Genomic DNA, 72,089 nt, shown 5'->3' on the forward strand with positions numbered 1-72,089 from the left:
ATCTCTTCTTGCTCGAAGGTCGTCACAATCTCTCTCCATCTTTAGGGCTAGGTCAGTGGGGAGAAGGTCTTGAGGTTTGCTGCGATAATCCTTCTCCTTATATCGGGCCGAAGGCCCCTCTCAAATTTACTAGCCTCTCTCACCTCATAACTAATACTGTGAGGCGCATAACTGGAGAGTTCAGCAAACTTCACTGCATATTGCTCAACGAACATATTCCCCTGTTGCAGCTCTATGAATTCTACCTCTTTCCTTTCCTTGATATAGTTGGGGAAATATTTCTCATAAAAGACTTCTAGAAATTCTCCCAAGTAGTTGCCCGCGACTATTTTACTGAGTTCCACCAGTTCTCGGCTTCTCCTTCGAGCATAGAAGTACCCAGCCTAACTTTCTGCTCGTCTGTGCAGTTTAAAACTTCAAATATCTTTTTATCTGGCTTCTCCATCTCTCAACCTTTTCTACTCCCTCATGCCCTACAAAGTTTGGAGGTGCCAGCCTCCTGAACCTTTCTATCAAACTACTGTCTTCATATCAGAGGCAGGGGTAGACGGGGCCGGCATAGCTTCTCTCATCATTGGTGTCATGGCCCCTAAAGCTCTGACGAGTTCACCGAAGGCCTCGGTGTTCCCATTACTTGAACTAGCGTTATTGGTACGAGTCCTCGGCATCTCCAACGTAAAACATAAACATCTAGTTACTAGCCTATCAAGAACTATCTTATAGACACTCTTAAGAGTCCCTTGGCCAAGAATCATATCCTGGCTGCTCTGATACCATAATTGTCACGACCCTGCCCCCTGACCTCTGCAGGAGGATGACAGAGCATGGGATTGCGATCGGAGCTCGCAAACGTCACTCGGGTGGGAGTGGCTCAATGCATAAAAGCACGGGATCAAGAGCAGACCACGAAAGGAAACTAGAATAAAATCATTCAACAGACAAATATAAATTCAAAAGTACAGCCATCTCATTCATCCAATATCAAAAAGTATTTACAACTCCTTCAAGGCACTACTGACCCAAAATACACAAAATAAAATATACATCATATTGCTGAGACCACCAAAACATACTATGAACGTCTTTGGAGGACGGCTTTCCAAACTTCTAAACTTGTAGCTTCAAACCCCCAAACGGCCGCCCACCTTTAGCACAAATACCAACACTCTTCACTCTACAGTTATATAAATGAGATGGAATGAGCTAATAGCCCAGTAAGCAAATCTACACAATTGCATTTCAACTAGTATAACTGTAATAACAATATGCAATATACATATATACATATATACATTCACAAAGTACCAAGTGGAGTTCTCCAATATGCATTCCAAAATTCTAATAATATTATGACGAAACAGTTTAATATGCAGCACATGAATCATAAATCACTTCAATATCAACAATGCAGTAATGGCAACATAACACAATTACAGAAGTAGCAAAGGCTACTCCTGAAGTAGAAGTCCTATTGCTCAAGTTAAGCTAATCCTGCCGCTTAAAACCTCTACCCTCATTCAGGAGGGAGGAAAATGACAAGTGGGTGCCCCACTTCGTAATGTCCTTACACACACACACACACACATCCTCAACGAGCTTTGGGGTTTTTAATAGGCAGTGGCCCTGCAAGACACGACCCTCTCTTTATACCTTTCTAACGAGAGAGTGTTACATTATCATTGAGTGACCCAATACGTAGTGCCTAAATAGATCCAGGGGGCGTGACCCTCCCAAATATTCACATCCTGACTCTCGTTCTATCATGGGGAGTTAGGAAAAGATCTTAGCTGTCAACGCCATCATTCACACAGTAGGTGCCCATTCCTATATCACATAAGCAGCACAGTGCCATCATTCACTTATCACATAAGCAGCACTGTATCATCATTCACACAGTAGGTACCCGTTCATGTATCACATAAGCAGCACTTTACCATCATTCATATAGTAGGTTCCCATTCACATAACACATAAGCCGCATAGTATCACATTATGACGATATTAGTATCTCATCATGATAGTAGCAATATCACATTTTGGTAGTGGTACATCACATTTTAACACATAATAACAAAAACAATATTTCAGTTAAGCCTTATCGCTTAGTTTCATGCCATTAAGGACAATGACGTGCGCTTACCATTAGCGGTCGTAACCCCTGGACCATTTGGAGTTTGAAGACAGTTTCAAAACCAAATTTGTACTAAACACACTTATCCCTTCAATTGGGGGGGGGGTAGGGGGGTGTTGGGTTTGAAGACAATTGGACCTCGTTTGACCTCTTAAAGGTTTAAGGGGGTGAGGGCTTACTAGCTGCACCCTGCGGTGCACAGGGGACAACGACATACCTTACTTCATATCACTATAACTCCCAAACCGTGAAGCAACTTGTGACGGTTTCAAAAATCAAAGTTTAAGCCAAGACGTGTATATTTATAGCAAAGATAATTTGAAAACATTTGGATGGTTCAAAGATTCATGCCAAACAAGGTGATAGTTCTGAATTTTATCAACACTGCCCACAATGACATATCTTCATAAAACAAAATATAACTTTCAATCTAAGAAGAGTTTCAAAATAGTTTCTTCATGAAAATTTTGACCCGTTTAAAGATCTTTCGAATGGCTACCGTTTGACCGAAAATGGATTCCTTTTGGTTAAGTAAAATCAGTGACCATAGTAGCATCAGTGATATACCCTCTCATTTTGAAACATAATTTCATTTTTTTAAAGAATTTCAACAGTGGGCAAAAATAAACATTTTACTAGACTCATACATCTTTTCAAGAATACACATATTTCAAGAATTTCACAGTGGCATATAACATGTCTCTAGAATATATTCCACGACCTTCATTCCATGGTGAAGAACATGATAACAACTATTCTCTCACAATGCACACACATAACATGCATTTCTTACATGATCTAAGAATCATACATTCATTCTCAATATCCACCATTATCATAGAACAAAAACCCCAATTTTCAGTGAACATGACATAAAACTTTTCTACATCACATACACTTTCATTTCACATGTATAAATTCCCATGCATCCATATGACTACAATGCAATGGTGATGGATCCACTAACATGAACCACGATGGTGCTTTCTCCACCCCTCTTCTCACAGCTCTCACCCGCCCAACAATGGCTGCCTTCCAACTCTCACTTCTTCAAACCTTGTGTCTTAGAGAGAGAGATGAAGTAAGAAAGAGTGGCGTGGGTGAGAGAGAGGCTTAAGTACTTTTGTGTTTGAGGTGGCTGACCAAGTGTTACCAAGATGCTCAAAAATCTGGACAAGATGTATTTAACAAGTATCATCTACAACTCATGCATGTCAAAGACACAGCCAGCGCTAACCGGCCGGCGCTGCACACACGGTGAAACACAGTCACTGCTACCCCAATTGCTCCAACTCACTGCTGTGTGTGAAACTTCCTCCTTGCAAACACTCACGGCATTGACTCTCTTATTTCACAGATGGCACTAGCCTTCTCTCTCTACACAGCTGGCGGAAGCATGGCGGCAATGACACAGCCGTTAAAGCTCACTTTACACGCGGTGCTCCTTGTCTCTCTTATTGCCACCCATTCTCCCTTCTTCTTCTTTCCTTCCTCCTTATCCCACCATGCACTCTAGCTGGCCGGGAAAATCTGGGTCATCACAACTGAGGAGATGCATTTTTTAATTTTTTACCTTAAATGCCTTTAAAAATTTACTTGGAGCAATGACCAGTTTCTGTTATTTTGATGCGTGGAGAGAGCAAGATTTGTATTTCTGCATGGAGACTAGTATCCATATTTTAAACCCTTTTTGTATAAATATAAATTCCACCAAAATAGGTGGAAATAATATTTTTTGGGAGATTGAACGTGAACCATCAGCTCGGATAAACAGTAAGTTGTATTTTTTAGAATATGTTTTGGTCTGCCTAAAAAAGAAAGACCCCAAACCCTCATCGAACCTCTCTCGATATTTTGTTCTCCTCTCTCTCTCACTCTCTCTGCCCCTCTATAACCTCTCTCCCTCTCTCCCTCTTTAGAACTCTTCCTTTTCTATTATTCTCTCCATCTCTCTCTCTCTCTCAACCTTTCTCTCCCTCTCTCACTCTCTCTGTAACTTTTTTATCTCTCTCTAACTTATATCTATCATATGTAACCTCTCTCTATCAACTTGCTATCCTCTTTCTCACTCTCTCCATCTTCCCTCTCTCTTTCTCTCTCTCCTATCTCTGTCTCTCTAATCACTTTTTATCTCTTCAACCTCTCTCCCTTTTTCTCTCTATCTCTCAATCAACTTTCAATCTTTCTGTCTTTTCTACACTCCTTTCTCTATCGTAACTGGTGTTCTCTCTCTCTCTCTCTCTCTCTCTCTCTCTATCGATCTTTCTCACTTGGCAATTTTAAAAGGGCAAGCTTTCTGTGCTTTCCTTTCAACATAAACCTTATATACTTCCCCTTATCGAATCGTCCATTCTAAATGGAGGGCTAATATTGCCCAAATCACAATGTCACGTCTTTACGCTATTTTAATTTTAATTATTTTTACAAACTATTTTAATTTTTTACATCCAATCCTTTATTAACTCGCACTAGTGAAAAATATAAAAAAGTTTCCAATAAAATAAAATGATCAATATACCCTTAAAAGTTTCAAGGGGTATTTTGGTCATTATATTTTACCAAAAAAATAATATTTTTTATTGGTGCGCCCCGATGAGAAGATGGTAGGCACCAAATTTCATATTCATACAATTTGTATAAAAAAATTAAAAATAAAATACTTTGAGACGTTGGATCTAAGATCAAATAGTGAGTGGCTCTCTTGATCAAAATTGGACGACTGGATGGTAGGGGAAGCATAGATCTTCTATGTTGTAGGGGAAGTATATAAACCTTTCCCATTTTAAAATGTCATCGTCTATTCATCACTTACTAAAAACTACAAAAAGATTTTATAAAAAATCTACCCATGTAATATTGAGAATAATAAAAACATATCGATGCAATAAAATTTCAAACTTTTTGAGATGCACATTTTCCTTACAATCCAAACGATGGATAAACATCTTCCCAATCTCTTATTGCATGCTATCTAAACAATAGATACTTATATTCTCAGAGATGTCAATTCCAATTCGAGGAGATCAATTTTAGAAGAGATGTACCCTCTGGGCACCCATTTCTATGGAATCAAAGATTATATGGAATCAAAAAAGGCCTTAGGGTTGACCAAAGAAAAATAACGCGGTTCGTATAGAGCATCAAATTAGAGCTTACCTTCAAATAGTATCGAGAAATATGGTTTTAATATTGAAAATTTTTGTGATAGCCTTAAAACGTATTATCATATTTATTTATAAAGTTTAAACCTTCAAAAATAGTGTAGATCGACATATCTATTAAAACTTGAAAATCTTGAAAATTGACGGTCCAAAAATGCGTTACAAAATACATTATTTCCAAAACTTACAATCCATTTTTTTCTCTTATCCATACATCTTTATGTGGAGATGATCAATTTAAAGATATTTAAGCATCAAAACAATCTCTTCTAATGAAATTTTTGAGGTAAGCTCTATATAAACTTTTCCAAATAAAACTCTTTTAACCGGGTCTGATGCATAGCATCATGGATCGTGAGGTTCACATAATTTTCACCTCATGTTGACTACAGTGGCAATTAAACCCACACATTCGCACGTGTGACATTGAAATTGTTCCAGGTGTACATCTGTCGTAGCGGCGTTCCCGTTTGGCTGTCTCCCACCTCGCCATCTCTCAAAACGCATTCTCGAAGCTCAGCCCAAAAGTGAGAGGCAAAGACGGCTTTCTCTCTCCTATCTAATCGTTTGTAGAGAGTGCCAGACGTAATAGGGCGTTCCCTCTCTTTATATATATATTTTTTAGGATTTTTTTGTTCTCTTTTCTCCATTTCTAGGGTTGTCTTCTCTGATTTTCTGAATCATGAGTGTCTGGAACTATGTCGTGACTGCTCACAAGCCCACAAATGTGACACATTCTTGTGTGGGAAACTTCACTAGTCCTCAGGAACTCAACCTAATCATAGCGTAAGTGATTTGCCGGTCTTTTTCCTGTTATGGTTATTTATGCCTTGTTCTGTATTGGGGTTATCAACTTTCCTTCTTTTGGCCTTCCAATTTTTGTTTTATTTTGTTCTATTCATTATATTGTTTGGAATCAGAATAGCTTCGCACTGGTAAATAATTTGCTTCTCGTTCAATAATTGTTTTGATGGTGTTCACTCCAAATTCATGCATTTTTAATCAGGTCTCATTTTCTGACTCTTCTGAGCTCGGGTTCTTGTAACTTTCAAATTTTAAGGTTTTATTTTCGGTTTTTTCTTCTATGATTATAGTCATTTCCACTGAGAATATAAAATTTGACAGTTGATAAGTGTTTACTTTTATGATTCTTTCTTATGTAATATGAAGAAATTTTATTTGTAAATTGACCAGTGATATTCATTTTTTTCTAATATTGTTTATTCAATTGGTAAATTTTTATAGCAAAACTAATGAAGTTTGGCCGTGAAGTGTGTAAGATTGAGCTTATATGAAATCTCTTATTAGTTTGCATTTTCTGAAGCAAATCTCATGTTCTTTACTTTATTACTCTTTCTCCCAGGAAATGCACACGCATTGAAATTCATCTTCTTACTCCACAGGGTTTACAGGTATGCAGCAAAATTCGTGTCTATTGCTCGTAAAATAGTCCAAATACTGCATTAGAGTTACTGCTGCCTCATGTTCATTTTTCATATTTGAAACTATATGAGAAGTTTATTTTAGGAGTTTTACCTTCTTTTCTGTTGTCTTTACAAGCTCCTGCTGGCGATTTTGATAACATAGTACCTGATGTGAGTGATCCATGTGGCAATTTTAGATGACCTTTGAAGTGATCTTTTGTTGTATTCTGGAGATCACACTTGTGTGCGATTGATACATTTTTTTTTATTTTTTTATTTCAAGAATAATATTGAAGGGGTACTTGAAAGCTTGCAGATTTTGTACATTATTTGGTCAAAGAAAGCATCATCTAAGAGCTTTGTAGAGTTCAACAAACTGGAGGATAGAGAAACACAAATGGTAGTGTGTAGTTTGGACGGCAAGCATAGAATCATAGTTCTTGGGATCGGGTGCGGGGGATCATGATGGTCTAGAAGATCCCTATGGATGGGAGCACTTTCCATACAATACATTTCTTAGGGATCAAGATCCCCAAATGGTAGGAACTTGATCCCAACCTTTTTGAGATCTCGATCCTGACCTTTTTGGGTCTTGCTTCCAACCTTAAAGAGCCATCTGTTAGACATGAATCCATATGAATTGCCACCTTTGAGGGCCACCTAAAAGTGGTCATTTTGATATTCTCTCTAGCAATGGTCAAGAAGCAACTTCAACCTCGAAACTCTCGAGGAGTTCTAGATTGGGCTTTGTGTTGATATTTTGGTACTACGCTCTTTTGGGAAACACAATATTTTAGAATCCATGTCTCAAAGTTATTTGAAGTAAGAATCCACCTTGTTAGTTGTAAAGTTGTTTTTTCCTTGGCCATGTGGTGAAATAATTGATGTTCGTCTCTTGATTTTTTTCGGCCAGCCTTGTCTTTGACAACAACATGGGTGAAACTTTGGTTATTGCTTCTTAGCCTCTCTGCTGAGTGTCCTCGATCATACTCCCCATCAGGTCTCCCATCATACTCTGCAATAAGCAATCTTTCTCACGAATTCTTTTCAAGCCAGGGGATTTGTTTGCAAATGTCATCCATGGTCTTCACCTTCCACAATTTCAAAACTCTACTTCACAAGTTGGACCTTAAAGGTTCAAAAGATTTGACCATTCTGTCATCCTTGTCAACATGGATGATTTTGACCTTATGTATAACAATAAGTTCTCAAAGTTCCAATATTATCTTTCCGTCGTTCATGTTCCTGTATAGGGGCCAACCAATGACCCTTCCCTAACTCCAAGAAAATCAATCTCCCAGTTGCCACAATGTCAATGACAGTCCATGTTATGATTGCAGCCATCAAGCTTCAATTATATTTTTGCTTGAGATTAGAGATTTGGATCCAGTGTCTGCTTTTTAAAATATTTTAGGGAGTTGAACTTGCCACCCACTATACTCGCTACTTGATTGCCCAGGCCATCGAACTTGACTCAGATGGTACTGCACCATTGGAACTTAATTTTGGTTAGTGGTGAGATGATGGAGTTCCCATTTTTTCTGCTATTCATAGGTAACTAATTGAGAGACTTCTCTATCTTACAATCACCCTATTGGACTGTGTATGCTATGAATATGTTAGTTCATGGTTCCTAGGGATATATACCTAGGTCTTTGCATTGTAGGAGTTTGTTGTATTATTTGTGATGTCTGAACCCTATCAAATTCTTTCTTGTTGTTATTGTATTTATCCATAGGCCTCTCTTTACTTATTTCGATGTTGATTGGGTAGGTTAGTCTATTGGCTGGAGTTCTACAATCAGCAAACTTTTCTTCCTAGGGCTCCCTTTGTTTTATTTAGTGTTAAAAAAACCAGTGAGTCGAGCTGGCCAAGTCGTTGGAACTGCCCATTTTTTTTTTTTTTTTTAAATCGAAACCAAAAATATCAAAGATTGGCTTTTAGTTATTTTTGCGTTATTTTTTTTCCTTCCATTTTCATTCCTACTCTTATTTTTTTTCTTTACTTTTTTTAATTTTAATTATTTTATTTTATTTTATTTTACTTCCAAAAACATGAAATACTTGTTTTGATTTTGATTGGTTAGTTTTTATGTGATTTTCTGAGTTTGTACATTTTTCTCCTAATTTCTTTAATTTTTGTTTTTCAATATTGGTCGAGTTGCCTATGCCGACTCACCGAGTCGACTCAAACCTGGAAGGCACACAGTTCGGGAACCTGAACATTTAAACATTGATTTCATTCATTCATTCTGTTTTTTTTTTATCATTCTCCCTTAATTTCTTGGAATGGTAAAATAGAGTTAGAAAAAGCAAGCCACTCTCCTTGTAAACTGTGCTTTTAAGCTAAGAACCAGATGATGCCGCAATGACCAGTATTGTTTGGTTTCAACTACTTTGGATGATTTTGGGTGTTTAACTTTCTCTGTCTAGTGTCTACAACGATCATATTACATCGCCCTTCTAATTTCTGTCAATTTGTTATTAATTTCTGTCAATTTCTTATTGCATGAGTGCACTTCATGCATTGCTGATTATCACTTGGTTCGATATGAGTTTTTTGTCATTCTATCAATGTGTTATGTCTATTGTCTGCCTTGTGGATTGTTGATTTCTTTATCAAATCCCACAGAAGCAATAGACATTAGTTCTGAGTCTAAGAGAGTGTTGTGCATTGCTGAATACAATGGGTGCTTTTGTGCCATGAAATTTCTTTTTGCTCTTTGCCTTAATAATTTGAATTGTGTATCTTTAAATCACATGTAATATCTATCATTCTTTTCCTAGATATCTTCCAAAAGTGGGTTTTTGTAGCATGCGACTCTTTTATGATTTATATTATTATAGGAAATAAGACAATACTTTTTATAAAGTTTTATCATACTTTCATCTAGTAGTGTTCTATTTGTGACGACTGAAGTTATCTTTTATCTTATATTGATGCTTGAATATAAATCTTTGTACGGAATTTGCAGCCTATGTTGGATGTTCCAATATATGGAAGGATAGCAACACTTGAACTCTTTCGCCCACATGTGAGTATTAGTATTTTGCATTGAACTGCTTTACAGTTCACATTTTTGTTGTTCATTTCTTGATGGTGAAGATTAAATGTCTTGCGCTTGTTCATATGTAGGGTGAAGCTCAAGATTTTTTATTCATTGCAACAGAAAGATACAAATTTTGTGTCCTTCAATGGGATGCTGATGCATCTGAGCTCATCACAAGGTGTTCTTTAAAATCTGAAATTGATCTTTGCTAATTTTGTGAAACTATTTTTCTGTTGCTTATTTTATTATTTTCATGTGATACTGCTGTTTTATCTAATTTACTCCTATTACTTTATGTTTTGATGGAGGCAAATTTTGTGTTGGAATGATTAAAAGTACTAGGGTGGTTAGGAATGTTCTAAGAGACTGCGATGCTGTGCCATTGTAGTGCTGTGCTATGTCTTTTCCATTTTTTGTATGAAATGAATCTGTAATTACAAAACTGGGAGAAGATAAACAAGAGTCGAGATTGAGTGCGATCTCATGATAAGAGCAGCACGAATGGTGGATATAGGGGGTTGGGAGAAGAGGCTAGGGAGAGAGGGGAAAGTAGTGGGTGTCAGTGTGCATATTACTTCTTTTCATTTATGAGGTACTGTGGCTAGTTTGTATGTTGAACTCTAGCTTTTTCACTGCCTACTTATGTATTTGTATGAATTCCTCTATATGAGTCCAGCCTATGTTGCAGGATGTGTATCACAGATTGTGCCTTTATTGTGATTCAGCATATGGATGATGCCCTTTGAGTTGAGTTTGTTTCACTCTTTTGAGTCTGGGCATCCTTTGTGATTTTGGCCTTTGCTGGACTACTTTTTTGGGGAAAGTTAACTGTTGTTCTTTCATAGACACGATACTGATCATAGTAGCATTTGTTGGTTATTGGATGAACGTTCTCAATATTTTTCTTCAGCAGTTACATTCTGTCTTAGATACGTAGCTCTATCTTTTGACTTTGATATATCCATCTCTCTTTTTTATAAGTTTGTATAATACACGCCTAAATCAGCAGTTGGAGTTGTGTTCAGCGTTGGATGACGTCCTTTGAATTCAGTTTGTTTCAGTTCTTTGATTTCCTCTATGAGAGGTTTTTCTGTTGTGGACACTATACTAATCATAGTATCCTTTTTTGATTATTATATATATTCTTCACATTATGTTGCCTTAGCTGTTACGTTGTCTTAGATACAAATCTTTATCTCTTAACTTTGATTTATCCATCTCTCATTTTAATAAATTTGTATTAGTAGCCTAGTGCCTAAATTGGACCTGGGAGTTATCTTCATGATTGCAAGGTTCATTCAGGATCCACATTTGGACAATGAAACACCCTAGTGAAAGATTGTTATTTGATGTCATGTGTAAAAAAATGTTAATATGATGTGACCCTTAATGGAACAGTCATGGCCTCTCAGGTTTAGCTGGTGCATAAGGGTAGATTTACTGCCTACCTTTCTCATTCTGGTTATCAGTTATGATATTCTTATTGCTTTTGGCTTAAGCTATGGGTTTTGCTGCTTTGGTCCCATTAATGGAGAAATATGGCTTATACGTAGTCCTTATTAGCTAAAATGTTGCGGATGTGCCTTTTTCCTTTTGTTCGTCCTCCTTGGTAGTAGGAATTTATGAAGATTCCATTTGCATTTATCTTTTGATTTCATTTAGCAGAATATAGAAGTCTTCTTATGGCTGCTGTTGATCAGTTAAATTTTTTTTTTTTAAAGGAAGATATCATTAAATGGGATGAAACTCTTTAAAATATAATTAAAGGGGTGAAATATCCATACTTACACTTGAGGGCATATTGTTTTTTTACTATTTCACTTAGATACCTCCTTAAAAAATTCTTTTAAAATACCCAAATTACCCTTGTCCAATATTTGGAACGAGGAATCATGAGGGGCATTTCAGTAATTCGACCCCATGAGGCTTTACCTGAATGACAAAGCTTTACTTGAATGACAAAAATCCCCTAGTTGTGCATAAGGAACACATTGTTCTATATTAGTAATTTGGAACGACTAAAGGTATTTTTGTCATTTTATGATGCAAAGCATTTAGGTGCAGAATGACAAAAATGCCCCTAGTTCCGCATTACAAATATTGAACAAAAGTTAAATATTTGTGAATACAAAACAACTAAGGTATTTTTGTCATATGGATGAGGCCTCTTTGAGGGTGAAATTACTAGAATACCCCTCATTGTTCCTCATTCCAAATACTAAACAAGGACAATTTCGATATTTTTAAAAGAATTTTTTGAGGAGGTATCTGAGTGAAATGAGAAGGATTCATGTAGCCGACCCTAAATAATTGGGATAAGGCTTGGATGATGATGATGATATGAGTGAAATGAAAAAAGAAAAAGTATGCCCTCAAATGCTAGTAGGGATGATTTGACCCCTTGAATGATATTTTAAGGGTGTTTTCCCATTTACTTAAAAGTGGGTTAGTGGACTCCTTGAAATCTTATTTTACTTGTTCCTTATTGTTAGAGCCTTATCCTTGTTTTTTTTTTTTTTTGAATTTGAATATTTGTGCTTTTACGAGCATTATATATCTTACACATTGCTAGGGTTTCGTTTGTGTTTTTGTAGGGCAATGGGAGATGTCTCTGATCGAATAGGCCGTCCTACTGACTATGGACAGGTTTATTTTTAAACTTGTCTTTTATGATTATTTATGCTTGCTTTTATTAATATTATTTAGTTGAACAAATTTGTACTATTGTAATATTTGGGAGATCTTTGTAAGTTATGGGAATTGTAGGCCGTCTTCTTGGACCGGTAATAAACATTTGCTCTTTAGTTTGCAAACTAGAGACATGGTTCGGCTGCGTTTTATTATCATAGTCACTTGGCTTGGTTTATCTATATTCTGTTATATCTTTATTAGATTTTGACTGCAGTACCTTGTGTTTTGACTTTTTGTTTGTTTGCCTTTTTAGATTGGCATTATTGATCCTGATTGTCGACTAATTGGCCTTCATCTTTACGATGGCTTATTTAAGGTGTGTCAAAATTAAGATTGGTTGTTAGTTGTTAATTCAATACCATGGTCTTATTGTATTTTTTGCTGATATTTTTATACAACCTGGAAATTATTATTGAAATTGATCTCAATTCATGGTCCTGTCATCTGCTTTTTTATCACTCTAAATCCTCTCATGTCTACCAATGGGCAATATAATGGAACATAATCATTTTGTGCTGAAAGTAGCTGATGCATTTTTGTTTTATCAGGTTATACCTTTTGATAACAAAGGCCAACTCAAGGAAGCCTTCAATATTAGGTAAATTCCATATTGTATTTTTCACATAATTATATGCTCTTTTGCTGAACTTCTCTTTTTAGTTTGTATATGAGTTAGACATATTAGAAATATGACATGGTTGATAGTCTTACTGAATTTGGTCTGTCCTTTAAGTTTCTTTTGATCGTGATTCCCATTTATGAGCTTTCTGGTCGTTCACCGGAAGGCTATTCTAGTTTCAGACTGGGATAAGGAATGAAAGTCAGATCGTACTAAAAAAAAGAAGCAGAACGAATCAGGGCTAATTCTGACCTGCCAGTCATATGAGCGAGTGGGCGGCTATGAGTTAGTTGGCTTCCCGTTCTTTCATGATAGAGTCTCTAAGAGAGCATGCAAGGTTCCGCCTGAGTTGATTGAGGAAAGAATGACTCGAGGAGTCATAATACCTTATATCAGTTTGTGCTTGCCTGGTTTTAGTCTTTAGGAGCCTTTTTTTTTTCTCCACTGGTATGATGAAGTTTTTTGTTTGAGATGTTATCGTCAGCTTAAATCCATGTCTTTCTTTTTAAAGAATTAACCATAGAACAACACCAATGTCATCTCTAATCTGCTGGAGCTAACTGTTTCGCTAAAATGTGTACTAAGAAAAATTTGAAAGAGATATGACTCCAACACAAATATAAGGAAACATGCACAAAACAATGAACAAATCCGACACAGATAAGATCATATAAGAATCGAGAGTTTTTCATCAAAAAGGATTGGGGAAATGTTCTAAACGCCAATAAGGAGCTTGTTTCATTTAGAGCAATCTTTTTGGTCGGCCGGCCCCCTCGGTCTTCTGCCCCGCTCTTCACCCCTCTCGTGCGAGCGTGTGCGCATGTGGGTAATCCCGGTGCCCGTGTGGTGTGTGTATGGATAAAGCGTGCGTGTGGTGCGATGACTGACCAACAATTTTAAATTTGAGGTAGTACGTACCTCGGATGTTTGGATTCGGACGCATCTGGGCATTTCGCCCTCTTAGATCCCCGCATAGAGTTGCCGTGGAAAGCCCTCCAATGTCGCTCAATGGACACTGTTTGACTTGACTCCCTCACGTTCCTTGCCACCTCGTTGTCCTCGAGTTTGCACACTCTCAATGGTTGGTTATATGCTTGGCTCGGTTTGGGTTGGGTTTGGTTTGGGTTTGGGTTTGGGTTTGGGTTTGGTCCGGCTTGGATCAGGTTTGGTTCGGGTTGGTTCGCCATCAAGGCTCGCAATCAAAGATTTGGCAGTGTTATAATGGGGGAGGAGACTCTCCTTCCTTACATCATATACCCCTTTGAGTTGTCGTACCACCAGCTTGAAATTTGTAAAGACGGCCAAATACTCTATCTCCATGTGGATAGCAATGTTGGGGCCCATAATGAGTGCCTAGTATTCAGCCTTATTGTGAGACTTCGCCATATGAAGGGAAAAGGATAGTGGGACGAGGTCATGTTTGGGTGTGCAGAACACCACCCCTGCACCACTGCGCCCTGCTTGGAAGGTTCCATCAAGTGCATCTTCCAATCGTATGGGAACTTAGTATGCAACACTTCATCATCTAGGAGATCATATGCTAGAGGAGAATCCGCTTTGAGAGGGTGTGCAGCCTAGAAGTTGCTAATGCTTGTCCTTTGATAGCTTTTTGTGGTACATAGGTTATGTCGAACTCCATAAGGAGGGGCCATTTTGCAAGACGGCCTGATGAACAAGGATGGGTCATAAGGTATTTGATGGGGTCGGCCCGTTATATGAGCCGGATTTGGTGTGCCAACAAATGGTGTCGAAGTTTTTGCATTGCGAATATCAAAGCCAAACCAGTGTTCACAAAATCGAACCGGAAGGGTTAATCGGTCATGAGGCTGGGAGTGGTTCGAACCGGAACCGGACTAACAGGAGCAGTTAACCGGACAAACCGGTCAAGTAGATTTTCTTTAAAAAAAATGGGTCAAAACCCCCCCAAAAAAATAGAAAAACTTAGATTAAGTATACACTATCATATTACATACATTTATCTTATAAAAAAAAATTGAAACAACTTTTTATATAATTTAATATTTGAATATTATGGAGATATGCAAGATAATTTATAATTTCACATAAATTCAATTGATGAAGTTACAAAGTCCAACTAACAATGGATGATGCAACAATATATGCTTCTATATTGTTTTAATGTTGATGTTGAAAATGTTGTTTTAATGTTGAAAAACCCTTTAATACAGTTTAGAATTGGATTTCAGAGCGTATCTTTTTGCAGCATGATGTTCTCAGTTTTTCGAAGGGTTGTGAGTCAAGGTAGTAAGAGAGGGCACCTCATTTACTCAGTAACTTGGTTATCAAATCCAAGGTGTGGGTCAAGGTGTAAAGTGTTGCTTCAAATGGCCAAATCACATATTTTAAAAAATTATGGCCAAGTCAATTTTCAAATGGCCAAATCGATTTTAAAAGGGCCAAACCTCATTTACTCAGTAACCTTTTGAGTTAGGTTTTAACTTGAATTTTTTTTTTTTTTATATAAGATGTTAACTTTAAAATGTAGAATTAAGATGCATATTAATAATAAAAAAAAAAGGTTAATTTTTTATCCATTTCGGCATGTGGAAATATGAGAGATGAGTAAAACACTTTTTAGTTTCTACCTCTTTTCTTCATAGAGGCTAATAAACAGATTTAAGGAGTACGAAGTTGCAAAAAATGATAGATAGCTTTTAACAAATAAAAAACAAATTAGAATAAAATGTCACAACTGAGCAAGAAGTTGAGAACTAAGACAACAGTAACATGCACCAAAAATAACCTTAAAAGAAATAAATTTTTTTCTCATATTCATCACAAAAAAAAATATTTTTATAAAAAAAATATATAACATTAAAACCAATCCAACAAGCTCACCAAAAATATATAACTTTAAAAAGAAGGAAATATTTTTTTCTGATATTCATAAAAAAAAACCTATTTTTGTAAAATTACATAAATAACATAAAAAGAGATCCAAAAATCTCACCAAAAATATATAAAATTAAAAAAAGAGAATATATTCTTTTTTTTTCTCATATTCATCACAAATAACATATTTTTATAGAAACAAAATGTAATTTTATTAAAAAACAAATTTTTTTTAAGAACCCTAAAATCGAGCCCAAGAACACAAAAACTTTAGAGTCAAAATCAACCCCAAATCTTTCATTTTTTGAACAAATTGACATGGGGATATGATAGATACTTTAATTAAGATTCCAATGCCCCAAATTTCATAAAGATTTTTTCACTATTGAGATCTTTATTCAAAAAATTACGGATTTTTCACTTTACAAAAATTTCAGGAAAAAAACGCAGCAAAAAATAATCGATATAAAAATATTTAAACAATAGTAAATCGAAATAATTAGTTTATTTGATCTATGAGGCCTTTATTATCATACTTCAGCGATCAATTCAATAAAAATCGATCAATTGATCGATCAAAAATCAATTTGTTTGGATAAAAACAATTCTTCGGGCAGCAGTACTTCGGGCCCAAAAAAACCTCAAATCTTCATCGTTTTGGAAAATTTGAAATATGTGAACGTTGAATCCTTCAACAATGAATCAAAGCCCTCCATTTTTATGAAAATCTATGAGGTATTGAAGCTGCATTTGATAGAATGGCGGAAATTTCTAATTTTCAAAATTCCCATTTCAATCCACCAAGAACTCTTGTTTTTGGAATTTTGATTCAATAATTGACGATTTATAGAAACTTTCCGGTGTATAACATCAATAGTTGACCGAAAAAAACAAAAAATATACAAAAAAAAAGCTGCAAAATCTTGTTCTGTGAAAAATAACGGGCATGTATCAAATAACGACTGTTATTTGATGTGTTGAAAACGCCGTTATTTCGTTAAAACGGCAAACCGAACCGGATACGAAAAACCCGGCCAGTTTATACTAAAAATCGTCGGTTCGACCTCAAACCGGCCGGTTTTGGTGCCGATTTTTTTGGAGAGTGCCGTCTTATGAGGTGTGCCATAAAATCGGCCCTAACCGGACTCGCCACCCCACCGGTAGCGATCTAACCGGCCGGTTTTGCGAACACTGAGCCAAACACATCTTCTCGATAGGGGAATAATTCTCCTCAACACCTTTCATGCTTCGACTGAGGTAGTACAGGTTTTTTTTTTTCCCTCTTCAATATTTTGAGCAAGTAAAGTGCCGAGTGACATCAAGAACCGTCACGTATAGAATGAGAGGCTTCCTAGGAATTGGGGCGGATAAGTCGGGGTTTTTCAAGAGATAAGATTTAATATTCTTGGCGTCCTCTTGACATGCTTCATCCCATTCAAAACGCGTGTCTTTATTTAACAAATGGGTAGAAGGCTTACACCATCCTGGGAGATTGGAGATGAATCTTCGAATATTTGTGAGCTTCCCTTGGAGCGACCTAAGCTCTCGAAGATTTCTGGGTGGTGGAATTTCTTGTATGACCTTGATCTTGACATGCACAATTTCCCACTTGCAGTATCTCACTATGAACCCTAGGAATTTACCCGATTGGATGTCGAAGGCACTTTTTAACAGGTTCATCTTAAGCCGATGAAGATGGTGCCAGCTGAAAACCTGCTCGAGATCCAGTATATGGGCGGCCCTTTCGCCCGATTTGACGACAAGGTCATCAACATTGCATTCCGCCTCTTCATGCATCATATCTTCGAAGACGGTGGTCATGGCCCGTTGATTGGGCGCTTCTGCATTCTTGAGCCTGAATGACATTACCGTATAGCAGTAGACTCCCTTGAGAGTCAAGAAGGCTGTAGCTTCTTCATCTTCAAAAGCCATCTTTATTCGATTGTAGCCCAAATAGCCATCCATAAGTAGAAAGTCTGGCAGGTTTCTGTGGCATCAATAAGCATCTTGGTGAAGGGTCAAGTCGTGGAAATCGATGCACACGCGGATTTGCCAATTTTCTTTTTGTTCGAGATGACATTAGCGAGTCATTGTGGGTATTTCACCTCCTTGATGAAACCGGCAGCCTGAAGCTTATTCACCTCCACTTCTATTTGCATATATAGTTTGGCTCTAAACCTCCTTGCCTTTTGTTTCACAAGCTTGAAAGACAAGTCTATCCCGAGTCTATGTAATATGACTCGCAGATCAAGACCAAACATCTCATGATAATACCATGCGAAGACATCTCTATTGGCTAGAAGGAAGTTCGCATATTCTTCCTTTTCCTTAAGAGGCATAGCAGCTGAAATGAAAATTTGCCTCGGGTCGGTTTCATCACGCAGGTTGATTTCCTCCAGGTCATGCTTGTCCGCCATTCTCTAACGCCTTGGATGCACTCTCCACCTCCGGGTTGTCAAAGGATTGGGGATCAGATTGTTCCTGGGTTATTTCAAGGGCATCTGCATCTTGAGAATCATGGGGAGCTTCTCTTTCTTAGGCAGTTTTGGAAGAGGTACCCTCGAGAATTTGGGGTTCGTAGGAAGCAGGTAGTGAATCTTGAGATGTCGCCACATGGTTGTTTGATCAGCCATGGATGACTGTGGAGGTGGAAAGGTGGGCCCAGTGTAATCAAGGCCTTATCCCCGTGAATGCTGCATCGCGGTGGCCTCGAGGGCTGCAAGGGTGCCATCATGCCTTCACCATCCTTTAACCCTTGACTCGAGGCATGCTCATAGTCCATCGTTCTCATCATTTGGTTGATCTTGGGGACTGTAGAGATCGCATCTTGGAGGTGCTTTTGCATCTGCAAATCCCGCCTTTTGAGAAGACTCAAGCCCATCATGTCTCAGTGATTTTGCGATGAACCCAGGTAAAGGCTTGGAGGGGGGTGAATATTTGCACGACTACTTTGCCTTTGTCCATGAGTCGTAGTTTGGCGATAAGGCTCTCTCCTGATTGAATCAGTTCGACAGTACTAATCCTATCCTTGGTTTCGGTATGGGGAGCTTGAATGTCAGGGTTGGCTTTGGGAGGAGATGGTGGGTTGGCCGCACAGTGTGACACGCAACATCTTCTTGTAGCTTAGCGACTGAAATGACTAAGGTCTTTTGAGAAGCTGGTGCAGAGTTAGTCGTGGCAGGGCGACCTCTTCTTACAACTTAGCTACTGAGATGACTAGAGTCTTTTGGGGTGGTGATGAGTTTGCTGCGGTAGCATGACACGTGACCTCCTCTTGCAGCTTAGCAACGGTGATGACCAAGGTTTTTGACTTCTTGACATACATCACCCGGTCGGGCTTATTCGGCCTTTTGAGCGTGATGGCGACCTCCTTAGATTCCAGGATTGGCTCTGTTTGAGCCACCATCGGGGGTTGCTCTTGGACGTCGCAAGCAGATGAAGGTACCTATCCCTCATAGCACTGAGGCAGCACTACTTCAGGAGGTGAAGAGTAAGGTGGGTCCGCATCTATTGGAGTGAGGGGCTTCACTTTCCCACATCTCTTTTCTTCCTTAAACATTTATGCGAACATTTTTGCCACATGCTCGGCTTCGTCAGGGGTAGAGTTTCCAATTCTACTCACACCCTACATTGGCGTAGCCTCCATGGGTTGTTCTTGCTCCATTCGTCGCAACTCATTAGAAAATAGTACTTGGCACCGGTATAGTGCAACTCTGCAGTAGGGATTAGTCTTTTGTCAGCATATCGTGTATTGCCTTCTGTCCTGGCTATATTTGAAGCATTGATGGTGTGGATGGAACCACCCCATGATCATGGAGCCAGGGACATCTGAGCAACATGTTGTGGGAAGTATCCACGTCAATTACATGGAATTGAGCATATGCATTGAAGTCGCCGATCTTAAGTTGGGATATGTATGGTGTCAGCCGGCTTTTCTCTAGTTTGGTTGAACCCTTGGACTGTAAGATTTGAGGGCTGTAGGTGTTCAACTCCCAATCCCACACGTGTGAGAACCCTCTTTGGTATCAAGTTTAGTGCTTAACCTCCATGAAGTCACTAAGAACACCACCCTACTAGTACTTTACAAAAATTCCTAATCTCCATGAAAAAATGGATAAGGGCCTATCTTCCCAACGGAATTACCCAAAAAAAAAGAAAAGTAGACCTCCATCATGCATAATCTGGTTCATTGCTTGAGCATGTAACTCGCCAGTTACAAACAAAGGTCAGTTATTAAGCTTATCCCCAAGTTGGAGATCATCATCAGAGAAGGTAAAGACCATGCAATTGTCAAGGATGGCTAGATCTACTTCGACCTGTTCGACTTTGGCCTCAAAATCTTTGGGTTGGGCAAGAGCTTGTATTATACAGAAGTCCTGGGACAACATAAGGTCGTCGTAAATGCTCAACCATGGTGGTAGCCTTTTAAGGTGTCCGATCACATCATATTCGACTTTCTTTTTATCAGGACCAAGCGCAACCAGGTTCATTGTGGGCCTTGGAGGCAGGGTAAGTTCGCTTCGCTTGTGGAAGGGCTGGCTGTAGCCATTAGAGGAATTTGGGGAGGAGATTGACTAGACTGCGTAGGCAAAGGGGGAGCGGGTAAAGCTGGGTACTTTAGTAGGCTCGGTGGCCCATGGTACTTGACTAAAGCAGGTGGCCCACGGTATCTTAAGAGTGCCAGCTGCTTCGGCCTCTGAGGGGGTTAGAGTCTTCATCTCGACCTCCATTCGACTTGGTCAACCTCCATGGTTCTCCTCCCTACTGTGATGCTCACTGCATGACAAGCTTCATAAGAAGGGATGACTTTGTCTTCTTCTTTCATCATTTGCTCTCTCTCTTCTTCAGTAGGGCAAATGGCCTTCTTGGGCTTTGGATTCCCGAAGTGCTCAATAAGTTCCTTCCTGTCAACGAAGGCCATGGCATTGCCAACACTTAGAAATCCGGCTTTTCGAGCAACCATCTTCCTTATTTACTTGCGATTCTGCTGGTTGTGTTGCCCTGTTTCACCTCCATATTACGAGCATCGAAGTTTGGGTATTCAAGGGTGAATCTTGAGAGAGGCGCTTCAGGAAAGAATCGGTTCAAAGAGTCAGGGACAGAGGGGAAGAGAGCGTTTAGGGTCTTCACTTATATTGGACTGAGCCGGGTAGCTTTTGGGGTCAACCGTATTGGACACAAAGAGGCTTTTAACATCTTCACTCTCATTGAATGTGATTGGGGATCTTTTAACGTTGTAACCCTTGTTGGACGAAATCAGGCAGCTTTTTTATGTCATCAGCAAACTTAGACGGTTCTGGGGCCTTTTTAAGTCATCACCCATGTGGGACTTAAAGAGGCTTTTAATGTCTTCACTCTTATTGGATGTGATCGAGGACCGTTTAACGTTATAACCCTTTTTGGACGAGGTCAAGGAGCTTTTTATGTCATCAACAAATTTAGACGGTTCCGAGCGGCTTTTAGTGTCATCACTCGTGTTGGAGAGGTATAAGGATCTTTAAGGTCTTTACCACGGCAGGACCTAGATGATGAGCTTTTAAGGTCATCGCCTAACGTGGACCGATTGGGGTACTTTTAAGGTCTTCACCCATGTTGGACCTATAGAGGGTGCTGTTAAGGTCTTCACCCATGTTGGACTGGTGAGGGATGCTTTTAAATCTTCCCCACATCAGACTTGGCATGAATTGTACCTATTGGACCTATTGGGGGTGCTTTTTAAGGTCTTCACCCATGTTGGACCGTTTGGGGGTGCTTTTAAGGTCCTCACCCATGTTGGACTGGTGGGGGATGCTTTTAAATCTTCCCCACATCGGACTTGGCATGAATTGTATATGCAGAGGCCACATCATGGGTTGCCGTTCGGGGCATTTCCACGTGGGCAGTTGATTGATTGGTTTGCGACATTAAGATTTACTACGAGATGAAGTCATAGAGTGTGGGAAGAGGAAGGATTGGTGGAAGAAGTGCCTCCTCAACTGACGCCCTTAGGTTTTCTTCTTATGAAGGACTCTTCGTGCTCTTTTGTTCTTCACCTTCTTGGTAGTGTGGGAAAGGCCGGTGTTTGCACGATGGCATCGGTGCCATGTCGCATCCCCTTTTAAGGGTTTTCAGCGTACCATGCCCATGGTATAGTTGATAGGGATTAGAAGGTGGCGGTAGATCGTCGAGAGTGTGGGACTCAATGGGTATGTCTTCCTCTGGGATTGCATCTTTAGTGGGCCCACGGAATGTCAAGAGCAGTACTTCGGAGGGGGCCTCACATGGGTGATGGAGCCCCGGGTCGACTACAACTAGCTGGCCCCTAGGCATGAGCCGCCTTAGAATGAGCATAAAAGCCCGGCATCACGATAGATTGTGTCCCTTTTGTTGATGGTAGTGGCATCAGAGATCCTCACATTCTTGAGCAATGCTTGTGGTTCCTTTGGGGTACAAGGGCGATAGATCGTGTCCCTTTTGTTGATGGTAGTGGCAACAGAGATCCTCATACTGCTCGTGGTTCCTTTGGGGTACAAGGGCGAATCATGCCCTCCCTATTAGAATCGAGAACACTATGGAGAGGATATCGGGCTGCAATTCCTTTGGTTGGGCATTTCAGGGCTGATCTTGCTCAATGGTGGCCACATGAGATGTCGCAGCTGCTTTGATAGCTTTCTTGATGCCATCAAGATGAATTTGCCCCTTTTGGATTAGAGGGCTTCAATGTGGTCTTTAATGAGAAAGCAGTCTTCGATAACATGTCGCAACATCCTTTTGGAAGATGCAATAATTCTTGCGATCAGTTAGCCCTACTTGCTCGGGCATCCTTGGTGGTGGCAAGGATACCATATACCCTCATCGAGTAGCATTTGCAAGATCATGGGAGTCCAAGCGTGTCAAAGCCAAAGGTAGGTTTGTTAAGATCTTGGGGTGGAGGAACCCGATTCTGGACTTTTGGTTGTTGCGGCTTCTGTTGAGGCTGCTCTTGTGGTTTTAGCTGTGGAATTCCTATGGAAGTATTGATATTCAATGTTTTCATGGGAGTCTGCCCAGCTGGAACCTACGTGCACGTTGGGGTAGCAGTTACTGCTGCATTGACCGAACCCTTTTGTTAATTGTTGTGCAGGCCGATTGTTGAAATTCCAATTACATCCTCTACCTGAGGCCTGCAGGTGTGTACCACCATGATGTTTGAGCAAGCTCTTGATGCGAACAACCTTCGTGATGTTGCTGGCATAGGGATTAGGATTTGATGCTTCTACATGCAATGAAATCTCCTTTCGCATATTCCAGATGCATGTCTAGACGGCATCGGCCTCGGGCATTGGATTGCTTTGATATACTGCGAGGTCTCTCCACCTTTGGATAAATTTGTCTACCGGTTCACCCAGCTCGTGGGTAATGGTGAGGAGCTTAATGGCCTGAACTTCCCGTTCAACCTTGTAGAAATACGTGTAGAATTGATGCTTCATCTCGACCCAAGTGTGGGTCAAGTTTGGTGGCAATCGGGCATACCACTTGAAGGCGGGTCTCGACGAGGTTTCCACAAATTGGTGAAGGAGCAAGCGCTCATCAGACACAGACTCTTGACATGCGGGTACAAAGTGGGCTATGTTCTTCTGAGGCGAACCTGTGCCATTAAAGACTTGTAGTTTCCCCTTTTGGTATGTCAGCGAGTATGGGAGTTGATCGACATAAGCCAGGTGTGGCTTTTTGTACAACTCCGCCCCTTGTATTCCTGAGACTTGCATGTACCTCAACCTTTGTTCTATCATGGATTTGATAGCCTTGTGAGTTACTGCTGGTGCGGAGACGGGTGGGCCGACATGGCTGTGGAGTCAGGATGCAGAGGCACATGTGTCATTGGAGGTGGTGGGCCTCTTTGTACGTGCTCAAGCGATGGTGGCATGGTGGGTGAAATGCCCCCATGGTGGGAATTTGCCACTGGTTATCTCGCATTTTCAACTTCTTTGAGCCGTTCCGTAACTTGGTTCATAGCTTTTGTGAGATGCGCCAATTGATCTTCACGATCATCGTCGGCTTAGTTGACCATCATCACACCAGCTCACTCTTCAAGTGCCTGTATCTTGTGCATGGCAGGGGTTTGACTTTGCTTTGACACGTGCTCGGGTAACTTAGGAAGAAGGGCTTGAAGATGTCCACTTTGAGCTAGGGTCTGATGCAACCTCGCATGACGATTGGTTCTAGATGGTCCTAGGATTGAGGTTTGAGCTTATCTGGCTCTTCCTCATGAGCCTCGATTGTTAAGCAGTGGGCTTGAACATCCTCTTCTTGATCCACTCCCACCCTTAACTGGTAGAATGGATTGAGTTTCTCGAGGTCTCCTCGAGCATTGGGTGTCGTTGTTTTCTTCCCTTTAATAGGAATCTAGACACCTTGCTTCAGCTTAGTTTTCAAGTTTTGATAAACATGTTGAACTTGGAATTGCACAGGGGAGTCGAGGGGAGCTACTCGCTTCAAGCGAGTTGGGGCAAAAGCAATGAGCTTGGGTATCGTGTGGCTACATGGCGTGGAAGGCGTTGTTGTTGCTTTGATATGCCATCATGCCTTGCTTGAAGAAGGTTGGGATGAGGCGGCTTGACATGGGTGGTTTCTTGCTTGGGCTCTTCCTTAGGGGTTGGCGCGCAACATAGTGTGGGATTGAGTTAAAATGGTATTCTGGGGAAGATTTTAGAATACCAAGTGGTGAGAGGTTTAGGAGGCTGTGCCACGAGCTTAGGGATAGCCAACTCCGCTGTCCGGATGTGAAGGTGGTAAGGGGCATGTGCTTGCCTTTTACCATTTTGCCCCCATTAAGGGCTGATGGAATTTCGGCAGCATGACGACTGTCTCTGGCCTTCATGACGAACTCCATAGGTCTTGCAGTTCTCGTTCCCGGCATTCTCCGGCTTACAGCCTTAGATGTAGGCGGCTAAAGCTGGTGCACCGGAGTGGGTCGGGCTTTGCATGCTCCCCAGCCTCAAGGCGGGTGGGTATCATGAGATGGAATTGGAGGTTGAGGGTTTTGTGCCTCGGGCTTAAGGGTAGCGAACTCTGCTATCCGGATGTGAAGGTGGTTGGACACGTGCTTGCCTTTTAACCTTTTTCCCTAATTACGAGCTGACGAAATTTCGGCAGCACAACAGCCATCTCTGGCCTCATGACGAACTCTACAGGTGTCCCAATCCTCACTCCCGGCATCCTTGGGCTTATGGCCTTAGTTAAAAGCGACAGAGCGGGTGCATTGAAGTGGGCTGGGCTTTGGATGCCCCCAGCCTTGAGGCGGGTGACTGGGTGTGCATGGTGTAGGTTTGGGTGTTAGTCGGCTTGCAGCGCCGATGTTGCCCCTTGGAGCCCATAAGAACGATGATAAGGATGTTTAGAGGTGGTGGGGCTGCTTTCAAGCCACCTTTGTGTGCTTTAAGACTGGTGTGTGTGTGTGAGATGCATAGGTGTTGTGAGTGATGTGGGTGGCCTTGGGCCAACCCTGAGTGAGGAAGAGGGATCGGTGGCTAGGCCGCCAGTCTTGTGTGTGGGATGAGGGGGTGGCCTTGGAGCCACTCCTTGAAGAGGGATTGATGGTCTGGTTGCTGGTCTTAGGAGTATAGACTGGACGGGGGTGGCCTTAGGGCCACCCCTTGACAATGGATCGCGACTTGACTGGCGGCCATGTGAGGGAGTGAAGGGGTGGCGCCACTCCTGGGTGAAGAGGATGAGGGGGTGGCCTTTGAGCCCCTACAGGGTGGATCAGTGGCTAGGCTGTCGGTCGTGCGAGTGGAGAGTGTGGGGGGAGTTTGAGGCCACCCCTCAACTCAAAAAGGGCCGAGGCCCTAGGGCCACCCCTTGACAATGGATTGTGGCTTGACTGGCGGCCATGTGAGGGAGTGAAGGGGTGGCGCCACTCTTGAGTGAAGAGGATGAGGGGGTTGCCTTTGAGCCCCTAGAGGGTGGACCAGTGGCCAGGCTGCCGGTCGTGCGAGTGGAGAGTGTGGGGGGAGTTTGAGGCCACCCCTCAACTCAAAAAGGGCCGAGGCCCTAGTGCCAATGGTCGAGCCACCTTGCGCAAGGAAAATGGGGGCAATATGTTTGCTAAGAACCCGTCCCCTCTAGCGAAACCATTGGCTACAGGGATTATGAAGTCTTCGACCCACATGTATGGGGAGCACATGGACTCCATAGGTAGAGTGTCCTCATGGTTCGAAAAGTGAGCGCGGTGAGAGTGTGAACAAGAAGAATCAACAAAAGGTAGCTAGTTGGTCTGCTTCTCGCTTTGCCCCTTGCATGCGCTCATCTGCGCATGTGGGTGACCTCAGTTTCTGTGCGGTGTTTGCATGGATAAAACATGCAGTGCGGTGCGATGTCTAACCAACAACTTTAAATTTGATGTAGTAGTTACCTCAGATGTTCGGATTCGGATGCATATAGGTATTTCGCCCTCTTAGATCCTGATGCAAATAAAAATCATAGTTTTTTTTCTAATTTTTTAATTTTTACTTTTTTTTTTATTAATTTTAGTAAAGTTGTTATTTGAGATTTCATATTTCTTGAAGATTATTGTTGGCTTCTTTAGTTGTAGAGATTTAAAGGGTAGAATAGTAATTTTTTTATGGGAGTTGGTTCAGGTAAATTTTTATGAGGATGTAGTTTCTATTGTTGTGGGGGTTGAGGTGGTTATCTCTTAATGGGTCGATAAGCATCATGAAATGAAAAAGAAAGAAGAGATGAGGGAGAGTTGGAAAAGATATCGAACTTTCTTTTTACAAGATATGAAGTTAGAGAGCAGGGTGGGTTGAAAAGGTGGTACGTGGAGGATAGAGAGAGAGAGAGAGAGAGAGAGAGAGTTATTTTTGTTTGTGGGTTTTATTTATTTATTTATTTTAATGTCCCTTCTTTGTAATGGAGAGAATTGGTGATTGAGTAAAAATTTGATCTTGTGGAAAGATCTTGGGGTGGATTCCCTCTCAGACCCAGAGTGGGTATAATCTCTCAACCTTTTTTGTTTTATTTTTATTATTTTGGTTATTATTTTCTCCTTGCATCAGTTGGTATCGGAGCTCTGAGATCCATGCTGATCACAAATAACTGTTGATCTAGTTATGGAGCCTCTAGGGTAAATATTTGAGCGATTGGATCAAATATTTGAGAGACTCAAAGTAGACCTAGTAGAGCATACTAGCAAAGTAATAGAACAAGATCTATTAGATCTATTTCATAGATTGTAATCAAAGGAAAAAAAACATGAAGACTAGAAGATCAAGAATCAACACCCAGTCCAAGCATTAATCACGCATCACTGCTTGCTTCGAAAGTTGAGTTGATTGAGACTTATGAAATACAAACAGTGGAAGGTGTAAGAGATTTTTGCTTCACAATTGATTTTTTAAGCATATCATGACTTTGTTCGATTGGGATCAGCAATTAAAAGTTGAACAAGACAAGGGTGAAAATTTCCAATTGGAACAAAGTGAAGAATATATTATCATCATTCATCATCGTCGTCATCGTCATCATTTTAGCCTTTACTTGGGTTTGGCTACATGAATCCTGGTTTTCCATTCTGCTCTTTTAAAGGCTATAAATCCCTGTATCTTTTCGGACTACTTCCAACCACATCCTTTTGGGCCTATCCCTTGCCTTTTTAGTCCTTCCATTTGAGCTAAGTCGCACCTCTTAACAGGTGTTGTACTTGGTTAGTGCCACACATGGCCAGCCCACCTAAGTTTACTCTCTTTCATTTTCTCGCCTATTGGTGCTATGCCTAAATTCTCTCGAACAGATTCATTTCGAATTCTATCCCTTCTTGTCTTACCACTCATCCATCTCAACATCCTCATCTTTGCTACACTCATTCTATGGGTATATTGTGTTTTGGCCGTCCAACATTTTGCCCTATAGAACAAAGCTGATCTCACCACTGTCCTATAGAACTTGAGCTTCAGCCTTATAGGTAGATCACATAAAATTCCAGTTGCACATCTCCAATTCGCCCACCCAGCTCTAATTCTGTGTGCAACATCTTCCTCGATCTCTCCATTTTCCTGGATTATCTATCCAAGATATCGAAAGTACTGTCTTTTTTATACTTCCTGGCCGTCAAACTTATCTACTTCCTCGTATGTACTCTTATTATTACTAAACTTGCACTACATATACTATGTCTTAGTCCGACTAATGTTAAAACCTTTGGATTCTAGAGCATCCCTCCAAAGTTCTTTGTGATGACGCTGTTTCGGGTCTCATCAATCAAAATTATGCCATCTGCGAACAACATGCACCATGATACTTCATCCCATAGGTGCCTTGTTAAGTCATCCATAATTGAGACAAAGAGGTACGGACTCAATGTTGACCCTTGATGCAAATCTAGTGTCACTGAAAATTCACCGAAGTTGATGTGGTGTTTAGAGACGCATTTCTTTTCCAACACCTGCCTAATCAAATTTTGATGTACTCTATCATAAGCTTTCTCTAGATCAATAAAGACCATGTAGAGGTCTTTTTCCTTCGCCCTAAACTTCTCTATTAGTTGCCTAAGTAGGAAAAAGTGGAGAAGATAATGACGGAAAATTTTCGAATTCGATTAGCTTGAGGTCGAGCTTCTCCCAACCACGGGAGAATGAAAGGAAAATTTTTGAATTCGATAAGCTTGAGGTCGAGCTTCTTCCAACCATGGGAGAATGAAGCAAAATAAAACTCGGGGTTTTTTAATTTTTTAATTTTATATTTTTTTAATTTTAGAAAAGGTGTTATTTGAGATTTCAGTTTTCTTTAGGGTTATTATTTTTAGTTGTAGACATTTAAAAGGTAGAATAATAAATTCTTTATGGGAGTTGGTTAGGATAGATTTTTATGATGTCTGTGTGTGTGTGTGAGAGAGAGAGAGATAGAGAGGGAGAGAGAGAGAGAGAGAGAGAGAGAGAGAGATAATGTTATTCTTGTTTGTGGGTTTTATTTATTTATTTTTCAAGTAAGTGCATTTAAAGGGAGATGTCCCTTCCTTGTAACAGCGAGAATTGGTAATTGTGTAAAAAGTTGATCTTGTGAAAAGATCTTGGGGTGGACTCCCTTGCAGAGCCAGAGAGGGTATATCTCTCAACCTTTTTTATTTTATTTTTATTATTTGGGTTATTATTTTCTTCTTGCATCAGATCCCGACATAGAGTTGCCACGGAAAGCCCTTTGATGTCGCTTGATGGACATGGTTTGACTGGACTCCCTCACGTTTGGTGTCCTTGAGGTCGCACACTCGTAATGGTTGGTGTGTACTATGTGCTTTTATGGTTTGGCTCGGATGGGGTTGAGGCTGGGTTTGGTTCGGGGTTGCGGCTGTGGTTTGGTGAGTGTGACGTGTGGGTCTTGGATGGGTTGAGGCGCCTAAGGTTGGGTAGTGGGTCGGCTTGGTTTAGGTGTAGGCTAGGCTAGTGGATAGAGAGTGGGTTGATCGGAATCCGACAGAATTCTGGTAGCACCTCCCCTTGGGGGGGGGGGTAGATGACGAGAAAATGTGCTCGGCGAGTAGCCAAAGCACCTCTAAGGAATCCGCAGTCGGGGTTCGTTGGGTCAAGCCCACCCCGGAGTTGCTTTGGAAGAGCCTACATAAAGAGGGCTGGTCTAAGTGGGTTAGGTGGGTGTAGGGAGTATGGTAGGTATGGAGTAGGATAAGGTGTAGGATAGGGAGTAAGCTAGGCTGGTCTCGGGAGTATGGTTTGGTGGGTAGTGGGGACTAGGGAGTATGGTAGGTTTGGAGTAGGATGGGGTGTATAGTTAAATATGGGGAGTGGTGTAGGTTCAACAGTAGGGTAGGGAGTAAGGTAGGATGTGGGCTGGGTGGTTGGGTTAAGGAAGTGTGGATAGGTTAGGGTTTAGGAGGCCCTTGGTTAAGTGTATAGACTTAACCAAGGTGGGTTAAGGGTTGGGTTATGCTAAATAGCAGTAACTAACCTAGGATTAGGGGCTATGGGGTAGAACTGTTTCGCAAAATATTTCTCTCCTTTTTTCGAAGTGATAAGAGTTTCATTAACACTCAAGGCAAAAAGACCTCATTCCTCCTCTTATTTTTTTGTTACATGAGTTAAGGGTTTATATAGAGCTTCCCCTTCAAACAAGGGTGGATGCTCAAAACTCGAAGGAAATGAGTATAAAGAATAGTCACAAAGATCATAGAAATGGCATGCCCGCTGCAAAAGGCAGATGATCTCTGGGTAATCTTCTGAAAATTGCCAAATCGACCTCCTTTTGGCAAATTTTTTAAGTCTCTATGATGGACCTGATCGAACCACTCATCCAAAAATCTAGCTCATCATCTTGGCTGCACCTCAAAACATGCTATATATCTTAGAATAACTGAAAATTAAGTTACTTTCCAAAATGCATTCTATCTTTTAGGAAAGTCTCCGACTTCAATCCAATCCTTTGATTTCTTTGGCCATAGTACAAGTTCACCATGAGCTTAGTCAATCAGCATAACCCATTCAATCTTTATTTTTTATTAAGACACGTGCCACACACGTACCATAGTCAATCCGTGCCTTTCACCAAGTTTTGACCCATCTGGATATCATCTGACCCATTTGGTCAAGTTCACTACGAGAGGCGCTCGTGCCCTCTATTGGCCTTGTGGGGAAGTTCACAAAGCTATCTCTGCACATCTGCAGACTTTGTGATTTCTTGAGGAACCCTTAGTCATACCTTAAATAAGACTTTTACCAATTTTGAATGCATGCCTCACCGTGAAACTGATTTCATCCATGTACTTCCCCAAATCCTATGAAATTTTGGACCTTTCCACAAAATTTGAAATGGTTTGGAAACCATTAGATCTAAATTGTTGAGTTCATCTAGAGTATTATTCATGGCATCGTAGCCTTGCGGTGAATCTGAAAAATCCTTCATTTCGATGTCCAAATTACCTGATCTTTGGCTTATGGCTCTATTTTGACTTTTCAAGGACTATGCCAAGGTTTCAAGTTATTTGAAGATCCTCATCAGGGTTTTCCAGGCTGAGGACTTTATGGTCATTACATAAATTGTTTAAAGTCGATGCAAAATCACCCTAAACACTATCATCCTCTAAGGATGGATTTGGATTTCATTATTGGACTATACTAATGTATGGACCATGTGGGTATGTGGTTGGATTCACCAGATGAATGATTGGGTTCCACATCATTTTTTATCAATGTTATGGTTGATAAGAATAAAGCACTGTACAAATCATTAGAGGTTTAACTAAAACCGAGATATGTGGCTCTTCCTAATCAGACCTCCTCCTGTTGGAAAACAGGACAGTATACATCAGGTTACTCTATCTAGTTCTACTTCGATTTGTGTTTTCTGATGTCATATTTGAAGTAAACCAGAAACATCTATACTTATGCTGAAAAATTCTTCCTGCCAAAAGAGAACAGTATTACGCCAAAGAGAAACAAGGTAGCATCTGTACAAGCATTCAAACTTACATAAAAAGACCTGACAAAAACCCTAAAGCTGGCTTACTTCTGCGTAATGTCTTATGCTACCTGTCTTTTTTCATGGAAACTATTCAACTTAGTATGGAATGGTTGTCGGCATTTCGTTTACTTCTTTCTCAAACCAAACTGTGGGGCTTTTTAGTGACAATTCCCCAGGTTTCATTTTTCCTGAGATCCTGGATTTCTCTCTCTTAGGGCTCTCTTCTTTCCGAATTCTTTGGAAGAACACCAAATAAGGTTACTCCACAGTAAAATACTTATTCTGGTCTTTCAAAATTATATGCTCCAAAATGTTTATTCTCAAAAAGAATCTGTAGAATCTGTTAATTTTGAGACCTTTTATTTTCACTTGCTTGAGTTTAATAGAAGCCCATAACAATCCCTATTCCTTTTAAAACATGCTCTTGTTGGAAATCATGTTGGTTGTTCTTTGAATTTCCGTTATTTAAATTATCCGTTGCTATTCCAAAAGCTTTTGTGCTTGTTTCTTGGGGCATATTCACTGTGTAAAACACTCCTGTACTGACCTTGAATTTGGGGAGGCTGTTTATATTGTTTTCTCTTTTCAGCATTTACTTTGCCACCAGCATAATGCAGTTGCTTCATTTCCATTATCAGATATGGCATGTACTTTATCCTTTATTTATCTCTCGCACCATTTTCTGTCATATATATCAGTTCATTGAACATGTCTTAACCAATTTTCTTATTTCAGACTAGAAGAGCTTCAAGTTTTGGATATCAAGTTTCTCTACGGCTGTGCAAGGCCTACAATTGTTGTCCTTTATCAGGTAATCCTCATTGTCATTATGTTCTATATATTGCCTCTTACATCTGTTATTTTAGACTTATTTACATGAAAAATACTTGCACGATATTAAATGCTTCTGAAAGTCTACTTATTGCTCCTTCCTCTGTGGGTTCTGCATGTTTTGTAATTGTAAGGATGATTCTTGATTTGGTTATATCATGCTTGTGAAACTAAAATTACTCTGACTTGTACTTGCACTGGGCATTTTTGTTCCATTTTTTGTTCCCCTGTAGCTCCTGTTTTACAATGATAAGCCTATGTTTTCATGTACATACTATTAAATCAGGGCATACTATCACAGCAATAAGAGGAGTAATGTGGATAAGTGTATTACCATTATTTCTAATCAAACTAGCTCATAACTGATTCTTTATGTGTGACAACAGGATAATAAAGATGCTCGGCATGTTAAAACTTATGAAGTTGTTATTAAGGATAAGGATTTTGTTGAGGGTCCATGGTCCCAGAATAATCTTGATAATGGCGCTGGTCTGTTGATACCTGTTCCCATGCCTCTGGGTGGTGTTATCATTATTGGAGAGCAGACCATAGTCTATTGCAGTGCGTCTGTATTTAAAGCTATCCCAATCAGACCAGTAAGGATGTTCTTTTTTTTTTAACCAGTATATTGATGTCTTATTCATGTTACTTGAGATCTTCTAGTTTTATATTATATTAGAATTTTCTTGCTTAATTCATATGGTCTCTATCCTGCAGTCTATCACAAGAGCCTACGGGAGAGTTGATGCCGATGGTTCCCGGTATCTGCTTAGTGATCATGCTGGACTGTTGCATTTGCTTGTTATCATCCATGAAAAAGAAAGGTGGCCATAAAATCAATCGTTGTTATATCATATTTATATCCATGATTTAGTTTATCAAATTGGCTTATCTTTTTAGTTTACATTTTTGGTTGTGGTCAGCCTTTTAATAGAACCAAGCTCTTTTTCATTTCATCAAAATTTTCAGTGAGTTTAAGATCCAATCTAATCATATTAAATGATGACTCACCTTTTTGTAGCTCATTCCAGCAGTTCAAACCAAAGTCATCATCGGTATTACTGGAATTTTTTATTTTTATTTTTATCTGAGTGAAAAGGAAAATCTGAAGAATGTTTTGTTCTGACTTATCTTTCAGGGTTACTGGGCTCAAATCGGAGCTTTTGGGTGAGACATCTGTTGCCTCCACAATATCCTATCTTGACAATGCTTTTGTATACGTTGGTTCTAGCTATGGGGATTCTCAGGTATGCTGCCACAGAAATAAAGTGACACATTGAATTATTAGCTTTTAATCCATTATATATGGATATTTATTCAAACTCATTAAATTTGCATGTAAGGTGACTATGATGAAAGGCTTTTTGCATGTGTTGTGCCAAACTGGGGTTGCTTCTTTTTTTTGTCTCTTTGATTACTTGAGTTAAGTTGTTTTTAAGATCTTTGTCCCAACGTGTACCAATTGGAACTTGAGGGCATTTGCGATGTGGCACATAGTGGTTTGTCCAATATGTAGTGTTACTACAAATACTGTTGTTTTTTTTTGTTTCATGGTCATTGTGGTTTCACATTCTTGGGGTTGTGATTACTGATTAGAGAATGAGTTGTTGATTAAAGCACTGCCAATCTGTACTAACCAATGCAACCTTTACAGCTTATAAAGCTTAATTTGCAACCTGATGCAAAAGGTTCGTATGTGGAAGTTCTTGAAAGGTATGTAAATTTGGGGCCTATTGTGGATTTCTGTGTTGTGGATCTCGAGAGGCAAGGGCAAGGCCAGGTTGTGACCTGCTCTGGAGCATTTAAGGATGGATCTCTCCGAGTTGTCCGGAATGGCATAGGGATCAATGAGCAGGTTTCTTTTTATTTCAATGATATTCATTTCTTTATGAGGTTGTGTTTGCAACCCTCTGCGTAATCTCCCAAAGAGGGTGACGGTTTTAACTTTGTATAGGCATCAGTGGAACTCCATGGCATAAAAGGAATGTGGTCATTACGATCTGCAACTGACGATCCCTATGATACCTTCTTGGTTGTCAGCTTTATCAGTGAGACTCGTATTCTTGCAATGAATACAGATGATGAGTTAGAAGAAACAGAGATTGAAGGATTTCATTCTCAAGCACAAACTTTATTCTGTCAGAATGCCGTACACAATCAACTTATTCAGGTGAGCTTGAATATCTTGTGTTATGTTCTTCCTCTTGTGGTATAAATATATTCTTCATTAATTAAATTAATACCAATCTATGGTTTTACCTAGAGACTCATTTTCAAACAAATGATTTCAAAAAAACAGAGACTCATTTTCAAAGAGTGAATGGGGAGCACAATAATTTCTGATCTGTTGCTTATAATTTTTCGGTTCCTAATTGTGTACTGTTTTGTATTTACAAAAGCTTATAATATTGTCCACTTCTGCTAATTTCGCCTTTGTAATGTTTTTTTTTTTTACAGAAAGCCCTTAATATTTTCTCCTTTAACCAGATTAGGTGGTTGAGAAGATGATTGGTACATATGACAAATTGAGTATCTTGTTCAAATGTGAAATTAAATGCATATATGCATATGTTTCTTTGCTTTACAGGTGACTGCTCAATCTGTACGGTTGGTAAGTTGTTCTTCTAGGGAACTGCTGAATGAATGGAAAGCTCCATCAGGATTTTCTGTAAATGTTGCTACAGCTAATGCCTCGCAGGTACTTTTCTGACTATGTAATATAAACTTTAAAGCCCTACAACTTCTGGCGGTGTTATTGGATTGACTGCATCAATTTTATTCAGCGTTTTATAATTTATAGCGTGCAAAACTTTTGCTTCTTGCAAATGTCAACCATTTCCATTTTTACTTGTGTCAATGCCATAGATGCTTACCTGCTTTTAATTTCTTTTGTTGCTTCTTGCTTGCCTCATTAGACCACCACTTCTCTTTTCAGGTTTGCTTCTTGCTAATGTCAATTATTTTGTGCTTGTGTCAATGTTCTAGAAGCTTACCTGTTTTTTTATTGCTTTTGTTGCTTCTTGCTTGCCTCATTAGATCACCATTTCTCTTTTCAGGTTATCTTCCTACCATGGTACTTTTGGATCTTGGCATTTTCCCATAACATATCATTTCATTTTTGGGTTATTAAAGATCTTTTCTTATTCACTTAATTGTTAGTTGCATGCTTGAATGCTGAGTATTGCTTCCTTCTGCTACTAACAAGTGTACTGATTTGCCTGAGCAATTCAGGATGAATAAATTTTGGTGATATCTCTATCGTGTAACAGGTACTGTTGGCCACTGGTGGTGGTCACTTAGTTTACCTGGAAGTTGGGGTGGGAATCCTAACTGAGGTGAAACATATACAACTGGAGTATGAAATATCTTGCCTGGACATAAATCCTATTGGTGAAGATTCCAAGTTTAGTAAACTGGCAGCAGTTGGAATGTGGACGGATAATAGTGTTAGGATATTTTCTCTTCCTGGACTCGATCTGATTGTAAAAGAGCTTCTCGGTGGAGAGATCATCCCTCGCTCTGTACTCCTATGTGCCTTTGAAGGGGTATGTGACATTTCAGTCTTTTATTCTTCAGAATTGGCAAATGTTACTTCTTTGCTTTTCAACTTGGTGTCTGGGTTTGAGAATGGCATGGGGTCTTGGCGGTAGTATTGCCGAGCCTCATGATGAGGCCACTGACTCCATTCTCACCAAATGATAGGGGCCCAAATCCCCACTAACTTACCACTTTCTATTTGCCCAAAAAAAAAGCTTGGTGTCTGGGTTTTCATCACTATTTACTGTGTACATGACAATTTTCTTAGGAGGAAAAGCTTGATTTGCAATGATTGAGGTATGGATTGTTATGTGTGTATCTGCAATGACCCCATGTCTTTGTTTCCCTTTACAGGTATCTTATTTGCTGTGTGCCCTTGGGGATGGGCATTTATTCAATTTTTTATTGAACGTGAATACTGGTGAATTGTCTGATAGGAAGAAGATTTCGCTTGGGACACAACCTATCACACTCCGCACTTTCTCGTCCAAAAATACTACACATGTGTTTGCCGCATCAGATAGACCAACTGTCATCTACAGCAGTAATAAGAAATTACTTTACAGCAATGTAAATTTGAAAGAAGTCAATCATATGTGTCCTTTCAATTCTGCTGCTTTCCCTGACAGGTGCTTACCTTCCTCCAAGCTTAGACATGTATGTGTTGGGGTTAAGTTTCCTGACTTAGGAAGCATTCTGGATGTGTATGTTATTGTGATTCCATTACCTCTGGTTCTATACTCTTTAACTAGTTGTTTTTCTTGACGGCAGTTGCTACAAATGCTTTCATTTGTTAAATAGCTATCTGTAGGGCTTTGCTCACAATTTGTCAGTTTGATATGTAGTTCATTTACACTTTCCATAACGGGAAATGTATATGGAAAAACGATGCTAGAATGCATATATGATAGTCTCATCCTAATGAAGTGTGATCACTTATCACAATCTCCTATTCTTACTTATGAAAACTCTGGAATTCGATTTACCTTTATGGTTCTCTGCATTCCTTTGTTTAGATGAAACTAATTGCATTATTGCATAATCTTGTATTTATGATTCTCGATTTTTCATCTATGTTTAGCCTAAGAGTCACTTGCGTTTCTACCCTACTATGTTAAGCTGTCTCCTATGGTTACTATAAAATGACCTTAAATAGCCATTTTGTGGTTCCAAAAATAAACCCAATTTTGAAAATTTATTCGTGACTTTTTAAGGGCTATATTATTAAATCAAGCCTTTTTTTTTTATTAAGCAAAGCAAACATATTCTATGCTTGTAACAAGTCAACATGGATTTGTTGTGCAGCCTTGCTATTGCAAAAGAAGGTGAACTCACTATTGGTTCTATCGATGATATCCAAAAGCTTCATATTCGTGCCATACCACTGGGAGAGCATGCCCGCCGCATCTGTCACCAAGAACAAAATCGGGCTTTTGCTACCTGCAATGTGAAGTATTCTCAGTCGAATATGGATGAGTCCGAGATGCACTTTATACGTCTATATGATGACCAGACTTTTGAAATCTTATCATCCTATCAGCTTGATACTTACGAAAATGGCTGCTCTATTCTTAGTTGTTCCTTTACAGATGATAGCAATGCTTATATCTGTGTTGGGACTGCATATGTTTTGCCTGAAGAGAATGAACCCAGCAAGGTGAGAACATGGGTTCAGATACTTAAACCAGGGTGATGTGTGTGTGCGTGCTTGTGCATGTGTGTGTGTGCGCGCACACACACATGCGCGAGTGTGCACCCATTCGTGTGCACGTTTTGTGTTCTCGTGTGTGTGTGCGCACATGCGCAAGTGTGTGCATCCATGCATGTGTTGTGTGCACACCCATTTGTGTTCTCACGTGTGTGCACGTGTGCATCGGTCCATCTATTCTTCATTGTCCATCAAATCTCTAGAGCAGCCAGGAAGTAGAGAACAAACCGTGAATTTGCGTAACACACAAGAATACAATAGTTTGTTGGGTCATCAGGTCATCATAGCCAGTGAAATGATGGATGATTGGATGATTGGAGTATTGGATGGTGATGGAGACAGCCCGAACAGCACATGACCCCAATGACATTTCCCATTTAATCCATAAGCATCCATTGTGGTGATGTCTTTGATGGATTACATGTTTTCCATAGCTTATTGCATTATTTGAATACTTTCCCTTCATCAATATCTTAACTTGTGGATCATATGATCAATTTATAAAGCTAGTGTCTAGCAAACGTCTCTTAGAAATACTTCATTATTACTACAACTTCTAAAATCAGGCAGCTTGAGGTTTGGATGAATTTGCAATGTTTTGATGTCGCATCCTTCCTTTTGTAAACTACATTGAATTCGGTACATTTTGTAGGGTCGGATACTTGTTTTTGTGGTGGAAGATGGGAAGTTAATGCTGGTAGCAGAGAAAGAAACTAAAGGGGCAGTGTATAGTTTAAATGCCTTCAATGGGAAATTATTGGCAGCCATCAACCAAAAGATACAGCTCTACAAATGGATGCTCAGAGATGATGGTTCACGTGAGCTGCAGTCGGAATGTGGGCACCATGGACATATACTTGCTCTCTATGTTCAAACTCGTGGAGACTTCATTGTAGTGGGTGACCTTATGAAGTCTATATCCTTGTTGATTTATAAGGTATGTTATTTCTACTGTTGTAGGTTTTTGGTGTATATGTCATTGCAGTTAATGGGAACTTATACCAAGGCCAAAACCAGTCCTTTCCTAGTGATGGTTGGCTGTGGATTATTTTGAGTGGGGCCGTCAGGGAGATTCTCCTAGGTACAGTAAGTTTCTGATCAACCGTCAGTGGGAATGGATGGTGAATGTAGCCTGTATTATTATATACGTAGTTTATTGTATCTATGGTATACTTCCATGGATCTATTCTATTATACTGGATCTCACAGTTATGGAATCATCACTATAATGAAGTTTCATGGTAGCATTCTTCAATATTCTTTTCGGTTTTATGGTAGCATTCATTAATATTCTTCTCCTGTTTCATTACTATTTTATGCACTGGAAGAAGGGACCAAAACAGAGAAGAAACATAGGCATGGTGAAATAAACTTTGAATCTTGGATGAAAAAATTGAGTAAAAGTGATGGATCACCCATCTGACAGGGTTCCCATGTTTGCACATCAGTCTTAGTTTATTTAAAGAGCAATTGTTGGTTGCCTGCCAAAAAAAGCCAATATTAGCAATGAAATCCTCCCAAAGAAATCTCACGTCCAGATTCTTCAAGCACTTGCATAGATTTTGATCTCTCTCTCCCTCTCTCTCTCTCTCTCTCTTTATATATATATATATATATATATATATGAAAGTGTTGAGATTAGCCAACTAGCTCATAGAATATATGAGTCCAACGACCCAGATTGAATCTGGGCCAATTTGATGGTCACGATCTCATTTCGTATTTTAATTTTAATTTTTTTCTATTAATTTAAATAACTTTAAATTTTAGACGTGTATTCTTTTCAGCAAGGCGCACCTGATAAAAATATTTTAAAAATAATTAACAAAAAATAAATTGATCAAAATACCCCCGAAACTTTTTAAGAGTAATTTGGTCAATTTATTTCTTGCAAATTATTTTTTTGATATTTTTATTAGGTTCTCCTATTTTTGAAGAATATACGTTTAAAATTTTAAAATATTTGGATTCATAAAAAAAAATTAAAATACGAAATGAGGTCGTGACCGTCAGATCGACCTAGATTCAATCTGAACCGTTGGGCTCATATGCATACATATGTTCATTTGAGCTTGTGGACTAATCTCAATATTTTCCATCCTAAGTTCAGGTAAAGGGGGTGGGTTGTGTTAGGTAGGCAGTCAACATAAAACTTTACCAAAATGTCTTATGAATTCGGAATATATGAGGTGCGTTTGGTTAGGTAGGTAATCAAATAAAACTTTGCCAAATTTGGAATGTATGACATTGTTGGAAGTAGTGAGAAAATATATGAAGATTTATGACCTCATTGAGGGTATTAACCCATAATAGAGCAGAAAGACGGACCAGGATTAGTGTAGCCAACTTCAATTAGTTATTTTTCCATTTAAGATCACAATTCTCTTGGTGGCAGCACGAGGAGGGTGCAATCGAGGAGCGGGCCCGTGACTACAATGCGAGCTGGATGACAGCGGTTGAGATACTTGATGACGACACCTACCTTGGTGCTGAGAACAACTTTAACCTCTTTACTGTGCGCAAGAACAGCGATGCTGCGACGGACGAGGAGCGTGGCCGCCTCGAGGTCATAGGAGAATATCACCTTGGTGAGTTCGTTAACCGCTTCCGCCATGGATCCCTCGTCATGCGACTTCCGGACTCCGAATCCTCCCAAATACCCACCGTCATTTTTGGAACTGTTAATGGCGCGATCGGGATTGTCGCCAGTCTTTCTCAGCACCAATTCAAGTTTTTCGAGAAATTGCAAGGTTGTCTTGTTAAGGTGATCAAAGGAGTTGGGGGCCTGAGTCATGAGCAGTGGCGCTCATTTAACAATGAGAAGAAGACAGCAGATGCACGGGGGTTTCTTGATGGGGACCTCATTGAGTCGTTCCTCGATTTGAGTAGGGCCAGAATGGAGGAGATATCAACAGCCATGAGAGTTCCTGTGGAGGAGCTATGCAAGAGGGTCGAGGAAATGACTAGATTGCATTGACAAAAGCGAGGTAGCATTACATTGTATTCTCCCATCTTATGTATTTTTGCTAGATTTTCCTTTACTTTTTCTTGTTATTTTGTCCTGTTCTTTCTTTTGTTTTCTTGGGTAAGAAATGTGCGTGGTCTAAGATTTTTTTTTTTATATAGTTTTTTTGTTATGGGGGGGGGGGGGAAGTCCTTTCTTTTGAAAGGAAAAAGTTTATATAAGGTTGCAATCTTAGAATGTAGAATTACATATCCAAGGTTGTTTTAATGTTGTTAAACTTTCTAATTGATCATCTCAACATCAAGATGTATGAATACGAAGAAAAAAAAAAAAAACGATTTTGGGTCTCAAATATAGTGCATCTTGCAACGTAGACCGTTTATTTTTAAGATTTTCATATATTTATAGATCTATTTGTTTTTGGAGTTTAAAACTTTTTAGTTAGATATGAAAATAGATTTTGAGATAATTTTAATAATTTGTTTTTACCAAAATTACATGTTATGATAAAATTTGGAGGTGCGCTTTAATTGGATTGTTTAAGGCTACAACATTATAGAAACCACATCTTACAACATTATAGAAACCACATCTTTTTTGAATAGAAAGAAATGATTATTTTTGGAGGGCATTTTGATAATTTATTTTAAAAAAATATTTTCTATTTTATTTTTAGGTTAACCCCTCAGCCACATTTCATATTCTTATGGTTTCTAGAAAACAAATTAAAAAATCAAATACTTTGAGACGTATTATCTTTTGATCTAACGGTTAGTGGTTCACTTGATTTAAAGGACACGGTTGACACGGTTTCTCTGAGTCCATGTAGAATTGAGACCTCTAAAAAAAAAAAAAAATTAGATGGATTTTTGGACTTAATTTTTAAGGACATAATATCTAGCACCGGCATCATGAATATGAAAAAATAAAATTTTAAAAATTAGAAATAATTTCTATTAAGAAAACACCTGGATCATTAGTTTCAATTGTTTTAAGATGGACTATCTATTTACGTCCGTTTTTAAGATGGATGTTTTATACCTCTAGGATTGCAAATGTAGAAATGCGGTCCTCGCAACACTTCTTCTTTAGTTAAACTAATTGTGCGTAACAAAAATGACGAGAGTCGATGAGCATGCTTATTTAAGATGAGTCAATTTACCTATTAAAAAAAGGGGGCGAGTCAAATTAATAAAATGTCGGCAATTGGAGCTTTTTTTAATATAATTTTTAAGGAGCCATGTATTAAAAATGTAAACATAACTCTTCAATGTTTCTTGACTTGCTTATGAGCGGTTTATGACCTTAAGATATGTAAAATCCTTTTCGATTTGATGCTCTAAGGTCGTTTAGTTGTATTTTTGGAGAGCAGAATACCCACATCCTCAAAACCTCTCATATACCACATTTACTTGTTCCAAAAGAAATTTGGAATGTACAAATCCATACCTTTAGGAAAGCTAGCTTTTGTATTGGGGTGCAACCCTCTTTCCCTTTTCCTGTCTCTGTCCATATTTACAAGATGTGATCCCGTCGTTTCTATTAGGATAGGAGGCCGATAAGTCCGTCTGTTTATGAAAGGCCCAAGGCACAGCACTTGCCTTACCCATTTAGATATGGAATCAACCATTAGCTTATTAAAAAAACTGTCAGACATCTGATAATACCCCTAGGGTCTCAACCTTATACTGTACAAGTAAAGTGCACTTAAAAAATCCACTAAAAAAGGTTGTTCCACACTCAATTTGATCATCTCGACCTCAAGATTCAAGATTCATAGACATAAAGAGATAGAGATTTCTAGTCTTAAAAATAGTTCATCTTTTAATACATTATCTGGACCATCCATTTTCAAGTGTTTATAGATATTCAAGATTATCACCATTTCCGAAACTTTGAATTTCATAATTGGGGGTAATAAGAGATTTTCATATCATCTCGAGGATTTGCAGCATTGAAACTACATTTTCTGCATAGTTTTGAGGTGCACCTTATATTAATAGTATAAGGTTGACACCTTCTACAAACCCGGATAGCATGCGGCCAAGCGCGCACATGTAGAAATGTAGGCTTGGCAATAAATATATATTTTTAAATATAATTTGATCCTAATTTTTAGAGAATATATAATTTTTAACATAGAGATCAAGAGTATGAAAAAAAAAAAAAAAAAAAATTGAAATCTAGAAATAATAATTACATTAAGAAACAAGTTGGACCGTTAGTTAGTTACAATTGTTTTTAGATGGACCACCTATTTGCATCCATCTTTAAGATGGATGCTTTATACCTTTGGACCACATATTGTACAAATGCGGTCTAGCCCGCATGTAACAATTGTTCTTATTGTTGTTGTTATTATTATTGTTATATTAATACTAATAAAAGATATTATAATTTTAATTTTTATGATATTATTATAATATCATAATAAATTAATAAATATATTAGTCTATTATAATATAATTATAATTATAAGAATACTATTATAATGCTTAGTATAATGATATATTATAATAATAAATGACTATAATATTTATTATAATATTATTCTAATATTTATTTATTAGGATATTTATTAATTTATTGTAACAAGTATTAACTTTAAAATATTATATCAATACTAATGAAAAGGTACTATATTATGATATAATATTATAATTTTGATGATATTATATAATTATTTGTGTATTACTATTACTATTATTATTATTATTATTATTATTATTATTACTATTACTATACTATTACTATTATTATTATTGTTACTATTATTATTACTGTTACTATTATTATTATTGTTACTATTATTATTACTGTTACTATTATTATTACTGTTACTATTATTATTACTATTATTATTATTATTACTATTACTATTATTATTATTATTATTATTATTATTATTATTATTATTATTATTATTATTATTATTATTATTATTATTATTACTATTATTATTATTATTATTATTATTATTATTATTATTATTATTATTATTTTTATTATTATTGTTATTATTATTATTATTGTTATTATTATTATTATTATTATTATTATTATTATTATTATTTTTGTCCTATTATGAATGTCGAGAACCATCTAATTTCTTTAGCATATTATGGATATCTTATTTTCAAAAACTCATAGACATATAAAACTATGAAATCAACTTATGAAATAAAATGAAATTACCCAAAAAAAAAAATTATGAAATGAACAACTAAAATGGTTTAACAACAAATTTCCAAAACCCGGTTTTCAACTTAGTAAGATTTGTGCATCCAAAAACCCAAATGGTGCATTAATGATTTTGTAGGAGGGTTTTAATAATTTTGCAAGGGTTATGACCATTTGCCAAATAAAAAGGAGGGCACCAAGGGTAGTTTCATCTTGATTGAACCAACCCAAAGAAGAAAAAGTTTCATCTTGATTGCATGCTGTTGTAACATGCTTACACTAGGTTTTATTATTACAAGATCAGTCGTCAAGCAATATGGGTTGAATTTCTTCTCCGTGACAGAAAAATACAAGCTTAAAAATTCAGCCATTATAGTTGACACTTCTGCACAATGGGCCCCAGTATCCCATTGATAACCCCATTAATTGGGACTTCAACTGGATCCTCCCTATGGGAATGGATGATGACCTTGTCTGGAAGTCTCTGCAATAAGATGATGACCTCTGAATTTTGAACTGCTTGTTTTGCAATGGCCTCTTCTTGAAGACACAGTATTTGGAAGCTCTTTGTGCCCTGGTGCTCCTCCACGTATGATGTTGTTGCACTCGAGCCATTGTTGCAACTGTGAGCATATGGATAATATGGTAGTAACAAAGTTGGTGATTTTGGATGCTATTTTTTCAGACCATTAGCTCGACCAAACGTTAACATGGAGAAAAATATGAAAGAGAATCAAACCAGTGCAATTAAAAATAAGAGAGGAGGATAATTCTGTAGTGGAGCCACCAAAAATTTGTTTGCACGAAAGTCGCAATCTATTTTAAATGTATATAGAAAGAAAAAAGAAAACAATTGGAAACAAGCAAAACCCACCTTTTTTTGGCTTTTATTTATAATCTTGGCATCAATTCTAGAGCACCCATCTTAACTACAACTTACTACAATGTTAGAACCATAAAACCTCTGGGTTTTTTTATTACACAATTTTACATTCAAGTAAAACTAAAAGAAATTGGTCTATAATTTCCCCCATATACCTTGCATCTTGCTTTTTAAGTTTTTCTTCAATATCTCTATAAATTCATAGTATTAGTCTCTCCATGTGTTCGTCTACAGAGTTAGAAAACCTACTGTACTTTGTGTCTCTATCTGTATCATTCTGTTCAACAATTAGACTTTTTTAATCTGAGATTCAAAATTTGAAAAGTGAGAATGATTATAGGCGGTTAAGAGAGAGTAAAGCTTTCTGCCTAACCGTAATTGACAAATACGATAATTTTTCATATAGTGCCTATATATGATTAAGGTGTTCAATAGAGTAGTAAGGAATGTTAGGTTCCATGGTCTCTAAGAACGCTTGGCAAGAGGTTGTGGATGTTTATGTGAACAAGGAGGTGAGATTTGTGTATGTTTATAGAGAGCAGAACTCTGTGGCTGATTGTTCGGCGAAAGGAGGAGTTGCTGCACAGGAGTTGGTCATTTGTTGAATCTTGTGTTGTAAATTTTCTGATGCATAAGACAGAGAAACTATAGTTAGGGATTATCTTGTGATGGATTATATACAAATGTATTATAGAGGGATTGTGAATTGAGAGTTCCATAAGATGTATAAAGTGTTTCTTTTTGTTTTTCTGTATGTGCTGGTATATGCTTGTAACCACAAGAATTGATGTATTTATTATCATTTGAATTTCAGGGGAAAAAAAAAAAAAATGCTCAAGGGCATAATTTGCTATCGTTTTAACAAATTTACAATACAAAAATGCCAATGACGGCTTTTGACAGTGATTTTCGTTCAGTTTTATATCGCCGTTTTAATGCGTTTTATAATCAGACATATGCAGTTGGCAAATGTTTTATGCTAAAAATCCTCTCCTCACCAGATTGAGAGCCGGAGATCGAAAATATGTGTGCGTTATAAGGAAACAAATAAAGATATGAGAGGGGTCTCATTAAAAACATACTGAAATATTGCTGATTCAGGCACCACCGGGGCGGCTAGGCCACGACTAGTAGATCACATTGGAACCAATGATAAATGACAAACCTAAGTAGAAGTTTTGAAAAGAGGCAAATGAGGGATTCCTTCCATATATATATAAAAATAAAAATAAAAAATAAAAAATAAAAAAAAAAAGAGAAAAAAAAAGCCAAACTATATAAATAAACTCAAATAAAAGACATGGAAGACCATTGACTCAAATTTAAAACAAGATATATAATATCTGGGAGCAGGGAATCCATGGTTGTATATTTTTGGATTAGAGGTATGTGGTTTGGAGAAGGCTAGATTTAGGGCTGATCAATGTGTATGTGGGTACCAGATCCAGGGTTTTTATGGATAGGTATTTGAAGACCTATGGTTTGCATGGTTGGAGCTAACTAGATCTAGGGCAGAAATGGCTGAAAATTTTGTGGCTAAACTTAGAGGTGTAATGGAAGATCTAAGGCAAGGATGAAATTAAGGAATCTAGGGTATATTGGGAAATTGGAAACCTAAGCGTTTTGGACAAACGGATCTCTTAGTTTTAGCCTCTCCCTCTAAAAACTTCTCATTTTCCGCGTTTCTTTAGGCATATGTACGCAAATATTGTCAAGTTCGCTTTTGGAGTGTACTTGGATTTGGTTTAAAAAATTAAGCAATTCAATACTTAGGCTAATTGGGGGAAGACTTTATTTTTTTAAAAAAAATTTAAAATAGATATTTTTATAATTTTATATAAATTTTAAAAATAAAATTAAAAATATTTAATAATAAATAAATTTTTTACATATAGAAAATATCAAAATATAATATCTACTGGCATTGAAATTGCAAAAAATATCGAGTGACTTGATGTTGGTTCGCCTTTTGAGAAAACCTCATAAAAATATTCAAACCTTCATTCAATATTTCCTAACCAATCGCTGGGATACTTGAAATTATTCACATAGGTACAAAGTCCAATCCCTATCATCATGGCCCAAGCTTTTACGTTCTCAAATGACGCGTTGATATTATGTCTCTTTTGCCAAAACACACAAGAATCCGATGTAAAAATGCTAAATTTTCGGAGGTCATGAAATTTAATTGTGAATTATTCTCGCTTCATTGAGTGGGTAAAATCAGGGTCTTAAAAAACGTCAAGTCAAGCCGGACTCACCCGGTTCGACTCGAAAATCATCACAGAACGAGCCGGTTCCACACATAAAACTCGAGAATCGCCACAGAACGAGTCGGTTCCACACATAAAACTCTAGAATCGCCACAGAACGAGCCGGTTCTAGCCGGTTCTACACATAAAACGGGAACCGCCAGTGTTTAGAGAGAACCGGACTGTTGACGTCACCACTCCAACATGTGTAACAAGCGGACACGTGCACACGGACTCCGACATATGCAACAAGCGGACACATGCACACGGACTCCGACACGTGCACACCGACTCCGACACGTGCACACGGACTCCGACATGTGGAACAAGCGGACACGTGCACACGGACTCCGACATGTGCAACAAGCGGACACGTGCACACGAACTCTGACACGTGCAACAAGCAGACACTTGCGACAAAATCACGTGTGAGGTTGCCGCAATGTTTCCGTGCGAATACCTTAATTCATATTACATAGGTATTTATATACCAAAGTTGAATACCCATCTTTCGATGTGGGATAATTCCCAAACATCATTCAACGAAAACGAAATGTAAATATATTATATTAATCAACAACTTATAATCACATGTGGCGAGACAGCGGGATGGTTATGACGTTTGTTGCTTCCCTTGGCCTCCCAAGGTCGAATCCCCTTGGGTGTTGTATATAGTGGTATAAATATTTATGTAAATAATATAAAAGGCATAAAAAAATGTAAAATAAAAAGTGTTGTATATAGTGGTATAAATATTTTTGTAAATAATATAAAAGGCATAAAAAAATGAAAAATAAAAAAGTTAATTTTTTGTATAGCAGTTAATTTTTGTTGTATATACTGGTATAATTATTTTTATAAATAATATAAAAGGCATAAAAAATAAAAATTTTATTCTATTTGAAATCTCCATCTTTCTACTAACAATCTCTTTCACTAAATTTATTATAGAAACCTAAAAATAATAATTTTTGAAAAATTGAAGTGTTATTTCCAAAATTTGTATGCATTTTATTAATTTTTACATTGATAACCAAATATTTTATTTTATTTATTAAATTTTACATTATTAATCATGTAATGTACTATTTTTCTTACAGTTGTCAATAATACATTTTAAATTAGATAATATTATAAAATATTTTTAATTTGTTATTATTTGTCTAATAAAATAATTATAAAATGTAAACTAATAATTATAATTTCAGTATATAATATTATAATTAGTTAGGTTGTAATAATTTTGGATTATAGTTAGTTAGGCTGTAATAATTTGGGTTTTTTAAACGGATTAGGGTTTTTTTGCCAAAACGAGATTTTAATGGCCATTCTTTCATTGATTTAGTCTACTCTTTATATATAATTATATATTTTATGCATGATAATTCTATGATTTTTCTTTTATGTGATGCAAATTTAATACTTGAATTTATACAGGGAAAGAGCATCTCAATATTCATAAATTGATGAAAAAAATGAAAGTTAATAATGTAGTACCCTCATTTCTTTTGGATTCCTAAAAAACAACAATCGGGAATCGCCCGTGTCCAGAGAGAACTGGGCGATTCCCTGCAGTTCCCAATAGTGAATTGTGAGTCTCACCGAAAATTGGCCGCCTCACGAGAGCGACACGTGGCACCTAAAAACCCTCTACACATGACAATTCACCTCGCTCGTATGCCCCCTCGCATTTCTACACGCATGGCTACATGACTAGTACACAACACTTTATAGAGAACAAAGGGTCTCTCATCCTTCGATGTGGGATAATTCCCACAAAAAGCCATTCCAGCAAGATGATTCAATATGTATTATATTGTAGAAGCTAATGAATCACATCAGGCGATGTAGTGGTGTAGGTTGACAACCTTGAATTTTCGGGCGGACGCGTCGTCGTTTATAATACAACATTTTTTTAAAGATAACGATAAAAAATAAAAAGCTTTTAAGAATAATGAATAAAAACTTGAAATAAAATAGAAAAAATAAAAAGCTTTTCTTGTTATAAAAAAATCTTAAAAAATAAAAAATAAAAAGCTTTTCAAGATAAAGATAAAAAATATAATACAACATTTTTTTATTTTTCTCGTAAAAAAATACAAGGTAATATAAAAAGTATTTCTTGCAAAAAAATAAAACAGAAGGCATAAAAACTTTTTTTGATAACAAAAATAAACAAAGGCAGAAAATACTATTGTAAAAAATTAGAAAAAATAAAACATAAAAGGCTTTTCAATATAAAGATAAAAAATATAATACAACAATTTTTTATTTTTCTTGTAAAAAAAATACAAGGTAATATAACAATTATTTCTTGCAAAAAATAAAACAAAAGGCATAAAAAAATAAAATGTACTTTCGCAACATCATTTTTTTATTTTTCTTGTATAAAAAATAAAACATAATACAACAAGCAAAAAAAAATGTAGTACAACGTCTTCTTCTTTTGTCAAAAAAAAAAAAAGGCGATAATCAACAAGTATCATATTTTTTTTGTAAAAAAAATAGAATATAACACCATAAATATTTCTTGTCAAAAAAATAAAAAGTATTTCTTAATACAACCTAGGAATAAATGGTCTAATTATATTTTTTATTTTTATAACATGATGGTCTTTAACATAAATTTAGTAATATTAATTTAAAGATAGGAATCATACAATGAGGCCATTTGAAATCTCTCTTTCTGCTAACAATCTTTTCTACTAATTTATTCTAGAAACCTAAAAAATTAAAGAAAATGGGTATGCATTCTAATAATTTCTACATTGATAACCAAATCTTTTATTTTATTTATTAATTTTTGTATTATAAATCATGTAGTATACTATTTTTTTTACAGTTTTCAATAATACATTTTAAATTAGATGATATTATAAAATATTTTGGATTTGTTATTATTTATATAATAAAATAATTATAAAATTTTGTTGGTATATAATATTATAGCTGATTAGGTTGTAATAATTTGGGTTTTTTTAGCGGATTAGGGTTTTTCGCTAATTCGAGATTTTAGTGGCCAAATTTTCATCGATTTAGTCAACTCTTGATTGTAGTCCATATATGATTATATAATTAATCCATGATAATTCTATGATTTCTTTTGTGTGATGTAAATTTAATGGTCAACATAAGTTCAGACAGGGAAAAAACATCTCAATATTCATAAATTGATGAAAACAATGAAAGTTAATAATGTAGTATCCCCATTTTTTATTGGATCCTAAAAAATAATATTTATAATGAATTTTAATAATTTTTTTGATTTTTTTTAAGGCTTAATCGCATCAATTCGGCCTGATTATCTATCCGAATCGCCGATTTACGGATCTGAATCGGTTTTTGGGATGCTCGATTCAAATCACCGATCCGTTTTTTAAACTACTGAGTAAAACTGAAGGTTTCGGCCTCTTTAGCCGAAGCAAAACGAATTTAAGCGTTTGCCACGAGATGTCATGCATGGCTACTCAGCGTGTCAGACTGGCAGTTTCTAGTAAAATGCTGATAACTTTTAAAAAATATATTAGACTGACGTGAGAATTAGATTGTTAGAAAGCTCATGCAATTTTTTTACAAATTAGATAGGTTTAAAGTAAGGAAAATACTTTCGTAGATATACTCTCTCTAAGTCTAGGGACTAGGGACTATATGTGAAAGCTTCCATAGGTGTCTAGGGACTCTATATGTGATCCAGGATAAGGACCTGATTATTAAAAATATGGATTAGTCAAATTTCAAATGTCTACAGTATATTGTATTCTATTTGACCAAAATTGGTCCAAGGCTTGAAATTTAAAGGGGAGTCTTAGTTTTGGCCATGGTTCAATTTATTTAGGCCATGGAAACTATAATTTTGATCCAAATTGTTGGTTTATTTCCCGAATTTGAATTTATGACATTTTTTTGTCATATTTGAATCAATTTCAAAGTTTAGTGCTTTAAATATTTGAATATCACATTACATGAATATTGCTTCCCATACTTTGGCCAAGGTCAAGCTGTTGAGCATCACACTGCTTTTTAAGATTTAGAAAAGTATAGTGTCCACAAGAACGGGGACGCTTGAAGGGTGCACAAGCACCCGTCCAACGTTTCGGATTAAAAGAAAAAAAAAATGGATGGTTAGGATTGTTTTCGATAATTTATTTTTAAAATTTTCTGCAATACGGGATAATTTGAAACTTTAGGCATCCACAACCCTCAATTTGACGTACCTAAAAAAAGCACAAAATAAATAATTAGCAAAAAAATAAATTGACCTAATATCAATGAAATATTCAATGGTTTTAAATATACTTTTAGGTGTGCGTAAGTGTGGTACAAACCAGTAGTCGAAAAATTAAACCAGCCTCGAAAACCGGCCAAGGGTCAGTTCTGAGTACTGGTGAACCAATCGGGAAAGTCTCGGCTACTCAAAAAAGTCTTAAAAAAAAAAAACACCAAAATAATCTAAAAAAATATGGAAAGTATAATTAAAGTATGATTAAACAAAGTAAATCCAAATGAAGTTGAAAATTAATAAAAAAATAGATTTAAAAAAATCAATTTGTGAACATGGGTATTTTTGAAATTTTCAAAAAAGATGGGAAAGTGTAAAAATAAGTACTCATGGCCAAAATACTTTCCAATATTTTCTAAAATGATAAAAAAACATTAAAAAATGCACTACAAACAAATCCCTTATTTTTTGAAATTTTATATAATTGTTTTTTATTTTTTTTTAAATATCTGGTTGGATCACCAAAACCAGCCAAAATCAGAACCGGCTAGCATTCGGTTTCGGTTTCACCAGCGGATTCCGAGTTGAACCGGTCGAGTTTATGAAGGTACAAACACCTTCATAATTTAATACAATCCAATTCGAGGAAAAATTTAAACTAAAATGCTAAATTAAATCGTTATCATTTATATTTTTTTGTTTAATTTGTGGCTTTTACAGCCCCCAAGTTGCTTGTACAGCCCCCCTAATGTGCGCGTGATGTGGACGCTATATCATCCCTTGAAAACCACCCAACTTGTATCTTTCTTCACTGAAACTGTAATTTTTATATTTTTATTTTTATGATGAAGTTTGGGCTTCTTTTAGGGCTTATTACTCTGGATATCATGAATTACAACGTCACCCAACTGGGATTATGGCTGATCAAATTAAGGAGGCGATTCGAAAACCCCAAAACACACCTTTATATATATATATATATATATATATATATATATATAAAAGGTTGCAACTTTAAACAATCCCCAAAACACACCTATATATATATATATATATATATATAAAAGGTTGCAACTTTAAACAATCCATTTAAGACGTACTTTCAAATTTTATCATAACATATAATTTGGTGTAAAGTATTTTTAAGATTATCCCAAAATCTATTTTCCAATGTAATATAAAATTTTAAACTCCAAAAATGATTAAAATCAAGTAGATCTATAAACGTATGAAAATCTTGAAAATGGACGGTCTAGATAATGTGTTGTAACATGCACCATTTCTGACACTCAAAATCTTTTTTTTCTTTCATAGTCATACATCTCGATGTCGAGATGATCAATTAGAAGGCTTTTCAACATTAAAACAACCTTTACCGATGGATTTTTGAGGTGCATCCGTAGTTCTAGATTTTAAGGTTGCAACCTTTTATAAACTTTTCCCATATTAAAATTCGATACTTTGAATGAGATTAATACAATTAGAGAGTATTGGGGTCCACGACATTGTGTCACATTGGAGACCATTGGTGCATACATGTGAGCTGAGTTGGCTTGTTAGTTGTGCAATCATCTAGTTTTGCACCGATGAGCCAATGGGCATAAGCCCCCTCAAGCCTGAACCTCCACTACCCACCCCATGGCAATTACTAAAGTTGAACTCATGGATGCTGCGTATGAACTTCATATAATATAAAATACCCACTAATAAACACTTGATCATCATATGAATTTCGATATTTTGGCTTCTCATTAAGACGCGCTCTATACTTTTGTTAGTTGTGTTTAACCCATCCCTAGCATTGGCAATGGTCCGGGCATCCTGGCCAGGCCCGGTCGGCCTGACACTAAAGATAGGGCCTGGGGACCACAAATTGTGTCCCGAGGGTCGGGCTAGGGCTAGGGCTAGTGCCAGCCCAGTGACCTGGCCATCTTTTTTTCTTGTTTTTTCTATTTATTTTTTCCTTCTGTTCTTGAATGGGGCCTGGGCTGGCGCTATAGGGACAATGATTGGGCCATGGCCAAAAGGCTGGCCCTGCCCAGGCCCATGACAAGCCCATTGCCACCCTTACCCACCTGTAAATTAATTTTGAAATAGTTAATGAAAGATCTGTTAACTATGAACAAAACAAGGACAATGAATTCAAGAAACTACTTGCAATAATGAGTTTCTTTTTCTTTTTTTTTGGGGTTCATTATCGACAGGGCTATTACAGTTTCAATAGTTTTTCAATTTGTTATTCTTAATTCACCAAGTTTAATTGAAGAAACATAGTGAGATGTGGAGGAAGGGAAAATTCTAGAAAGCTAAGGTTCTAACCATCATGTTGGTGAAAAAATATAAAAAATACAAAAGCTAATGTGGCACATTTAATATTTCTCTCCTACTCATAACCAACTCAAAAGAATTATTACCTTTGTTATTGTAGTTCAGATTTTAAAATATAGTGGTGAAGTTCGGTTGAGATTTCTAGACAAAAAGGTTTGGTGTTAGTTATTTTCAATAAAAAATTCAAAATATTTGTCATGTGCTACTTGGAGTAGGACAAATGTGCAACCATATGAGACACCTCAAAAAGGAGAACAAAACCAAAAAAAGTGAGCACTTAAAGAAAGGCAACAGATCTCCTCATTATATAAACTTTGATTTATTTTTTATCTTTCATATTCAGTCTTTTATTATTGGACATTTTCCAAAGTTATTTTGTAATTGTAATGGGCTTGTCCAAAAGTAGGTATAGCTGTCATACTTTTACCACAATAATCCTTGGTCTAGTCCCTTGGCACTTTGTTCTATTTGGTGTCAGGTGATGGATATGTTCAATGAGTTGACTATTTCATTTTATCATGTTTATGGGGAAGCTAATGATATAGCAGATGTATTAGTTAAGAGAGATGTTGCTCTTGCTTCGATTTCTATTTTGAATGATGTAAATCTCCTGTAATGTTTCAGCAATAAAATTTTATAACTTCTATCCAAAAAACCAAATCCTTGGCTAGTGGGTTCATCTTATCCGTATTCATTTCAATTAAAAAATTAGTAAGATGAGTATATTGTATATTCAAATGGGAGCATATTATATACTTACTCCCATGGGAAAAAAGACCCATAAAAGAGAACTTTCACAATAGAAGATTTTGGGATCCAGTCGAGTGTCACATAAGAGGACCTCTGAGTTCTGAAACGCTAAGATATGACCATCCAAAAATTAAATCCTCTATTAAATCTCAAGATGTCATTTTTGTTACGAAAAAGTAGAGTGCAGGTGCGTTTAATGTGATTATTTTTATTATTATTTTAGCTTATTCAAAGTTACATCCCAAAATTAGAATCCTAAAAATACCTTTAAATAGTACTTTACCCCAAGGAAAGAATATATTATATATTCGCACTCGATCATATAATCTTCTGAGAATTATTAGAGGAAAGGAAAGTTATTTAGAGACATGCATAAAGTAGAATATGAAAACAAAGAATGCTTACTGTGCTAAAAGAGGCAAGTGGAAACGGAGTTGGGGATTGATGGCAATATCCCCATATCCTCTTCATTAAGTTGTGGTTTTCATTGTTTATGACACCACCAGAATAATATTTTCAAAAAACTAACTCTTATACTATTTGAAAAGACCGGTAGGGACATATATTTTCCCATTGAATTATACCAAAAATAAAAATAAATAAAAAAAGGCAATTGCATATTTAGGATTAGAGCCTAGGTTGAAGTGTATATTAGAATCCTTCCATCGAGCTAATAAAAAAACCAAAAACAAGAATCCACCTTTGAACCGCGCAAAAACCTAAATAGCAGCCGTTTGTGCCCCTTAAAATATCTTTTCCACCATTAAATACATGGACGCATTAGTATCACTGTGCCACGCCTTTTATGATAAGACGCTGATTATAAACAAGAAATACAATTAGCCTTTCTATGTGGAGCCCTCATAAGTAGTTTTCTAGTGTGTGACTAATTCCCATAACATGTTGACTCTTGTAATATGAGCAGCATTACTTTTTTGGATTAAGGGCGAAACAACAAAAGAATTGTTTTCTCCTGTCCCGCGACGGGTTAGGTTAGGGTGGCAATGGGTCGGGTCCGGTTGGAATCGGATCCAGACCCGAATAATATTTGGGTATAGGTTTAGGACCCGACTTGTCAGGTCCAAAAATTTGATCTATGCTTGTACCTGTCAGGTCTTGGGTCTAGTCGGATCCATTGCCACCCTCACTATGAGTTTCTTTTTTTTTGTGTCTTTTTTTTACCGTCATATATCTATATTATTGGCAACAAGATCACAATCACCCGCTTTTAGATTTCAAGCGGCCTGATTTGTTATATAATAGTTAAAGATGACTACGAGTACACCCAAATGAATAGGCTTGAAGTATTTTATCTCCAATAGTTTACGGATACGAGTCGGCTATGGGTCGGGTCCAACCGAACTTGGACCCAGACCCATACTCGGACCCTTGTCGGGTATACCAACGGATCCCAGGTCGCGTCCGGGTCCTGGTCCATTGCCACCCCAAGGTCACCTAGTTATTTTCAAATCGAAAAAAATTTGTCAAGATTCATCTAAGATTTAGACAGGATAATAAATTTTCAAGCATTATAATGATTTTTAAGACATTTTTCAACACTATTTGAAAGTAAGCCTTAATTTGATGGTTTAGGACCACTGTCTTATTCAAATCATATCAAATAGATCGACAACCCGAAATGGTCCAAGCCAAATACAAACTAGTGTAGGTCTACTTACTAGATGGGATCGACCGTCGGCAGGTGGCCCGACCCGGATGCCACCCCTACTTTGATCACGCTCCACGTGTATAGTCAGTCCCAACTGAACATCATGGGGCAATGGCATGACAAGAAAATGTGAGAGCCATGGGGTGGAACTCACGTCGGCCCTGTCGTTAGTTGGTGAAGATTGTGGCCGAAAGACATGGTATTCGTAATGGAGTCCGTGTGACGTGGCAATGCTTGTCAGACTAGCCAATGAAAACGGCCCTTCAATGACGTGTCAAACACTTGTGTTGCCCATTGCGTAAGGTGAACCCACTTAGGTGAAGTGACTGATTTCTCCTCCATTTGTTGCCGAAGTTTCTAGGTTGGGTCCATCAATGGTGGGTGTTGCTATTAAATATTATATTTTTAATAAAATATACTATTTAGATAGTCATTGAAGACTTTCCCCTATCGAGTACGAGATATATACTTCCCCATCTAGCCGTTTAATTTAGATCAAGTGAGCTCCCGATCATTTGATCTAGATGGATTGCTTTTGAGTATTTTATTTTTAAAATTTTTTATAAGAATTTATGAATATAAAATTTGATAGGTGTAATCTTTTCAATGGGGGCACCTAAAAATATATATAAAAAGGTACTTTTAATAAAATATAATGATCAAACTTTCCCTTGAATCTTTGAGCGTTATTTTACTTTTTTTATTTTATTGGGACTATTTGTTTTATATTGTATGCAAGTGCGAGTTTATGAAAGGAGGGAACCCCCAAAATTTGGTGTCAAAATATTTTGTAACAAAAATTAAAAATAAAATAATGTAGAGACGTAACATAGTGATTGAGACCATCTCAGTCGTCCATTCAAAATGAACGGTTGGATAGGGAAAAGTATATAAGTTTTATACCATAGGGGAAACATATAAAGCTTGCCCATATAAAAAAAGGTAAGGTTATTATAAAGCATCAACTTTAAACAATCAAAATAACGTGTATCTCTAAATCTTATTAAAAGATGTATTTTTGATGTTGGAAACTCTTAAAGACCTATTTTTATCTATAATTATAAAATTTAAAGCTACAAAGATAGTGTCAATCAAGCAGATCTATAAATACTTTAAATTTTTGAAAATGGATGGTCTAGATAATATGTTATAAAATGTACTATTTTAGTACTTGAGGTCAACATGATCAATTTTATGATTGTTTAGATGCAATGCAGTTCCACATTATAAAGTTGACACCTTAAATGAATTTTTTTCAACAAGAAATTGTCCTTCTATGTCATTTGCATGCCAAGATGGCTCCTTTTTTGGGTGTGGTTCATTCAATGTTCGAAAGTCAGCAGAGTGACTCGGGCTCGGGTCCTTGTGGGGCAGTTGTCCAAAGCTGGCGGTCCACTTCGGGGTTCTTAATAATTTTTTAAAAATAATTATAAAAAATCTTAAAAAAATAAAAAATATATTTGTAACATATTTACTTATGTTTTCTATCATTTTGACAAACAGTGGAAAGTATCTTGGCCATGAACACTTAATTTTATGTTTTTCCATCTTTTTTTGAAAATTTTGAAAATACCCCCATCACAAACTCGTTTTTTAAAGGAAATTTTTGTAATACAGTTGCAACCTTAAAATGTATAATTAAGGTGCATCTCAAAAATCCATCATATCTTGATGTTAGAAAATGCTCTAATTGATCATATCTACGTTGAGAAGTATGAATTTGAAAAGAAAATAAGATTTTTAGTCTAAAAAATAGTGTATCTTGCAACACAGTACTTGGATTGTCTATGTTCATGTTTTTCATTTGTTTATAGATGTACTTGATTTGAACCATATTTACAGTTCAAAATTTTATAATTAGTTATCAAAATAGATTCTCAAGTCATCTTAAGAATTTTTACATGAAAGTTACATATATGATAAAAATTGGAGGCGGGCCTTAGTTTGATTTTTTAAGGTGCACCTTTTTTAAAAAAAACTAATTTTTGCTACTTTTTTAACCAACATTAGTTGTATTTTGTTAAATTTTACTTTGAATATATTTTTACTATTTTTTTGATATTTTGGATTTTTTTTAATAGTTTTCAGTTGCTATAGTACTTGGTACTACTCTGGCCGAGTTACTTGGATTCGGGTGAGTACTCAACTGGGGCATGGGCCGAGTAGTCGGCCCTAGTCAACTTTTCAAGCAATGGATTTGCTTAAGGTTTCAATATTCTACATCATTCATTTTAATTGAATGATACAGATTTGTAAGATAATATCAAAAAGTGACACGTCTTATAAGGTGGTGTAAAATATGTACCATCAAAATAAAATAGATGGTGTAGATTATTATAATCGTACTTCTACAAGTAAGATTGCAATCTTATATAAATTTTCTCTCTCTTTTTTTAAGTATTATTAGGGAATGATCCTTTTTTTTTTAATATTATTACCAAAATATATTTTACTCAGCAGTAGTAGAATGAGACTCCTTGGTGAAACACCACCTAGATCTAATTTTAGAACCCCAAATTTTGACAAACTAATGTCTCAACTCATGGGTTAACCTCAATAAAAATATTTCTTAATAGTACCCTCTATTCACTTGAAAAAATAAGGATGTGGTTAGCATGAGGGCCAAGCCTGTACTTGTAGAAATGTGGGCCCCTTAATAAATCTACTTTTGACATAGATTTTTGGACTTAATTTTTAAGGATATATAATTTCTAACATGGAGATCATGAATATGAAAAAATAAATAAATTTTAAAAACTAGAAGTAATAGTTCTATTAAGAAAACATTTGGACCTTTAGTTCTAATTGTTTTAAGACAGACAAAATGTTTGTATACATCTTTAAGATGTATGCTTTTTACTTCTGGACTGCATATGTAGAAATGCAATCCAACCCGCATGAAACAATTTTCCAAAAACAAATGTTTTAAGATAGAATAAAGACGATCTAATTTTTAGATGGTGAGATTTAAGTGCTAGGAAGTTCAAATTTCAATATTTTTTTGAAGAATAGTCATCCAATAATTTTTAAGTGGTTGCCACAATGTTTAGACCGAAGGAGTAGAAGTAAACACATGCGCTTACCAAGGAACGACCATGGTGCTCACTAGGGAAGTTCAGACTGAGGGAGCAGACATATGCACTCACTAAGGATCGACCATGGTACTCACTAGGGAGTAGAGAACATAGTTAGTAAGTCGGGGAATAATAAAATATCAACAGACTAAAATATCGGTAATAAATTGGTTTTATTTCAAAAAATTTGGACGAAAAAAAGGTAAAAAATATGAATCACAAAAAAATAAGGTAAGTAATAAAATCATGAATATTTCAGATTTTGTACAAAAAAACATAGTGAAAAAATCGGATATGCGAAGATGACATACTATATGATTATGATTTGCAGCTATTATATAGATATATTAAAGCCATTCAACAAAAATATTATAAGTTTATTAGGATTTATGATGAGTTTTGGCAAAATTTTACGTTGGCTGCCTACCTAACACAACCATGCCCTTTTACCTAGGCATGAGATGTGTTAAGGAAAAGTTTAAGGTCCTCACCCTCCTTAGACCTACAAAATTGTGCTAACTATCAAAGGATCAAGCTTATGAGCTATATTATGAAGCTCTGAGAGATAATCATTGAGCAACAACTAAGGCATGAATCGAAAATATCTGAAAACCAATATGTCTTTATGCCAGGGAGATCAACAACTGAGGCTATTTTCTACTTAAACAACTTATTGAGAAGTTTAAGGGGACGGAAAAAGAGCTCCACACGGTTTTTATTGATTTAGAAAAAGCTTGTGATAGAGTTCCTGGAAATTTGATTTAGTGGGTGTTGGAAAAGAAATGTGCATCTAAATATTACATCGACTTGGTGAGAGATATGTACGATGAAGTATTAACTAGTGTATGAACAACTAGTGGAGAAATGAATGAGATTTTAGTGACAATAGGTCTACGTCAAGGGTCGGCATTGAGCCCGTACCTATTTGTCTTAGTTATGGGCGATTTAATTAGGCATCTACAAAATGAGGTTCTGTGGTGCATGTTGTTCGTAGATGACCTAATTTTGAATGATGAGACCTGAAATGACATCCACACAAAGTTAGAACCTTGGACGAATGCTCTAGAATCCAAAAGTTTTAAAATTAGTCGAACTAAGACAGAGTATATGGAGTGCAAGTTTAGCAATAATAGGAGTAGAGACGAGGAAGTAGTCAAGATTGATGGTCAGGAAATACCAAAAAGACTGCACTTTCGATATCTTGGATCGATAATCCAGAAAAACAGATAGATCGAGGAAGATGTCGCACATAAAATTAGAGCTAAGTGGGTGAAGTGGAACTGAAATTTTGTGTGATCACCACATATCAATGAGGTTGATGGACAAGTTATATAGGATAGCGGTGAGACCAGCTTTGCTCTATGGGGCGAAATGTTGGGTGGACAAAAAACAATATACCCAAAGAATGAGTGTAGCGGAGATGAGGATGTTGAGTGGATGAGTTGTAAGACAAAAAAAGATAGAATCCAAAATGAATCTATCTGAGAGAATTTAGGCGTGGCACCAATAGGCAATAAAATGAGAGAGAGTAGACTTAGATGGACTAATCATGTGTAGTGACGACTTAGTACAACATATGTTAGGAGGTGCAAGTTACTTCAAGTGGAAGGACTGAAAAGGACAAGAGGTAGGCCCAAAATAACATGGTTGGAAGTAGTCCGAAAATATATGAAAACTTGTGGCCTCATTGAGGACATGATCTTTAATATAGTAGAATGGAGAACTAGGATTCATGTAGCCGACCTCAATTAATTGGAAAAAAGTTAAAATGATGAAGATAATGATGAAACAATAATTTTATAGCCTTACTAGTGATACTAAAATAATACTTAACAATTTTTTGTTGAAACTTTTAATAAATCCAACAACAATGCTACAATGCTTACTATGTTGTCACAAAACAAAACATATCATAGATCTATCGGGAGCATAAATAAAACAACAATAACAAGACTAAACACAAGAAGTAATTAGCAAATAACAAGAACTATGAACCAAGGTATATCATTATTTTTCAAAGAACAAAAAAATATCCCCAATTTCAAGAACAAAAAATATCCCCAATTTCATGATTGCAGTTAATTAAAAGAAACGCAAAGACCCAAAGATGCAAAAATAGTGGTCCATCCAAAATGCTATGTTCTATACACCAAGAATAAAAAATAAAAAATATGAAGTTAATCAAATTTCTTTATGTATTAAAGAAGCAACCAAATGCTTAAGCAAATTTGAATTAATTCCTAGATACCTAAATCTTTAGTATCATTGAATCGCTCTCTTGCTCTTTATAAAGATGTTATGGGTTTAAAGAGAGAAAACAAAGATTTTTCAGTGAGTTGCTATTCTTCAAATTCTACCTATTATTTTGAGGTATATGATTGTTTTGATTACTTTTATCTGGGCAATACATTATTTGTATCTTTTCCTACTCTTTTTTTAAAGAAATTCATTGGTGAAATTTTTGATAGAATTTTTTGTTAAGTCAAGATTCTTAATTTACTTCCATCGTTAATGTACTTATCTTTAAGCAAAATTCAATAATATTAAGTTAATAAAAAACAAAGTCATAGAGAAGAAGTTTTTTTAAACAAATATTTTTTGAAGAAAGATAAAATACAGATTTATATCGGTTCCATTAAAAAAATTGTGACTTTTTAAAGATGTTTTCAAACACTCAGAATTTTTAACAAATTTCAAAAAATCTAAAAGTTTTTGAAAAATTCATGTTTTAAACGGAGACTTGCTAACTATGGTAGGGAATGACCTTGAGCATTGCTAACTATGGTATAAGATGATTGCAAGAGGACGTGGACGGTTGATTTATCATGCAAAGTTTAATATCGAAATGAAAATTAGATGAATTATACCGTCAAGGAAAAAGATTAGTTTACCGACAGACACAAAAACAAAATGGAAACTATAAAAAAGTTCTTCTTCTTTCTTTTTTTTTTTTTGAATATTATGCACAGCGTCAGTTGACTCGTGGCCGTTTTATTTTTTCCCAATTACTCCTCATTCTGCTTTACCAATTAGACCGGTTGAAATTATTATTATTATTAATATTATTATTATTATTATTATTATGGCTAGTCCGATCTTCTAAATATTAGACCAATAAGGTTTAAGCGGCTTGAGGTTTAGGACTTTGGATTGATAGTTTTGTGCCTTACTGGACTAAGTGATTCGAAGTTCGGGATATCAGACCAGCCCTCAAGTGAGAAAAAATAAAAAAAATAAATTTAGAACCAGTCGATGTTGTTAACATTGGACGGAAAAAAAGAAGAAGGTTGGTAGTCAATTGCCCTTTCGCGTGATATCTGCGAAAAAATAGAGCTTTTTGTATTTGCCTTTTTGTTTTCATGTCTGTATGTACATAACTATTTTCTTAGGCAAATTTTTTTTTATTAATAGGACATTCAAAAAGAGGAAAATCATGCATACTCATAAATTAAAGATATTGCTATGAAGTTTTGTAATTGGATAAATATATTTTTAGAACTAATGTTTGCAGGGATTTTATACAATGAGACCATTAATCTTTTGCATAGGAAGATCACAATTATTTATAACCATTCGATGTGAAATCTGATAGCTTGAGTGTATCACAAAGTTCGAAAAAATTTATTTTGAACTTTGAGCTTAGTCAATGAAATAAATGCAACCACCTAATTCACATCCAATGGTCAAGATTAATTGTGATTATCTTGTACCAAAGGTACTTTTCCATTTTTGAAACCCCAAAATGGTTGGATGGATTGGCGATCCGAAAAAACCAGTCTGTATCAGCAGATTAGCAAAATCGACCTGATCTGACCTTAAAAAAAATTAAATATCAATAAAAATTTCTTTAAAATCTAGGCTTTTATTTTTCAAAAAATCGGAAGTATTCTATTATGAATTTTTAATATTTTACCAAAAATACATATATATTGAGAATTTATTTATGTATAAGTACTAGATGAGAGAGAGGAGCTTTTTCCACATTGAGATGTCAATAATGGGAGAGAAAGAGAACCTTTTCCCACATTGGGATGTCGAGAGAGAAAAAGATATGACCTTTTCCCACAATGGAACCTCAATAATACTGATAAGCCTAGCTTTAGAAAAGACAGTAAGCACAGCCTACCTAAATAGTAAGGTGGGCCCGCTGTGCTTTCAACAATACCAAATAATAGACAAAAAAATATTGTCACATTCACAAATAGTGATATAAAAGAAGATGCCGCGAAGGTTCGGGATTCCGTGTGGGTTACACTTTTTTCACCCATCAATACTTCCGTCTTTAATAAGGGCCATAAAGACCCTAGGGAAAAAAAAAGAATAAGTAAAATAAAAAGAAAAAAAGAGCCTAGGTTCTAAACAATCAAATTAGAGCCAACCTAAAAACGTTTACTAGAAGATGTTGTTTTGATGTCCAAATATCCTCAAATTGATCATCTCGACATCGAAATGCATGGACTTGAAAAAAAATGGATTTCAAGTTTTTGAAATACTGCATCTTGTAACACATTTTGGGACCGTTGATTTTTAAATTATTGGAGTTTTCGTAGATCTGCTCGATCTACACTATTTTTGAATCTTTAAATTTTATAATTAAAGATGAAAATATATTTTAAGGCTATCACAAAGATTTTCAGTATTGAAACCATCTTTCTCGACATTATTTGAAAGTGGGTTCTAAGATTGTTTAGAGCCTCAGCTCCAAACAAACCGCACCCAAATAAAAAAAAAGTAAAAACAAATATATAAAATGAGTCTATTTACCTTTGGTTGTTCATAATTAATCTTGACCATTGGATATTAAATTAGTTGACTGCATTTATTTCATTGACCAAGCTCAAACTTTAAAAGAAAGTTTTTCGAACTTTATGATACACCCAAACTATCAAATTTCATATCGGATGGTTGTAAGTAATTGTGACTACCCAGTATCAATGGTAAATGGTCTCATTGTATACAATCTCAAAAGTAAAAATATGAGAAAGAAAATTGACAAAAAGAAAAATTATATAAATATTTGTTTTAGTTTTCATTATTATCAAAATACCAAATACTTTCCATTATTACTAATATGACAATTTTTTTTAAAAGAAAACGATTTTACCCATTTTCCGTTTTACAACACATGCATTAACATCCTCTCTAAAAGTGAGATTTTGCTCATAAATAAGTTAGCAATTAAGCATTTCAATATTTTTGCAAGCCTTTAAGCTGGTGCATATATCACTGGCATGTGCTTCAAGACCATTCCTGTCCAATGAACGTTTCTCTAGATTTAAAGGTGCATACAACTTAGAGACTTTTTTGCGAGATAGGTTTTTTGAGAGAGGCATAGATCAAAATGTTTTAAACGGTCGGTTTTGAAAAATAAAGAAATTTGGTTTTTAAAAAATTGAAATTTAAAATTTTTGGTTCTTGAAAACCGAAAGTGGGTAAAACCGTATTTTTTAAAAAAATTATTATGACGTTCAAAAAACGACGTATGAGTAATAACAGTAAGTATTTGATATTTTTGTTGAAGATAAGAAGAGAACAAGTCAAATTACTTTATCATCAAGTTAGTTATTGATGATGAGGCCTCCTACTATTTACCTCTATCTCCACAATTCATTGGTGATGATGCCTCCTACTATTTACCTCTATTTCCAAGATTCATTGTGATTGATAGAGTTGTGATCGATAGAGGCAATTCATTGTGATTGTCATCTATATATAGAGGCACTTATTGATGTAATCCGTATCCAAAATCATTCAACACATAGCTTGTTAGGGCTTTGGAGCCGTGAACGTACGTAAATGTTGTGTTCTCTCTTCTCTTCGTTTTCTCTTCTTTTCTTCCCACTCTCACAAATCTTAACATCTTCTTCTCTTCCCGATCTCTATCTTCTTCTCTTCCCGCTTTCACAAATCTCAACTTCCCGCTCTCACAAATCTTAACATCTTCTTCTCTTCCCGCTCTCTATCTTATTCTCTTCCCGCTCTCACAAATCTTAACATGGTATCAGAGCGATTCTCTGCGATTTTTGTTTGAGCCTTATGTCTCTCTTCTTCTCTCCCCATACACATTCAATGTTTGTGTATGCTCTTACAAATCTTAACATTGTATCAGAGTGATTCTCTGCGACTTTTGTTTGAGCCTTCTGTGATCAGCGCTTGGGCCCTCTCTGCGATCTGTATATTTTATGCTTTCTCTCCCTCTCTACAAGCCGTCCCTTTCTTGTACGACTCCTATCTCTCTTCTCAAGCTGGCCTTGCCATTCGTTTTTGCTCTCGTTGCTACCGCTCTTAAACCATCTCTCTAACCTCGCTCATGGCACCAAGATCCAAACTATGGCCCCAATCACTAAAAAAAAACCAAGATGGATGGACAACTCCACCTATACACTGGAAAACGATATGGAGATGAGAGGAGTAGAGATGAAATCAATATCTCTAATGTAACAACTATGTGGACAAGAACATCGGAGATGGAGGGTCTGAGCAAGATGGAACCTTAAAAATAAAGACCAAAGATAAACTGGTGAGAGAAAGCGAGGAGTCTATTGCTAAACATTTGCTTTGGCTAATGGTTTGCAAGGCATGACCTTTCTTAATGGTTTGGAACATGTTGCTTTGGCTATATTCAAGATCCTCTTCTTAAAGAAACTAAAAGGTCTTGGAGTACAGACTTAAGTGGGTTCATTCATTGCTTTTTCATCGGTTGCCTTGGTGACTTTGTGAAGAAGATGAGTGCAAAATTGTTGGGCACAGTTTGTGGTGCGGGTTCAACCAAGGTCAAAATTGTGAAGCAATTCGCAAGTAGCGAGTGACCCCTCTCTCTAAATTTTTGTTCTTTGCCATTGCTACATTAACCATTTTTTGTTTCTCTCTCTAGGTGGAGTGGTCCCCATGAGGATGAGTTGTAACGGTTGTAGGGTTCTTCGGAAGGTTTGCAGTGAGAACTACAATATCAGACCATGTCTTCAATGGATTAAGAACCCTGAGTCTCAGGCCAACGTCACTGTGGTCCTTGGCAAGTTCTATGGCCATGCTGGACTCATGAATCTCATCAATGTCGTGCCTGATCATCTTCAACCTGCTATCTTCCGACTCTCTGTCAAATCTTTCTTCAATGTTGGGCCTATCTTCCCTGTCTCTCCTTTCTCTCTCTACACCTTCCTCTGCCTTCTCTCTCTACCTCCTACCCAGATCTTCTCTCTCTAAAGACAGCTCTCTTCCTCTTCAACAAAATTTCCTGCTGTTTTCAGCAAAATTTCCTATTGTTTTCGGCAAATCTCTGGCAATGGCTTCGACTTCATTGACATTTTTTTGATGTGGGCTATTGTCTAGAAGCCCAATTTCATTGGCATATTTTGTTGATATCATTGTACTAAAAAATAATAATGTATTTTGCAATTTTGCAAGTTGGATGTTTCTTCGCATCTACACCCAACTTGAGGGGGAGAGTTTAGGAGACATGGAACATGTGGACAAGAACATCAGTTCTTGCCGTGATTTGCGCATTTTTCAGTTATTGTAGTGATTTTTCAGTTGTCTTCGCGCATTTTTCAGTTGTCTCGCACGTTATTTGCTGAAAGCACCTCGGCTATGTTTTTTAGTTCTTGTCGTGATTCATGAAAAAATTTTCATGCTGTGATTCATGAAAAAATTTTCATGTCGTGATTCACACGCATTTTTCAGTTGTCTCACACGTTATTTGCTCCTAGCGCCTCACCATGTAGCAAAGGACTTCATCACACCATTGTGTGTAGTGACACACACATTCATGATTGGTGACACACACATTCATGATTGCTCGTCAGGGGGAGGAATGTGTTAATGTGTGCTCATCAGGGGGAGCACATTCATGACTAGCGGATTTTTCAAGGAGAAATTTTCACCAATCTAAAAATTTTCCCGGATTTGGCTTCAAGACTCCAGTTACGGTTTCAATTTTTTGGCAAATTTGGTTTCACTTTTTTGGCAAATTTTGGTTTCAAGACTCCAGTTACTATTACTATTTCAGTTTTGGTTTCAAGACTCCAGTTACGGTTTCAGGTTTCAGGGTTTCAAGACTCCAGTTACAGTTTCAGTTTGGCAAGTTGGGCACTTTGTTTGGCAAGTTGGGCACTTTGCTGGTTTCAGGGTTTCAAGACTCCAGTTACGGTTTCAGTTTGGCAAGTTGGGCACTTTGTTTGGCAAGTTGGGCACTTTGCTGGTTTCAGGGTTTCAAGACTCCAGTTATGGTTTCAGTTTGGCAAGTTGGGCACTTTGTTTGGCAAGTTGGACACTTTGCTTCAGATCTCCCTGAGGGCAACTTTTTGGTTGAGGGGCAACTTTTTGGTTTCAAGACTCGATTTCTTCAATTTGGCAATTTGCTTCAGATCTCTCAACACCAACCAACTTGAGGGGAGGGGGAGGGGGAAGGGGAGTCTTTAAGTTAAGAAGAGACCCAATTAAATTACTTAAATGTTGTGTTGTGTTCTCTCTTCTTATTGTTCTCTCTTGGTCTCTCCCCATTCAATGTTTGTGTATGTTCTCACAAATCTTAACACTTTTGATAATAAAAAAAACTAAAAGAAATATTAACGTAATTTTCCCTTAACAAAAATATCTCTTTAGTTTTTGGTATTTCAAGGGTATGACCATTTTTCCGAATAACTTTGATTCGTAATTACTTTTTCTTTTCGGTTCATAGCTCTAACTTCTTAATATTATTAAAAGTAAGATTTCCGAACTAAGTTATAAACATAATTTTTGTTTTTCCATAAGTTTATTGTTTTCCATAAGCTTTTCCGATTAACAAAATTTTTGTTTTCGCCTTTTTTTTGTTTGCAACTAAGTTATGAACGGAAGCTTTTCCAAAATTTTATGTTCATAGAGTAGATGTTCCCAACATTTTATGTTTTGAACTCTTAAGTTCCGAAGATAAGTTTATAGGAAATGTAGAAAGGAAAAAAAATTATAAAAGATCACAACTTTGAAATGTAGAATTAGGGTGCACCCAAAAATCCATCTAAAAAAGTTGTTTTGATGTTGGAAAACTCTCTAATTGATCATTTCAATATCGAGATGTATGGATAGGTAAGAACCTAAATATTTCGAGTCTTAAAAATAGTGCATCTTGCAACTTATTATCTAGATCATCCATTTTCAAGATTTTCATGTGTTTATAGATCTACTTGATTTTGAATTATTTTAAAGTTTAAAAATTCGTTATTAGATATGAAAATGGATTATAAGGCCATCCTAAGGATTTTTGACACCAAAATTACATCTTATGATAAAATTGGAGGTGCACCTTAATCGGATTGTTCAATGTTGCAATCTCATATAAACCACACCTTGTATCAAAATGCACCCAACTTATCAACTAATTAATATTGGGTGCGGCTTGTATAGAGCCAAGGCTCTAAACAATCAAATTAGAGCCCACCTCATGCCGAGGCTCTAACAATCAAATTAGAGCCCACCTTCAAATAGTGTCGAGAAATGTGGTTTCATTATCATAAATTTTTGGCTGGCCTTAAAATAAATTTTCATATTTAATTATAAAATTTAAAACATCAAAAATAATTTAAAATAATTTAAACTTGAATCTATGAAAACTTGAATAATTTAAAATTGACAGTCCAAAAGTGTGTTGCAAGATGCACTATTTTCAAAACTTGAAATTCATTTTTTTTCTCAAATCCATGCATCTTGGTGTCGAGATGATCAATTTGAGGATATTTGGGCATCAAAACAATCTCTTTTAGTAAAATTTGAGGTAGGCACTACTTTGATTGTTTAGAGCCTAGGCTCTATATAAACTTTTCCTTTTAATATTTTACTCTTTTGCAACTATCTCAAGTTATGATCACCGTGTGCTTTGAAATTAAATCAAAAGTAAATATGTAAAATATTCCATAATTGATCTCTTACGTGTATTCGATACATTTTCCTATGTTTATTTTCTTTTTAAATATTATGTTTTGTAGTTCCCAAATAGTTTGGATAAGGTTTAGATGATGACTGTGATGATGCTCAATACTTATAGTTTCGAACAAAGTTTTTGTTAAAATCTAAATTCAGAACTTCAAGCATAATTCCCGAGTGGATATAATGAGGGAGAAATGAGGGAGCATGCTAGAACATGCTCCCTAGTGAGCACACAATACTTCAGAGGGAAATTGTCGTATATATACTTTAATTTAAGTTTAATTGAAAAAACAACCTTAAACTTTTGTTTATTTTGTCTACACCCTATTTTTTAAATTTTTGACCTTTTTTTTACCAAAATGACCTTCACGGTAGTCGTATTACCGTAATAGTTAGTGCATGTTCTACGGTACTTTAAGTACCATAATACTTAGAGAATTTATACAGTACTTTAAGTACCGTAATATTTAGAGAATTTTACATGGTATTTTAAGTACCGCAATACTGAAGTCATTTTATACGGTACTCTAAGTACCATAAACTTACACGACCCTTATACATTCCGTAAACACTAACCCATGTTATAAGGCAAACTTTTTTTATATTTATCTACTTCATCTCTAATTTTTTAGGTTGATCTATTCTTTTTTTTTGTTTATATTTATCTGTTTCATCTCTAATTCATTTTATGTTTATCTATTTTTTCTCTTTCTAATTTATTTTCATATTTATCTATTTTTTTCTCTCTCATTCTTTTTTATCTCTTCTTTCTCTCTCTCTCTCAAATCTTACTCTATGAGCCAATTTGGACACGGCCAAATATCTTATAGAGAAAAAGAAGAGATAAATATTAAAAAGCATGAAAGAGAGAAATAAGTGATAAGCCTAAAAAAAATAGAGAAGAAATAGATAAATATAATAATAAGGAGAAAGCGTTTTACGGCATTTTAAGTATCGTATAACATGGGTTAGTTTTTACTGTAGTAAAATTGGTTTTAGTTTTTACAGTACTTAAAGTACCGTAATTGGCTTCACGGTCATAATCATAGTTTTACGGTACGTAAAGTACCGTAATGCTAATTGAAGTTACTATGGTATTTTAAATACCGTATAAAATGATAGCTATTAAAGTATTACGGTATTTTAATTACCGTAATGTTCTTTACTGTAAAAAGACTACCGTGAAGGTTATTTTTGTAAAAAAAAGAACCGAAAATTGTGAGAAAGGGTGTAGGTAAGGTTTTAAAAAATTGAAGTGTTTTTCTCGATTGTAGTAAAATATAGGTATATTATTGATAATTTCCCTACTTTAGAAATACTACTTTAAAAATTAGGGCATTATATGAAGCTCTTGACCATAATTTATATTCCCTCTTGATCATTTTATTTTAGTGAGAATATTATATATATATATATATATATATATATATATATATATATATATATATATATATATTTATATATATATATATATATATATATATATTATAGTGCGAATTCAAGAGAGAAGTGGACACCCAAAATTTGGTTTCAAAATATTTTTTAAAAATAAAATTATAAATAAAATAATGTAGAGATGTGACATTGTAATTGAGACCATCTTAACTGTCCATTCAAAATTGGACAGTTAAATAGGTGGAGGTATATAAATTTTATGCAATAAAGGACGCATAGAAAGATGGCCCGTTTGTTTCTCACGTTCGTTTTCCACCTGGAAGGCCCTTGGAAAAGTACTGTCCTTGTCTAGCTCCTAAGGTTAAAAAGGGCACTCCGTTTGTATGGGTGGCAATGGCCTAGGTGGCCCAGCTCCGCTGGCCTGGACCTAACCTAAAAAAGTAAGGAATGGCCCACAAAAGTGGCTTGAGGACCGGGCAGGGCTAGGTCATGATAGGACCTGCCACCCTGGCCCTCATCTTTCTTTGCTTTTTCTTTATTTTTCTTTTGAAAATAAAATTTCCAGCCGGGTTCTGAGAAGGCTTAGGCCTCTTTGGTCGCCACTTCATCCACCTATCAATGTGAGAGAGTTTCCCAGCCAGTGGAAACGTTCATAAAGTGGAGAAACTTTCCCATGGTCTTGGGGAAACGCTTTTATATAACAAATATGCCCATGAAGAACATGGCTCTCTCTCTCTACCTTTAGCAAGTCTCCATTTAAGTCACAAATTTTTTAAACAATCTCAGATTTCTTGAAATCCATTAAAAAATATTAGTTTTTCAAAAATCTTCAAAAAATCATTTTTTTTTATGGAATCGATATAAATCTATATTATATCTTTTTTCACACTCGATAATTGTATTTCTTTATTAACTTAATATTATCCGATTTTAATTTAAAGATAAGCACATTTACAATGGGACTAAATTAAGAATCTTGATTTAACAACAACTTCTATAAAAAAATTCACAAATAAGTTCTCTTAAAAAAAGCTAAAACCCAAAAATAGCATGTCAAAACAATAATATTTCTCAAATAATACGTAGAATTAGAGTAACAGTATCTTAATGAAAAATATTCTTATGTTTAAATCCAGATGGTTTTTATAGAGAGCAAGAGAGAGATTCAATGATACTATAGATTTAGGCAGCTAGAAATTAAATGTGAGATTCTAATTTGCTTAAATATTTTTTTTTCTTAGATCGGGATATAACTCCTGCATTACCACTCTGTCATGTCAGGTGATGCAATAAATGGTTTGGGTATTGTGGGAGCTCAATGTGGACACTTGGTTAGAAAGCTAGGTCACTTCATTTCCTCCCATCAATAGCATGTACATTGATAGTAACTGGAAGATGCCCCCGCAGTATGGGCTGTGAAAGAAACCCTGTAATCGTGCTTGAAGAGCGGTGTAGACTTCACTTTATGGACCTTTCGCTTAAGGGTGGCAATAGACCCGGAAACGACCTGGGAACGGGAGAGGTAATGGTTTTGGGATCGTCCCATTGAGTTAAATGCTTTCAGTTTATGCAAACTGGTTATTGAGGCTCAAAAGAGAGGGCGGCTTAAAGGGAAGGCTCAAGAGAGATGACGGCCTATAGGGTTATTATGGCTAGAGAAAAGAGAGTAGGGTTTACCAATGAATTTGGTAAGTTACTCAAAGAAGTTTGAGAGAGGGAAAATGGTGAGTAGAAACTGGGTCGGTGATGAGGTCGAAAGAAAGAGAGGGCAGTGCATCTGCATCATCATTTCTCTCTTATCGAATGCTCCTTCCCCATCTTGTATTTTTCTCTCTCATAGACATAGCAGAGAAAAACCAAAGACCCATTTTAGACCTTGATTTGCCATATTGTATTTCTCGCATACCTACTTTTTGTCTCTAGATTTTAATTTTTGATTTTTGGGTCATGGGCCTTCTTAGTTGGAGAAGAAACCTAGAGAGAAAAAATAAGGGGGGGTTATGGTTTATGGTTTATGGTTTAACAAGCCCGTGTCTGGTTAGGT

At 36.5% G+C, this 72,089-nt stretch overlaps 1 protein-coding gene and 1 long non-coding RNA gene across 2 annotated transcripts; both read left to right on the forward strand.

Annotated features, from left to right (window-relative positions):
* The first annotated feature begins 5,792 nt into the window (after positions 1–5,792).
* Positions 5,793–40,747, forward strand: LOC18423529 (DNA damage-binding protein 1). The gene is made up of 19 exons (XM_006828130.4): positions 5,793–6,078; positions 6,656–6,704; positions 9,691–9,750; positions 9,852–9,943; positions 12,360–12,411; positions 12,710–12,772; positions 13,005–13,054; positions 32,090–32,165; positions 32,572–32,781; positions 32,903–33,009; positions 33,324–33,432; positions 33,840–34,040; positions 34,140–34,355; positions 34,773–34,883; positions 35,455–35,730; positions 36,077–36,351; positions 37,028–37,379; positions 38,083–38,367; positions 39,826–40,747. Exons 1-19 carry the CDS (start codon positions 5,975–5,977, stop codon positions 40,405–40,407), a joined length of 3,270 nt encoding a protein of 1,089 aa, XP_006828193.1. The 5' UTR covers positions 5,793–5,974; the 3' UTR covers positions 40,408–40,747.
* Positions 40,748–64,498: 23,751 nt separating this feature from the next.
* LOC148781032 (uncharacterized) lies at positions 64,499–67,340 on the forward strand. Its single transcript, XR_016060804.1, has 2 exons — positions 64,499–65,523; positions 65,625–67,340. It is a non-coding gene; the product is annotated as an uncharacterized LOC148781032 (long non-coding RNA).
* The last annotated feature ends 4,749 nt before the right edge of the window (positions 67,341–72,089 follow it).

This window comes from Amborella trichopoda, chromosome 8 (assembly GCF_054954075.1).
Source record: "Amborella trichopoda isolate Santa Cruz 75 chromosome 8, AtrichopodaSantaCruz75HAP2 v2.0, whole genome shotgun sequence".
NCBI classification, from domain to species: Eukaryota; Viridiplantae; Streptophyta; class Magnoliopsida; order Amborellales; family Amborellaceae; genus Amborella; species Amborella trichopoda.

Bases quoted from the DNA above. Each gene is read 5' to 3' on its own strand.
- LOC18423529 (XM_006828130.4), top strand. From the start codon at position 5,975: ATGAGTGTCTGGAACTATGTCGTGACTGCTCACAAGCCCACAAATGTG. The intron at 6,705-9,690 runs GTATGCAGCAAA...CGGAATTTGCAG, and splicing joins TTACTCCACAGGGTTTACAG to CCTATGTTGGATGTTCCAAT. The intron at 9,944-12,359 runs GTGTTCTTTAAA...GTGTTTTTGTAG, and splicing joins GCATCTGAGCTCATCACAAG to GGCAATGGGAGATGTCTCTG.